General features: G+C 40.1%; 5 protein-coding genes across 6 annotated transcripts; 3 read left to right on the top strand and 2 right to left on the bottom strand.

The window, feature by feature from the left end:
- Positions 1-5239: 5239 nt before the first annotated feature.
- cga (glycoprotein hormones, alpha polypeptide) lies at positions 5240-7420 on the top strand. Its single transcript, XM_069661417.1, has 4 exons — positions 5240-5266; positions 5359-5470; positions 5680-5864; positions 7346-7420. Exons 1-4 carry the CDS (start codon positions 5240-5242, stop codon positions 7418-7420), a joined length of 399 nt encoding a protein of 132 aa, XP_069517518.1.
- A 1383-nt stretch (positions 7421-8803) lies between these two features.
- Positions 8804-21171, top strand: znf292a (zinc finger protein 292a). Its single transcript, XM_069662010.1, has 8 exons — positions 8804-8953; positions 11172-11326; positions 12539-12617; positions 12893-13028; positions 13180-13382; positions 13587-13723; positions 14371-14512; positions 14638-21171. Exons 1-8 carry the CDS (start codon positions 8804-8806, stop codon positions 20746-20748), a joined length of 7113 nt encoding a protein of 2370 aa, XP_069518111.1. The 3' UTR covers positions 20749-21171.
- A 919-nt stretch (positions 21172-22090) lies between these two features.
- orc3 (origin recognition complex, subunit 3) lies at positions 22091-28001 on the top strand. 2 transcript variants are annotated; one of them, XM_069661652.1, is made up of 20 exons: positions 22091-22119; positions 22238-22289; positions 22398-22495; positions 22952-23090; positions 23221-23325; positions 23433-23596; positions 23692-23831; positions 23958-24117; positions 24336-24449; positions 24568-24701; positions 24871-24934; positions 25024-25140; positions 25223-25302; positions 25618-25751; positions 25900-25991; positions 26107-26204; positions 26295-26436; positions 26598-26714; positions 26920-26999; positions 27187-28001. In XM_069661652.1, the coding sequence occupies exons 1-20, from the start codon at positions 22096-22098 to the stop codon at positions 27290-27292; spliced, it is 2160 nt and encodes a 719-aa protein (XP_069517753.1). In that variant the 5' UTR covers positions 22091-22095; the 3' UTR covers positions 27293-28001. The 2 variants fall into 2 exon arrangements, with proteins under 2 accessions (XP_069517753.1, XP_069517752.1); XM_069661651.1 differs by having other exon boundaries at positions 25897-25991.
- On the bottom strand, positions 27713-30182 carry LOC138591133 (akirin-2-like). The gene is made up of 6 exons (XM_069661653.1): positions 30041-30182; positions 29512-29691; positions 29198-29341; positions 28925-29074; positions 28522-28593; positions 27713-28374 (listed from the first exon to the last, which is right to left on the bottom strand). The coding sequence occupies exons 2-6, from the start codon at positions 29687-29689 to the stop codon at positions 28364-28366; spliced, it is 555 nt and encodes a 184-aa protein (XP_069517754.1). The 5' UTR covers positions 29690-29691; positions 30041-30182; the 3' UTR covers positions 27713-28363.
- Positions 30183-30923: 741 nt separating this feature from the next.
- LOC138591382 (cannabinoid receptor type 1B-like) lies at positions 30924-33350 on the bottom strand. Its single transcript, XM_069661966.1, has one exon. It carries the CDS (start codon positions 33291-33293, stop codon positions 31869-31871), a length of 1425 nt encoding a protein of 474 aa, XP_069518067.1. The 5' UTR covers positions 33294-33350; the 3' UTR covers positions 30924-31868.
- Between the last annotated feature and the right edge of the window lie 17239 nt (positions 33351-50589).

Below are 50589 nucleotides of genomic sequence, written 5' to 3'. Positions count from 1 at the left end.
TGTGCAGTGTGTGTGTGTAAAGAAAACACAAAGATTACTTGTTTGGTGGCCAACAACAGTCAGCTGCGAGATGATGGGGAATAAGGGCAAAGAGTTCTTTACTTATGTTGTGCAAAAGTATTTAATATTTTTTAACAGTTTTTGTTTTTAAGATTTATTATAACAATTATAGGAAATTGCCTTTGTCATCATGGCTGCATTGCAAACTTGATCAGACTAGCAGCAGTAGGCCTACTTTTTTGCTATGTGATTTGCAGAGCTATATTTGTTTGCCATACTTGTTCTTAAAATTGTGATATATTTAACAGTTAATGGCAAACAAAACTGATCAAATCCAACTTTGTGGTATCTTTTAAAAATACAGTTTCACATATTTTAACAGCCCAAGGTTAATAAAAGACTTATTATCTGTAATAAAAATTTGAAAAGACATTTTTCTTGCGAAACAAATATGACAATACAACGCAGGACATGAATATGGTATTGGGTAATCTGCTATCTTCATCACAGCGAGGGTGAATGATGGGTTTAAAGTTTGGCTCATGGCTGAAAACATAAAACTTAAGCTGCTTAACAACTCCCACAGGTACTGAGCATTAGCAGCTGGAAGATTTTTCAGAAGAACTTTAACATCTGTTTAGGAATACAGAATGACTTCCTGGCAAATTTTCTCAATCAGTGATAATATTTTGACAGAATCCAAGATGAGTTACAAAGAAGTGTTTCACCAACGTGCAAAACATTGAACAAAACCTTTGTCAAAATACATGTCAAAAAAGAATAATGGAAAAGCATAAGAAAATGATTTGTTCAGAATAAATGGCTGTAAAATACTTTGAAATTAATCCAGAGATCTGTCTTCAGATTGGCAAACAATGAGTTCACAAACTTTTGCATTCAGTTTTTAAATGTAATTTGCAGCAGGTGCCAGTTTTTAAGTATTAACCAAAACTCTGTAGAATGTGTGCTCATCAGCTGCAGGAACAAAAAGAAAAAATATTTTGCCATAAAAGTTAAAGCAATGGATCCAGAGGTCAAAGGTCAGCATGTTTGGGTGAAGCTCCTTTGCTAGAAAAGAGAGAGGAAAGAGTTCATACGAATGGTATAACTATTCATAGTTCAAGGAGATAATTATTACAAAGATTCCCATGTAAAAGGGCTATAAATAATCTTTATTGATATCAAATAGCCTCTTTCATTTATACTACATTTAATATTCCAACCATGAGTGTACTCTGTTTGATTTATTTGATTAATATGACCATCTGTCTGCTTCTACTCATTTGCACTACTGATGACCAGCAGAGACACTATTTTGTGCCGCATAATATTCCTGAATGAGATAATTGTTCGTGTATTACAGATCTCTCATGCCACCGTGTGGAGAGAGAGGGCCTCTGTGTACCCATCAACAAGAGCCGAATGATTTGGCACCTGAACAACTTATGGCAAAACTTCTGTTCGCTGCATTCAGGGTTTTGTGTCTCTTTTTGTAACACCTCACTTTGTTCTGATGTCTCAGATACAATAGGATAGGTGTGTATACCTGCATGCACGATGTAATATGTTATTATAATATCCCTTCAAGATGGTTTGCTTTGCTTTTTAAGGCTTTTTTATGTTTGATTTTTGAATCATGTCTTTTAATGTAAGACGGCACGACTGTGGCTCAGAGGTAGAATGAGTCGGCCTCCAATCAGAAGGTTTGCGGTTCGATTCCCAAGTCCTCCAATCAGTGTTAAAGATACTTAACCCCAAATTGCTTAGCTGGTTGGTGGCCTTTCATGGCACTATGTTAGTGTGTGTGAAAGGTTGAATGTAACTTGTAGTGTAGAAGTGCCTTGAGTTGTCTGAAGACTTGAAAAGGCGGTATATGAGTGCAGTTCAGTTACCATATTTGGATTTTGAACTGGTAAACTACTGAGTTGTTTTACTGATATAAAAATGACTTAAACAATCATGTTGTGAATCTTGATTGTTAAAACTCCTCAGTGATTAACCAAAAGTTTAAAATGTCTCAATTTTAAGCTGGGATCAATAATATGTTTGGACTGGGTGGGTATAAAGCTCATTTATAATCATCATTCTCTTCACTACTTAATATTAGCTTCATGAACATACAGATCTCAGCTTGTTTCCTCATTCGTTGCTTGGTGTCACAGATGTGTTTGTGATTACTTTAATGATGCAATCCACAACATTTTAACTTTAAGAATAGTCATGACCTTCTGACCTCACCGTGTCTCCTCTGCTCTGCTCCTCTGCAGCGACGATGTGACACACCCGAGCCCCCTGAGAATAACAAGCACGACCTTGTAAGCTCAACAGCTACTCCAGACCAGGTGCTTTCCTCATCTCTGTGGGTCTCATCCTCATCAGACAGTTTAATGTACAGGAGTAAGTCTGAGCATCTCCACCTTTCTACCTTCAGAACATTTATTTTGGACACTGATTCAAATATCCAACGCTAATCTCATTTAAAAATCACAACCAAATAAGCATGATATTATTTAAAATCTCTTAGATGAGAGACGTAATGATGTGCTAATATATGATAACGTACCAGAGCTAGACCATACTAAACATGCAAAACATGGTGTTGGAGGACGAGAAAGAGAGTTACAAGTTAATTCTGGGTAATTAAAGAAAAAATAAGGAGAAAAAAACATTTAAAAAGCTAATTAATTTTGAACAGTTGATGTGTTGATACTTTAAATGTAGTTTTCAATAAGCATGAATTGGCCTGTGTACATTCTGGGGACATTTTGTATAACGTCAACTTACAAATGACATTGAGCCTCACAGTGCAGCAGCCATTAATCTCAGTATTATCAGCAGGAAAGATAATACCACTTATAACAGATTTTACAATACAATGCCTCAGAGTAAATAAGAGTATAAATGATAGAATATAACAAACATCTCTGTGATTTAACGTCTTGTCCTCCTCAGTGTTGAGTTACAAGACTTAGGCCAAGGATTTATCACCAGCACGACCAAGGACACAGGACGTGGGTACTTCAGTAAACACACAGATTAAATAGAAAATACATTCATATTCATCCTTGACATTTGGGATGTTGGGGGCGAACAGATGGATACTCAACTAATTAACAACAATCAAACATGCCTCCAATTATCCATAGCATCTTCCATCAATTAATTACATTTAGCCTCAAAATACAGAAGGCTACAGTGTGAAAAGACTACATCCAGAATACAACATTATTCTGTTGTTTAACAATGTATACTAAGGTTTATTATAATTGAAACTTGTTTTATTTTTAAAGCTAGCATGACACATCGCAGCATTCCAGTATAGAGGTAGACAAAAAAGTTGATGCTGCACTTTTATTTTGAAGAATATAGGTTTCCTTTAATGTGCATGCAGTAGTAGTGTAGTTAAGTCACACTCCATGTATGCCTATTCACTGATTGGGTCATCCCAGCTACAGCTACATTCTTGAAACTTGAGCCCTACAGTAGTTGCATTTATGTTGCAGTTTTTAGCAAATTTCTGTTGAGGGAATATTTTCTTCTTATGCACTGCCACCATTATACTGTTGTGTTTTGTGAAGTTGACATACTGTGGTGTTACGTTTGGACTCAGGTCCAAACTGCAACATCTTTCTTTAAATAAATTTAAGGGGTTGAAAAAATCCGAAAATTGGGTCGCTATTTGTCACTAAGGAGGTGGTGGTTCCTGAGGCGAGACCAGTTGAGAAACAATGGTCTAAATTCAGGTCTAATTCAGGTTATCAATATTTATTTACCAGCTGTGTTAAATACTTGATTCTGCATTCAGAGGTCTGCTATTTCTCGATAACAGACCGTTGCTATAAAGAACACACTGTCGCTAGGGATTCGGCTCTAATCACACAATCTGGAGGACAAACTGGAATCATATCAATCCGCCGAAAGAAGTCCGGTAAATTTGATGTTGGTCTGTTTACAGAGAGAAAAAAAGATAAGAGATGGAAAAAACGGAGAGAAAGCAATAAAGTCAAAAGACACGTCAGACGGCACATGAAGTAAACATTAAACAGAACACAGTACGGGATACTGCGGTGTTTAGAGACGGTGAATGGAAAAGAAAATGTCAACAGACAGTGACGAGACAGAAGACCTCAATCAGGAAATGTTTCCATTTGATGTGAGTAGTAACAGCTAGCTTAGCTCATATTAACAAGGCTACAGAGTTAACCTTTGCTATGGATGCAGCTCTAACTGTGAGTGTAACAGACTTTTTTTAAACAGAAATATAATCCTTTCAAAATTAATAAAATCATTTCCAAATCAATATTTCGAGTATAATAATAAGCGGGATAATGTATAGTGAGACAATACCCACTTTGATAACAACCTGCTCAGATTATCCCTATTGATTGACTGTAATTGTATGTATTAACTGACTGCAAATGATGATTAACTTCAATTTGATTAGAATTCAGTTCTTTTTGATCAACTGATGATGTTTTATTTGATATGAAATATCGGAGAACGTGACAAAAAATCCACAGAACCACAGAATGTTTGTTTTTGTTTCTCCTATGTGAACTGCTGTCAAAACACAAACTAATAAAACTAATCAGATAATTGTTTTAGCTCAAAACTGATGTCAGATTTATTTTTCTTTCAGGAAAGTTAAAATAATTTATTTCCCTAATTTGCCCAAGAAGCATCCACTGAGTGCACTGGAAGATCAAGCCTTAGAGATCAAGTAATTTGATTATTTTGGTTGTCCTAGTTGTTTTAAAATATTCTCAAGGGAAAATGTCTAAATTCTACTCATGTAAGTGTTGATGAAAATTACAAAAATAGAAACTTTGTGAGGCTAATATTTAGGAAACTAAAAGAACTGTTTCAAAAGTTCATCCCTTTTCATAATTCAGAAACACCTTTGGGCCACTCACCGCCTACAAACAGTCTGTCTCTGTCCCATGACAAAATGACCCCCCTTTGCTGTGACATGACCAATAATAACAACCTCCAGTTACCAGGTAACAGAAATCCAGGGATTACAGCAGCATCCATAGTCAGGATGGAAGGCTGATGGAAGTATGTTTCCACTGATTGTTCTTATCATTGTGCTTTAAAGGGATTAAGAGAAAGGTTGCAAGGTTGGTAGGTTTCACTTAATCCAGGAAGTGGTCACAGTCCGCCGGCAGGACACGAGCTATAAATCCACCTGGAGGGAAACAGAAGTCCTCAATAAAAAAGTATCCTGCACCGAGGCACAATGAGAGGGGCATATTCTCTGAACATGGTGATACTCTGTCTCTGTCTGTCTCTTACTGCATGCTTTGATTCGACACATTTTTGATTGACTGTTCTTTCCTTGTCCCTTTGTTTTATCAGGTTACTGCTGCAACCACAATGGGGTCAGTGAGATCAGCCGGAGTCTCTCTTCTTCTGATGTCTTTCCTTCTTTACGTAGCTGATTCTTACCCCAACATTGACCTATCAAACAGTAAGATTTCTTCTAATACAAGTATTTTCCAACTAACTAGAAAGGCAGGATTTTAAATACGATCTTCAGTAAATTAGCATCATCTGCCTCTTTTGATCAAAAACATAGTACACTTTTCGTTTAATCTCATATCTCAAATGTTACCTCCAATGTATTGAAAGCTGTGCATGATCGATTTCTCTTTTGTAACTTGTAACATCACTCCGCAGTGGGCTGTGAGGAGTGCACGCTGAGGAAGAACAGCGTTTTCTCTAGGGATCGTCCCGTCTATCAGTGCATGGGCTGCTGCTTCTCCAGAGCATACCCGACACCTCTCAAGGCCATGAAGACGATGACCATCCCCAAGAACATCACCTCAGAGGCAACGTGCTGCGTGGCAAAGCACAGCTATGAGGTACAGATTAAAGACTGGCAAACGTGTCTTAAATACTGTGCCTATTTACAGAAACTGTGGAGGTTAGAGTAAGATTGAAGTGGGTCTTGGAGGGGGTGTCCTTACAACCAGGTTTAAATTTGGCTTTGCATCCTGTATGCATGTCACCCCCTCTCTTTTACAGTGTTTACTGTCTGTTAGTATAATTTAAAGGATAAAATAGCACAAAAAAAGCTTTGCATAATAAATAGATGAAAGATAAAAAAAAGAGTCTGGAAGGAATTAGTTGGTTTGATAGGGAACATATGGCTTTATGATGACCAAATATTTCCCAATATTCCAGTCGCAAATAGTCAACATTAAAGATGTTACAGTGTAAGTTTAAATTCTATTTCATTGTTCTATATTTTTTGGTGTTACTTTATGTTTCGATTAGTTGATTTAGAAATGTTAGACAAGCAGTTGTAGAACCAAACCTAGGTCTAACTTTGAGGCAGTTTACTGAAATAACTCAATTTTAAGCTACTTTACTTCTACTCTACCGCGATAAAATTATAATATATTCTCCACCCCATTAATCCAACAGCTTTGGTTACTTTGAATACTGTGATTTTATGTATTAAAAAAACAATAATACTGTACGATTTATTTCTAGTAATGCAGTGGTTTCTCCACTTTTTTGCCTTGTAATCCCTTAATAAGAACTGTTTCCACTTGGATAGCGATGAGTTAAGTAGAATTTCTGCTCAAACATGCTTTGCAATTTAGGTAATGATTTGGGGTCCACTATTTTGGTGCAAAATGTGCTCAAAATATGGGATTAATATGGATACATTAATATAAGAAGTGAAACGTAGAAAGGTATAGTTGGTACCTTTTTGTACAAAATATCTTCTTCTTGTTACAATTCCTTTTCTTCCAGCTTAGATGTGAAACTCTGGGGAACCATAAAGAAGGTTTAAAGTACCAAAAAAGACTTTGGAAGATTTGCTTTCGATTTGGTTAAATCAGCTTTCTGAAACCTCAAATAGCAGCTGAACTTTTCAATACATTCTCTTCAAAACTAGGACAGTGGCTTTTGTCCCCATTTTGTTGCATTGTAATAGCATTAGGCAGAGAGCTTTGAATGTCCACAATGATCAGAAGAAATTATTATTACAACAAGCAAACTATTGCTACTCTTCAACTATTGTTATAAGACAGACTTGGAAACCTGTGATCCTATCCTTGCATACGTTATGAGTTGATAATACTTATGTGCTTTTAATTTGTTAGACCTTTAAATGCAGTAATTTTACTAACAGAGTATTATTACATTGTGGTGCTGGGGCAAGTATCTTACTGTTATGTATTACCCATGTTTGGTTTAAATTCAGTTCCCAGTTTCTTTTAATGCGTCATTTCACTGTTCAAATGGACCTTTTATTCACATAATGTGAAGACTGATGTGACTTTGTTAACATCCACTGTGGTTTCTCCTTCCTCCTCTGTTCCTCTTTCAGACCGAGGTGGCCGGAATAAGGGTGAGAAACCACACGGAGTGCCACTGCAGCACCTGCTATTTTCATAAGATATGACAGATGGGGACTGGAGTTCACGCTGCAGCGCTCAGCTTGGCAACAAATGATGCTTCTTTTAATAATATGCACAAGCTCTCTTCTCTTTTAAAATGTGTGCTCTTGTGTTGGCAGATAATATATTTGTAGCAATCCTGTGTCTGTGGTGTGTAATTATTAGCTTACTTTGTTTGCATTGTTACATGTATGATGAAATGTAGATTGAACGCAATTAAAATGTGCACCCAGATGTTGCATTTTCATGAATGCGTCTTGCACTCAAATGCAGGGGAAGGTTACAAATTGAAGATTCACTTTGAGGTTTATTACAGGCCCGTGACAATTTCAAACGTATCTCTCTTATCTAAATAAATATAAAAAAATACCAAACATAATTGAAACTGTCATTAAGAAGGAGTTGCAAAAGTACTGGGGGGAAAGGAACAATTCTGGTCATGTGAACCTCACAACTCCAACTTAGCAAACTCCATCTGAAACTTGTTCTGATGAAGATTGAGTGATTTAAAATCCCAGAAAAGCTGAAGAATTTCAATTATTTTTAAATTAAATTCTTACTAAATTCTAGTTTGTGTATCTCTTAATGTCAATAAATGTGAAGAAACCCCATGTGTTTAGTTGTGAATATGGATTTAGACACATTTTGAGGGTAATATAAAAGTTTTGCAAAAAATAATGGTATCTTGTAAGCCTGTTTTGCGCTGGACTGATTATTAATTCACAATACGATAATCCTACTAGAATTAAATCATCAATCATCATTATAAAAGTTCAACAATTCAACATATAGGCAATGAAGTGTATACACCATAGTAATGACCACACTATAACATTATTCTTATTTACAAACATAATCATCACACTTTTATGTCACATATAGATCAACATGCTAAGTTACATATTAATCAGACCTAAGAGTCTTTCAGTTTAGTGACCCCTGTAGAAGTCCCTTTTTATCAGGGATGTTGTTGGAGCTGACCCTGGTGTGCTCTGATCCCTCTGGAAGAACAAGAAAGACCAGAATATCTTGCCTTGTTTGTACTAGAGGTTCATTACAACTTGTTACATTACAACCGCCTGTTTATTCTACTGGCGCTCACAGCCAGGAGGTCGTAGCGGGCCTGCAGTGGGCTCGGTTTGCATGGATGGTATAACCTACAGCATGGTGTGTTCAGGGAAATCCAGGACTCCAATCCTCACATCCATTTGCGTGTCGAGTGCGATTTTATGTCACTGTAGGGTCATGGATGCTTTGTTGACATCAGGGGTGTGTGTCTGTGTGTATTGGGGGCCACTTTGTGCTCTCCCTTCCCCCTCTGCGTGCGCGTGCGTGTGCGAGTCTGGCAGCGTAACATCTGTGCGTACGCGGTCGTGATTGTTGTGAAGATGGCGGAGGGGGAGACAGAGAAGGAATATGACACACGGAAAGCTATCGAGGAGCTCCGCGAGCGCTTCCAGGGTCTGACCACAGCTTTGAAAGAGAGTTCGCAGTCTCCGCTGGAAGCCTCCCTGCATTTCTGCCAGGAGTTTTGCCAGGTTAGCCCGCTCTCCTGCTGCTCATCCCGGGCAGCAGCCTGCAGCCCCTCTGGCTTCCTGGCCGAGGATGCGCGTCTACGTTTGCTACAACAATGTAGCTAGGGAGCTAGCTGCCCAGCTAGCAGCCTGGCATTTCAAGATGGGGAAAAAAACTCTAGTGTTGTTTTTAGCTATTCTCTTTGTGATGTTTGATTGTGGTGTGAACTTATTTGCAAAGTCTGACTATCCATGCGGCGAGAAGTCACAGCAGTGTGCGCGCGCTGTGCACGTATTACTCGTATTTTCCAGGCCAGAGAGCTAATAGCAGATGAATGCTGCTAGCTGGTATGCAGGGTCCCCCTGTCCTGTGCAGTGGTCATGCTGTGCAAAAAATGGATAGCTAGGTTAGCGAGGTTTTACAGGGCGATTGCATTGATATGCACTTAATTAGATGATTATATTCCACGTGGAAAATGTAATTACACGGTTATAACGCCGCATCTTCGTGAGTGTGTAGGTTTCAGCCCTGTGCAAAAAGGGGGTTACTTTTGTGGAGCTCTTTTATCGCACGGAAAGATCAATGATTTTTCCAAGGTGCTAGCCCAGGCCTTGTGCACTAATTAATCCAGCTAAATACACCAGCGGATATGCTCATTGTAGTCTGAAAGTCGGCATGAGCAAAAGATGTGAAACTGATGTCAGTGTTTCAGCAGCCGATTTGCAGCTGTGATTTAAAAAGGGAAAGTGTGGCAGTGGTCACTGACTCCATTACAGATCCTGCTCATTAATCTGCCCTGACCACGTAAATATCAAGCGAGGTCTTTCTTTAACGAATATCGCACGGAAAATACAAGGGAAACTGTCATCGCGCCAAATTAAAGAGAGATTATTAGTTTGATTTTGTCCCGGATGTGAGAAATTCTTTCAAGTTAAAAGTTATTTTTCGACAAAAAGGGGGCGAGCCTCGGATTGTGTGCTTTTTAGTCTGGATGGGGATTTGTCTAACAGGAGAACATCTGAAGGATAAAATGGATCTGCATGAGTATTGTGTGGAAGAAATGGATGGACTTTTCAGAGTTGAAGGTTAGGCGTTACTTGAGCTGAGTGAGCTTTTTTTTTTTTTCTTTTTTTTTTTGCAGAGCCACACATTGGTGCTTTGTTGTCTTGGGTCTTTTCATCTCGATTGAATTATGCAACTAGTAATAACATGAAAACTATTGATCTAATATTTTTCCATCCTCTGTAGTTTGTATGAGTGATTTAGAGATGTTTTTTTCATATAAAAGTTAAACGTGGCCTTTTCAATCTGCTAAAATATTCGCTATTTTCATCCTGAATTGCTCTCACATCTTTGTTTTCAGTCCTAGTGCAGAAGAAGGAAATATTCTTTTCTCATTAAACATTTTTCTTTTTAATGCCACCAGCTACCATGATTTTAAAGCCTACATTTTGTCTTTAATCACCATTTCTTTTATTAGTAAAGGGGGCTGCAGTAAGCACCATTTACCTTACATGTAACTATACATCCGCTTTGGTACACTGAGCTTATGTATGAGTTATCTTAAACAAGACAAAATTTGATTTTTTTGAAGAATTACTCTTAATCTGTCTTTGGGGGCATTTTTGCTAATGTTTTAATATTTTACACATACGCCTGAAACACACACACACACACACGCCTGCAATACACAGGAACTACAGAGTCTCACAGTCAGAGCTCCAGTTAGTGGTTCAATGCCTCGCTAAAAGGGCACCTTGGCAGTGCCCAGGAGGTGAGGTGAGGAGTTACTAAAGCCAAGTCAGGACGTACTAAGCTAATGCTGCCCCAAAATAATTACCAAATAACTAAAATAGGGCTGAAACCAACTTTTTTAGTTTTATTACATGTTAATCTTATTACATATTTTGAGTCTATAAATTTCAGAAAATAGTGAGTAATGTCTACCACAGTTTCTTATTCTTCCAACTGTTAACATTATACAGGGAGTTTTTCTAAAACACAAAGGAATTAAATAAAAAATGAAATAAAGAAAAACAGAAAATCATCCCATTAGAGAAAGAAAGAAATGTTCTGTACTTTTGCTTTAAATTCATTGACTACTTGTTTCAACTCTAAAGAAAGAAAGTAGTGCTTTATGAACGTTGTGTTTGCTCTAACAAGTTTTACTGTAACATTTAACCTTTATGAATTTTAAAGAAACATGTTTTTTTCTAATTGTAGTATTTCTCTGATTTGCAGGTCCTTGTTGAACATGCTGGCCGTTGGAAAACTGATGAGGATCCACTGCCTTTGCTGGAGGTCTACACCGTGGCCATCCTCAGCTTTGCTAAGGCAGCTTCCTGTCTCTCCTCCGAATGTGAAAACGTGCCACTCCTACTTGAAAAGTTAGCACTGTAAGTAGACACTCTGCACTCTTTCCCACACACAGACATTTCTTGGCAGACTGCCAAGGTTTAATAAGGGCCGCCAAAGTATATTTGGTGACCCATTTTACCTCTTTTTCTCCTTCTGAGAGCACCAATGCGTCTGCAATTGATTCAGTAGTGGTGAACCTCCCCTCGCTCTACCCCTAACTTACCTGTTTATTCTGCTTTAGAAAGAAGGGTCTCAATTGCATGTTTTGTAGAGAAACAGATATACAGAGAGAGACCTGACTGTGGGGCGACCTCTCCTACTTATATTGTTTCTAAAAGTTTGTTAGTGCACCTGGTAGGCCTCATCGTTGGAACCACCGCTCACCTGCTGTTGTGGAAAAGGAGTTCTAGGTCAAAGAAATCTAAAAGCGAGTTGTGTTTTTGGGCGACATTATAAAACAAATGGAGTAAAGAAAGTTAACGTAGTAGAGACATACCAGGAGAAAAACAACAGAAAGAGGCGGGGCAAGCCTGTGTTTGCAGTTAGAGTGCAGTAAAGATAAGGTGGGGAGAGAAGTAGAATTCAAAAGGTGAATTGTAATGACTTATTACATATAGGGAAACAATTGCTTTCAACTATTTTTTATTAGACCTTCAAAATGTTTTACGCGTGATGCTGGAGGGAATCATCTGGATGTCCAGATAACATCATAAATTTACTCTGTTGGTTTGAGTGTAGTTTTGCTTTAAGCCGACAGTGATATCTTTAAATAGCATTCCACCAAAGATTCACAATATTTGACAATAAACACAACCCAGACCCAAAGGAATTTTAGATATGAAAACCTTTAAAATAGTCCTGCAAACAGTGAAGAGAAAATACTCAGCAAGTCCCACAATGTGCTCTTGAAGTAGTTATGGAGGCAGAGTCCTTGAGGCTGAAGTGCAGAATAGAAATGTAGGCTACCTCTTGGGGAGCTTTGACATATTTGGGATGAGCCACAGAGTATACTTTGCACACAGACGTGCAGTGCATACACAAAATGAAGAGAAACAGAGGCAAATATTAAAGTTAATTATTGATCACAATTACTGATCTGGCTGTTTTTATTCGCTAACATCTGAAAAACATCCATGTTTCTGAAGTGTGAACCGTTATATTAATATGGTTACCCTTAATTCCTGAAGTATTTATGCATCCTTGACCTAAATGTGGCTTTAACAAATGACCGACCGTGTCCTTATCCACAGGAGCTGTGCGGAGCTGCTGCTCTTACTGCCCCAGCATGTCCCTGGTGCCTTATGGGAGGAGTTTCAGTCCTCCATGAAGGTCAGTATCCCCAGGGCTGTTAGGACAGGCTTATCTTTGCAGGGATAAGCAATAAAAAGTTGTATAGTAATTATACTGTGTTTAGCTCATCAGTAAAAAGTTATAAAAACAAATGCGCTCACTTTTGAAGAAATGTTAACTGTTGAATGGTGAAACAAAGTCACTACAGTAACACTGTTATAACAATTATTTTAGATTCTCTGTGTAAGCCATGAGTCTAACTCCCTTTAGTTTCAGTTATTTAGTTACTACATGTTTATTTATCTCTGTTGCAGTTGGCACACAGCCTTTTGCAAGAAAGCGGGAGCACCCAGCTTTGCCAGCTCTCAGTTCTGGCGCAGCAGGACGGTGTCTGGTCCAACGCGACACTAAGCAGCATCCTCTCCAATCAGACCCCTGAAACTGAGCAAGGTGAGTTCTCACTTGGTTTGCGCCCTGCTAACCTCTACAGTTGTAATTACATTAAATTATAATTATTCAGTGTCTAATATGATGGTATCAATTCCCATTTTTCTCTGCCGTTTTTTACATTTGTCTCTCCTCTTTTTCTATTCGTTCTTAGTTCACGAGTATTTGGAGTTTGAAGGCCCCACACTCCTGAACATGAGAATAAAGCACCTCATCAAAGTGGACAGAGTTGATAAAGCTGCTGTCCTTGCAAAGATGTGCTCCGAGTATCCGGGTTATGAAGGAAAAGGAAACTTTAAACAAACTTACTTGCTTTGCATCTGCATGACAAAAAGTCAGGAGCAGCTAATGGAAGAGGTAAGAAATGACACACAGCAATACAGTTTCTTGCACACACAAAATCAATTACATTTTGCATTTGAGCAAGTATTCTGCTGATTTTTAAAAGAAGAAATTAATTTTAGAGTTTACAAATGTCTTTTAAGTGTACCAAAACCCAGCAATGTCTCCAGACTTGAATCTGATGTAAACTGACCTGTTACCTGTCTCTCTGCCTGATAGATTGCGTCAATAGACTGTAAAGATGCCCTTGAAATGATCTGCAACTTGGAGTCAGAGGGAGATGAGAAAGGAGCACTCTGTTTATGTTCCGCCTTTCTCAAGCGACAGCTTCTACAAGGAGATGTTTATTGTGCCTGGTAAGTGTAACAGTTTGTTTCAGACAAATACTTTAAGACCACTTTCCAAATTACCCCCAGGAATACTGTAGGCCATGAATAAATGCATTATGCAACCTGAAGCAATCTCTGTACACGCACAAAGGTACCCTCACTGTTGAGCTTTACTGAAGGTGCTGTGTGTGGTTTTTTTAAGGTCCTTGTTTCTTATTAGCTCAGTACATCAGGGACGATAAATCAGCTATAAAAGAGTATAAATTATTAGTATATAAATGAACCATGACAGCCCTGTAATAGCAGCAGTCTAGTTTAAACTTTTAAGATTTGCTATCTGTCATCTACTTTTTCATTTTAAATAGAGCTGCAACAATTACAGTTATAGTTCATCAATTAGTCTATCAACAGAACTTTAAACAACAACTGTTGGATTATTTATCAGTGATTTATAAAGTTTTTCAAGCAAAATGACCAAACATTTGATGTTTCCAACTTCTTAGGTGCGAAAATGAGATGCTTTTCCTCGTTTTTTATCATAGTAAATTGAACAGTTGTTTGGACAAAACAAGAGATAGAACGACATTTGCATTGTTTTTTCTTTTTTTTTAACAAAAACTAATGGAAAAAATAATCGTACATTGTTTTTGACAGTTGTTTTCTATGTTTTCCAGGGAACTCACACTGTTTTGGAGTAAGCTACTAATGCGTTTAGAGTCCTCAGCTGATGCATTTCTTGGACACAGCAAAGAGATGGCTCTTCTCTGTAGAAGCGTCTGTCATATTCTGTTTCTAATCAAAGTAATCCAAAATGAGGTAAGAAAAAAAGTCTACTGCTTTGTGGCTTATAGCAAAACCATTACCATTCACACTGACTTATTGGATACTGCTTTAAAGTCAAATCCTCGGCATGTATCTTACTTTTTTTTTTATTTCTGTAGGTTGGAGAGGTGGGGCTTCCAGTGTGTGTGGAAATGTGCATTCAGGCTCTGAAAATGACCACCAGTGACCATAAGGATAGCAAGTCTACTATCTGCAAGACTATTTCCTGCCTCTTGCCAACAGATCTCGAGGTGAAGCGTGCATGCCAGCTGACAGAGTTCCTCCTCCAGCCTACCATTGACTCATATTATGCTGTAGAGTCACTGTACAACGAACCCGACCAAAAGCCAGAGGAGGACGGGAGTCTACCAGTGCCCAATTCTTTACGCTGCGAGTTACTGCTGGCCTTGAAGACACAGTGGCCTTTTGATCCAGAGTTCTGGGACTGGAAAACACTGAAACGCAACTGCTTGGCACTAATGGGTGAGGAGGCAGCTATTGTGTCATCTATTGACACACTCAACGACACGGATGAACAGGAGGTGGAAAGTGCGCTTGGCAAACTCCCTGAATACAGAGACTTGGAGGATTTTCTGTTAACCACTACAAATGAACTCAACGAAATCACAGATGAAAGAGAAAAAAACAGAGAGGCTAAAAAACTTCGGGAGCAGGGTTTTGTGTCTGCTCGGTTCAGAAATTGGCGAGCTTACATGCAGTATTGTGTTTTGTGTGACAAGGAATTTTTGGGTCACAGAATTGTTCGCCACGCACAGAAGCATTTCAAGGATGGAGTGTATCTTTGTCCAATTTGTGCTGACAGTTTTGAAAGTAGGGAGGTTTTAGAGCCACATGTAGCATCACATGTAAAGCAATCTTGCAAAGAGAGACTAGCTGCAATGAAAGCTGCTAGGAAGGTAACCAAACCACCTCAGTCCCCTAAAAGTCCAACAAAGAATTTCAAAGTTGCCGCCAAAATGAGTATGAGTCCAGTCAAAGTTGAATCTCAAATTGGTGAACAATTGGCATCTCCTGTTAAGATAGAACAAAGTACATCTGACACAAACATTAGTCAAGACTGTTTCTGTCCTGTCAAAAATTGTTCCAAGGCTTTCAAGTTTTTCCGTAACCTCATGGCTCACGTCAGATCTCACAAGGATGATGATGAAGCCATGAGGTTTTTAGAGATACAAAAACAGAAAGTGGTTTGCCAGTATTGCAGACGGCAGTTTGTCAATGTCAGACATCTTAATGATCATTTGCAGATGCACTGTGGTAGCAAACCTTACATCTGCATACAGTTGGATTGCAAGGCCAACTTTAACTCCAACTCTGAGCTTCTCATGCATAGAAAAACACATCCTGAATTTAAGGCCCAGTGCATGTTCCCCAACTGTGGCCAAGTTTTCAGCGAGGCCTACCTTTTGTACGATCACGAGGCACAGCATTACCTTACATACACCTGCCAAACAGATAACTGTGGTAAAATATTCTACTCACAGTCTCAATTTTTGTCGCACCAACAGAGCCATAATACAAATGGTTCCGTAAACAGTTTGCCCATCACAAATCAAAACCCTCCTGTCACTCCAAAAGTAGATCCACCACTCCAGAGTATCCCGAGTGAAGAAAACACAAGCTCTGCAGCTGTCAGCCTTGAAATTATAAACATAGACGCAAATATGGAGGAAGCATCAAACCCGTCACCATGCACATCACCAGAGGTTGCTAAGGAAGCAGCTACTGTTAGAGTGAAACACTCGATAGAAAGCATGCTTAATTCTGCGGGAGATCCTGAAATCCAAGAACCAGAGAAATGCTACACTCCTTTAACAAACCCTACACCAGCACCAGCTGATGTGGAACCAACACCAGAGCCTCCCCATGTGCCACACAGTGTGGCAGGACAAAGTCAGGTCCCTACAGTATATCCTGTACCCATTGCAACAGATCCTGTGGCAAGTCAACAGGGAGAGGAGCTTAATAATATTCAAGGCAATGAATTTCCAAAGGCAGTTTCACAAATAATTTCCCCAAGTCAAATAAAGACAGAAATTCCTTCCTCGCTGCAAGGATATCCTTCAAGCACACCTGCTGCAACTGCTGGCAATGAGGAGAACCTGCATTGCTGCCCATATAGTGACTGTACAAGGGCATACAGTACAAACAAAAGTCTCTCCAGGCATGTCAAAAAGCAACACCCTGAAATATTTGAGGACTGGAAATTGGCAAAGAAATACAACAAAGTGGCCAGGATTACAGCAAAAAAGGCACCAAGTGGGCCAGCTTCACCTAATCAGTGTCCGAACTTGGGGAACAGGCCGCCAAATCAGCCAGGAATACTATGCAACAAACCTGGGATGCAGCAAATGGATTACCCAACAGGATGTTCAGCCTCACCTGCCCAGTGTTATCCTGGATCAATGGAGCCTGTGCCCATCACTCCAATGGTGAACCCCACACTGTACCCGTCATGGGGAAACCAAAATAATCCCAGCGGAATGATGCAGTCTGACATGTCCCAGACTTGGTCTTCACCTCCCATGAATAATTGCTATCCCGAGTCCTTTAACATGAATGAGTACCCCTCTCGGAGCTACCCTCATTGGCAGACAGACCCTTATCAAACCACAGCGGCTCTCCCACCTGATAGAGATCATTCAATGGCAGCTATGCCTGGTCTTGCCATGTCACATACTCCTTCAGACTCAAGTTTGATGTCCCAGTATGTGTCTAGTTCTCTGATGCTCGACAATGGAGGGCAGATGCATAACGGAGGGCATCAGTATGGAATAATGCATCCAGAGGGCAGTGGAGACAGAAAAAACAGTACAAATTTGACAAACCAGTTGGATAATGGAAACAGTATCTCAACAATTGATAGCCTCCCTGAAGGAAGTTACCACACTCCATATGCTCCAAGTGAAAACTCTTGTCCTACCCAAGGCTCTTCAGTTGATATTCCCATGAAATGTCTCAGCCCGGAGCCCCAATTAGCATTTAAAGCTACAAATGAAATCATTAAAACAGAGAATATGTCCACGCCTGGTTATGAACAAATGGACAACTCTGTGGATGGCATGCTCAGCCCACAAAGTGTGTGTCACACAGATCTCTCTTTTGATGAGGAATGTCCTAATGCCGACTGTGAGGCCAACACCTCAGAGGAAAAGGCATGTGACCCTGATGTGCAGAAGGGAAAACGCAGCAGGTTGAGCAAGCGAACCAAATGGCCAGCCATCATTAAGGATGGCAAAGTCATCTGCAGGAGATGCTTCAGAGAGTTCACTAGCACCAAGTCTCTCGGAGGTCACTTATCTAAACGCTCACAGTGCCGGCCTGTAGATGAAATCGACTTAACAGCTGATCTGCCAACATCTTTCCTTGATTTTCTCAATGACCCCCACGTCCCTGACACTAACGGAGCAATATTCAACATGCCAAACGGGGATTTCTCACAGGAATCTTGTAGCTTGACCACTTTGTCTTCACCCATGGCATTGAAACAGGAGCCCCAATACACAAATATAATGGATTATTCAAACACATTATCAGGTTCCCCTCAAAACCAGCAAGAGAAGAGAGTTGAGTTGGCTAATCCAGCTCTCACTGTACCTCATCAAGAGGATCACTTGATGGAAATGTCACATGCCTTTCAAAGGCTGGACTTGATTGAGGCTGCACAAGAGAAGATGAGGAACGCTATGTCATTAGAGCAAAATGTCAGTCATTGTGATACAGCCCGTAACAATGAAAAAAGTAAAATACTGAGTAAAAGTGATGACAAGCCCTCTGAAAAGGTGCCCAAGCCTTTTAAATGTGACCAGGATGAGTGTGAGTACTCATTCATGACAAAGGAGGCGTTATTCAAACACCTGTGTAGAATGCACGATTACACCAATGAGATGATAGAAGAACTTAAAAGAACCCCATCCAAACTGTCTCCTTATCCATGTCAGATTTGCCCCAAAACATTCACGAGAACGACAGGTTTGAGAATTCACTATGAAAAAGTCCATCGATTGTCAAAGGCAGAAATGCAAAAGCTAAAGATCAGTGCTCGAAACAGGCGTGCTTTTAGACTTAACAAGGATAACGTGCAAACTAGCCGTCCAGCCAGTGATGCAAACACCAGTCACACAGCACAATCTGCAGTACCAGTATTAACCGCTATAAAACAAGAACCACTTGACATTGCAATTGCACCTCAAACAGATAATGAGAACAATCTAGAAGTTACTCAAATAACTTCACCAGGAGGTACAGTTAAACAGGGCTTCACACCGGACGTATCGACTGTTACAAGACTACCTTCACCTCAAAGCTTTCTGACAGATAGGTTGCCTACTGAGGTGGCACTGTTGGTTCCCGAAAAATCCCCTGAAAGACCCAGAGGTACTGTTGTAAACAAGAGTCCAAACGGAAAAAAGAAATGTGGTTCACAAGAGAAACTCAGCCCGGTTAGCAAAGCAAAGGACCAGCAAGGGCAATCTGAAGCAAAAGAGCCAAAGTCCAGCCCTGCCTCTGCATCTGCTTCATCTTCCCCAGAGAAACCCAGCAGCTCTAAAAACACACCAACCAAGGATGAATCCAGGAGGAAAGAGAAACATCAGAAGAGGCTGAGCCTCAAAATGTGCGACACTGACGCCTTCAGTCCATATAGACCATATCGCTGTGTACACGAAGGATGCACTGCCGCATTCACCATCCAGCAGAATTTGATTCTCCATTACAGGGCCATGCATCAGGCATCTCTTCCTGCCAGCAAACCCGAAGCAGAAACTGAAAAGACAAGTGTTGAAAATGGACAGGAGAGCCATCAGAGCATAAGCAAAGATGATGAAGTCAGGTGTCAGGTAAAAGACTGTTCGAGGGTGTTCATGGGAATCACAAGGTTAGTTCAGCATTACCTCTTACTTCACAAGTTCAGCCGTGACAAAGCCACCTCCATGATGGCCAGCATGACCATAGGGACTTTCAACTGTGACCGACCGGAGTGTGCGCTCCCCTTCGACTCTGTGGAAAAGTACATCGAGCACATAAAGAATTTCCACAAGGAGATCGCTATCTCTGAGAGCGGCTCAGTTGATCCAACTTTCAGGTGCGAGTATAATGGATGTGACCGTGTCTACACTACCAAATCCAACCTCCTTCGGCACCTGATAAAAAAACACGAATACGTCTATGATCCTAAAGCAAGTGACGGAAGAAGGACTAAATCAGCAGGACTCTTCCCAGGAGTTAACAACGGGAAAGAGAATATGGAAAACAAATTCAAAGTGAAGAAGAAAAACACTAAAAAGAAAGATGGGAAGTCCATTGAACACTGGACCAGTTTTGGAAAGCCTACGCTAAAATCCCACGAGGAGGCATCAGCCATGTGCATCAAGAAATCTGCCCTGCAGTACCCATGCATGATAATAGGCTGTGATGCAGTGGAGCGGGCTGAAAGAAGTATATTCAAGCATTACACCACACATGGCCTCACAGAAAGATACATTGAAGACCAGAGGAGCCAGTTCATTTTCTGCAAAAAATACTCGCGTGCCAGATTCAAAGAAACAAGCAAATCAGAGGGTGCGTCAAGCTCATCTTCTGAGGAGACGGAAGCAGACGAGACAGAAAAATCCAGTGACCAGAAATCAGATGAGCTGGTGGAAAGAGTAGGCCAAGAAGATGATAGTGCAGAATCTCAAGCTTCCACCGGGACAGAAGGAGGAACTAAAAGAGGCCGTCCCAGGAAACCGGCACGTCCTACACCAGCTTGTCCGGAGAGGATCCAGACTCTTAGGAATCGTACGACTGTTAACAGTTCAAGAGAGAACTCAAATCCTGGTACTCCTACAGCCCAAGAACAACGTGACGACAGGGTTATTCAAGGGGCTTTCAAGCCTTTAGGACTTGAGGACTCTTTCCTTAAGTTCTTGGAAACCTCAGAGTCAACCCACTCTTCCAAACGCAAATTAAATGACAAATCTAGTGCTGAACTGCCGTCCAAAAGACAACAGACTCACAAACAGAGATCTGCAATGAAAAGTAAAATAGCTCATGAATTTAGAGGCTATGAAAATCTTGTAGACTTCAGAAACCCCCTTAATCTTAAATCAGTGAGCAATGTCAAGATTGTCATGGATAAAACATTATCAGACGGTGCTGATCTGTTGCTAAAGCAGCTACAATACATGAGGCCCATAGTCATAATAAAAAAGTGGCTTTATAGCGGATCATAGCCCGATATTTTGTTTTCAACTCAATCTCACTCAGGATTTGAGAAGTTATGCTGCAGAATGGTTTCTTAATGCATCAGATTTCCAACTGATAACAGCAACGGTCACAGTTAACAATGAAAAGGCCTATTTTGTACTTTATGAAAAAATGTCTTGGATGATTTTAAGTATGTATGTTAGTTATAATAACCAGGTAACCTATAGGGCATAGATTTTAGAAACATGTTTGTATTTATGCTTAGTACTGAAGATGTTTTTTTTTTCTTTTGCTAAATGGAGACTTTTAAAGAAAAACAATGTTTTTATATATCCCTATGGGATTTCAAGTTCTGTTTGTATTTATTTTATCCTTTTTCAACACTAGTAGACCTATCTGTAATATTTACATGTCTTCCACAAAGTGTTCAATAAACTGTTACTGGTTCTTTTTGTAAAGAATTGACTTCAGATTGTTTTTGTGGCTTATCTCTCTTGTTTACAAGTTTTAGGGTTCAGAGTAGAGTTTATGCACTTTCCTCTTAACATGATACAGTCACAGCTAAACGGCAACAGATTACGTTTTTTTAGGGAAAATATACATTAACTGGTCAATTAGTCATTATTACATTGCTTAATTACTTACAAAACATCAGAGCACTTAAATTGACGTCCTTATCTATGTTATGAATTTATTTTTTGACTGTAAATACTCTAAATAAAGCTATTGTCAGGTCCATGTTTGTATGAGATTTATAGAATAATGAATAACAAAGTGTTTACATAGTGGTTAAAAGCTCAAACTTTAATTCACTTCTAAACCTCCTTATAATTCTAATATTCAATATTTTTTTTATAAAAATCTGTATTACTAATATTAGTGAGGGACATAGTACAAATCTTTTATCTGTCTATGAATGTTGAGCAGTGCAAAGAGAAACATTCTTGAAGCCGCAAGGAGGCCACAACAGGGAAACCGGGGATGCTTTAAACGGGTCGGGGATGTTCAAGATCAGCAATGTTTAAAAATCCACTGTAAACTAGAGGAAGAAATTGTTGAATTAATTGAAAGTGATTTAAAAGAAAAACAATCCTATTGCATTTGGCATTTTTCATGTGGTCATGAACTTCAATTAGTTTTATCTTGGAAGTTAACTTAAAACTTGAACAAGCTATGAACAACAAACCCCCCGTTGCTGTAAGCTGAACACAACCTCTTCCGTAAACGTCACTATGGCGGGAAGTAGCAGCCACTTCGTAAGGAATAGCACCAGCAACATTTCAAACAAATATTTTGCCTTTTAATAGACGGCAGCGCAGTCCACCAACTAAATTATCAAATAATATCTGCCTTTACGTGTATCTAATACAGAGATGTCTACTTCATCTGTGTCTAAGGTAATATAACAAACGTTATATTGCACATTTTACTTCATAAACCTACACAACATGGACCCATCAAGGTGCTGTTTCTTTGTTTATGTTTATAGATAACTGTTGGCCGTTGTTATTACAGGGCTGCTTTGTATTCAAGCCAAGCGCTAAGAAGAAAAAGACTCTAGGTTTGGGTGAGTTATGTTAATATTTACAGGAGACTGTCTTCACTGAGCGAAGCTAAGCTGTCAAATAACTATTGTGTCCTAACTTACTCATGTCTTGATGCCATTGCGCCACAGAGGATTATTTCATTGAAGGCTGTGACGGTGCTGAAAACAGTGAAACAAGATACAAACTCTGTCAAGATTTATGGGACAAAATTAAAGCCGATACAGAGGTAAGAACAAATACATGTTGACCGTCCAACAGAACCTAAAAAGTTTGTCAAAGAGTTTAAATCTGTTCAGTAAATATCTTTGTTTGACGCTGAAGTCTCTTGATCTGGTATAGTTGTTATTTAGTAAATTATATGTATTTAACTGGACATATATGACGTTCTTTTAAGGTCTGTCAGGGGTGTTTTAACAGTACTGTATATTACAAAACCAAAGCAGTGTGTTGCAATGTCACAAATAAACACATGTGGGGACAAAAACAAAAGATAACAACCCAACACTTCAACAGTGCATTTTTAACCAAACCCTCACATGCAAGGAGGAAATTATCACTTTTTTACATACTTACGCAGGAGACTGTTGTAGCCTTAAAATGCTAGCTCCAAACCCAGTGTGAAAAACAATTCATGGATTTGGATGAAAATCAAGTTTAACACATATGTTTTGCCCGTTCTTAGCTCTTACAGGATGAACTCAATAGAAAGATATTGGACAGCTTGCTGGACTTCACGAGGAAGAGCTCTTCCACTCGCCAACACGGTGACTGGGCGGCTCAGATGAGGGCCAGCGAGATTCCCACAGCGGCCCTTGTGCTTGGTATGTTCAGCCAAAATAGAGTATCATCGAAACATATCATCTCCAATCTCTTTATTTTCTTCAGTCTTGTGATGTGCCTTTGAGGGTTCCTTGCAGCCTAATTTAACATAGTTTTAAACTTCCTCCATAGGTGTCAATGTCCCTGACCACGATATGACCTTCCAGAGTCTGTCTGACCTGCTCCAGCAGTCTGTCAGCCCCCATGTGGCCTCTGTGCAGGCCAAAGATTGTGGAGGTAAGAGACTCTTTTATTATGAAGACATGGAAATTTGTATATTAGAGTTATAATGGTGGTGGCACTTATTACAGTCTGTCTTTATGTGATCTACTTTATAATTTCAGCTTTGAAGCATTTGATGAAGAGGGTCCTGGAGAGGTTGATGGATACTGTAGTGTCTGTGGATGATGAGGAAGAGGACGAGGCAGAGCAGACCGGTACCCAGCTTCACAAGAGTGTGCACTGCTCGCTGGGTACGCTCTGCGACTGGTACAATGCAAAAAGAAAGGTGGGATCCTAATGCATAGCGAGTGTTTAAAATTAGGTGCATACAAAGGGTCATTTCACCTTTTTAAAGCAACTATTTGTCCCCCTGAATATCAGACCTCCAGCTCTGGCACTCCTGGAAAGAAGCGTAGTTCCCCTGCTAAAGATGAACCACATCAGCCTCCAGTTGTTATTATTTTTAAAGATTTGGAGGCTTTTAACCCAAGAGTTCTTCAGGACTTCATACTTATCTGCAGGTAACTGGAAACTCTCTGCATCCTCCTGTTTACAAATAATGTTCTAATGGTATTGATTCAGTTTTTTAACTCAAATGTAAAAAAAAAAAAAAATGTATCTCTATGAACTTGTCTTCTGTTCCACAGCCGCTACATTCAACGTCTTCCGCTGATGTTCATCTTTGGTATCGCCACATCGCCCAGCACCATCCAACACATGCTGCCTCACTCTGTGTCCTCCCTGCTGTGTATAGAACTCTTCCAGTCCCTGTCCTGTACGCAACACCTGGCCACAGTCATAGATAAGGTAGTTCCACTCTCACAAACTGCAGAAGTTAACCTGAAGTTCAGGAAAGATAACAGATAGTTGTGCATCAGCTTCCAGAGTTTGAAGCCTTTCTGTTATTATCTTCTGTTATCACATTTGTCTTGAAGTATAAAATGTTGTCTTTACTCTGCTATTGTGTTGGCTTTAAATGAAATCCCAGGAAGTCAATGGAAATTGTCTCTTGTCTTTGTTTCCAGTTGATCCTGACTCCTCACTTCCCCTTCAAGCTCAACGGTAAAGTGATGCAGGTGCTGATCAGCATCTTCCTCTACCACGACTTCTCAGTGAGGAACTTCATCAAGGGCGTCCAGGTACAGAGTAGCTTCCAACTGCTTTATCCATTATGTGTCGGTCGGGTTATCTCTTTGTCTGTAGATCTAATTCAGATATGGTGGTAAACACACACTTCCTGCCTTTGTCTGGGTGCAGCTGGCACTGCTGGAGCACTTTCACTCTCAGCCTCTCAGTGTGCTGTGCTGTAAGAAGAAGGAGGCTGTGCTTAATGTGATGCAGCTCGGCCACAGCGACGTGGAGAGGATCAGACAGCTGCCGTCCTTCAAGAGGTACAAACAGAATCTGGTTTGCATGACTTACTCTCCAATTATTATCATGTTATTTTTCCAAATTGGCAAAACACAGCATACAAAACATACAACTATAAAGATACCATTCAATTTGGCAGCAGCTGTAAAACTAAGCCTTTAAATCAGGTCTAATCTGCGTGTTTCTCAGGTATGTAGAGAAGCAGGAACCTCAGGAACAGGTGAATCTGTCAACAGATGACTCTCATTTAAAGGTACGACTTTTGTTTTCCTTTATACACCTGAGGTAAAAAATGAGTGCACAAACCTGGACAGAATCTAATGCTTTAGTTTCTGTTTGAAGGAGGTGTGTAGGAAGCTGATAAAGGACCTTCGCAAATACCACAAGAACTATTACCCCGTCCTGAGGTGTCTCCACACTCTGACCACATGTTTACCTCGATACCCCCTTGGAAAACAGGCAAGAAGTCACTTTAAAACCACCTATTTTTGTGCTGAAGTAACTTGATGCTTGACGTGACTAAAGAATCTGTGTGCTACAGCTCAGAGAGCTCCACTTAATATGTCTGGAGAAGAATGTTTGGGAGAACGAGGATTACCAGTCTGCCATGAAGCTTCTGAAGTAAGTCTGGATAATTAACCTGAATACCAACAAACCGGTGACCTAATCAGTCAAATGTACTGTATAAGTGAAATAAGTGTCATTTATAGTAATGTAGTAACAAATCTTACCACTAGATGGCAACAGCTTCAGGGATATTTGGAAGAAAACTGCTCCTCCTGGTGGCAAAAATATCTATTACTACACCGTAAAATATTGTTGTGCCTTATTTTCAAACTGGGTTTTAATAATAAACAAACCAGGCTTAACAGACCAGTTTTTCACTCGGGTGATGCTGCACCGTTCAAACGTATAACTCCTGTGGTTTTCCTCCAGGATGCTGGCGAAAGATGAGCTGATCACTTTGCTGCAGAAGTGTGCAGAAATTCTGCAGCCTGTCAAGTCAAAAAAGATGAAGAACGCTCGTGTGCACCTGGAAGACCTGCTCGCCAAATTCAAACAGCCGGATGGTGAGTAGTAAATATGAGGTGACATTCTCTGCTTATAGATTCATGGCATAGTCTCAAGTAATTATTACCACAGGTGGAAGAGGCAGTGAAAATGTGATGCATATGCAACACTCTGATCATCTTTTTTTTGTCTTGATGTTCACAGCAGTAGCTGCTGAAGCTCCTCCCTGCGTGGAGGAAAGCATCACCTCTCCAGTGAAGAATCTTGGAAAGAAAACAGATCTGTTCCAGCTGCAGAAGGTTTTTATTAAACGCTTTATCTTCACAGTGTCTCTGTGAGTCTCTCCACTGATCGCTGATGTGTTGTAATTCTATGATTCATAAACTGTTTGGCTTTTATTCTAATGCGTTCTAGACGCTGCTGGAGATGAACGAGACTCGGAGATCCAAGAAACTGAGTCCGTTTGAGCTTCTGCGAAATGAGGCTCTGGAGTTCATCGACAGCTTAGTGAAGTAAGACACGTTACCTAAGTGCTCTACTGAAAGTGTGCTGCAACACTTTGAAACAGTTAAATTACATATATACTGTTTATCTCCCCTCAGGAGTCACCTGTCCCCCCCAGAGTCGCAGACACTGAATGAAGTTTGCTACTACAGTTCTTCTGCCACTGTGAGACGCCACCTCAACGCGACACCTCGCACCTCCATTCAGGCCGCTCTCAACAGTCCCTACTATTATCTCCAGGTACTTCTCCCTAATAGAAATATTCTCATGCAAGTAACTGAAAGCAAAGAAAAATATTTATGTACAGCGATGTTAAAGCAATGCAATCAGCTCTAATCTTTGGAAAGTTGTGTTAGAAATGCACATTGAAAAATCTAAAGACATCGTCCCTCTATCTTTAGAACAACAGCCTAAAGACTGAAGACGGATCCGTCTCTAATGCGGCTCCTGATATCTGCATTGCATACAAACTCCACCTGGAGTGTGGCAGGCTGATTAACCTCTACGACTGGCTGGAAGTGAGTTTATAAACTAAACAGTTTGATAGTTTGTTTATGATGAAGCACCTTTAAACTTTGCCCGACAAACTTTGATAGTTAGAAGTTTGTTTATCTTTCTTTAGAGGAGGTTTTATTGATCCCAAAGATCGATGTGTCACGTTATTGATCTGAAAATCAAATATTGGCCTTGATGCTGACGTGAAGGAAAACATGTTTGTTTCAGGCCTATGCTACTGTGGTGTCTGCTGCCGAGGGCAACAATCCAGACTCTGACAATTTTGGGAAAGTGGACGAAGTCAAACAGTATCCTTTTTTAACTTCAATTTATTAACATGTTTCTTCCCCATCATGCTCCTCCACTACTTTATACATAAGGTTGTGATGAAGTTTGTTCTTAGAATAATCAAACTTTAATGAAAATTTTATATAAATGATTACTCCCAGAGTGGGAACGATATTTGTACATATTGTTCCTTAGCTTCTTCTCTAGCGCTCGTTTCATCCGAGCCGTGTCCGAGCTCGAGTTTCTGGGCTTCATCAAGTCAACCAAGCAGAAAACCGACCACGTGGCTCGACTCACCTGGGGAGGCTGCTGACCGGACAGAGAGAAACCAAACACACTATCTGTTGCTGCTTTCTCCCTTTCATTTAAGCTCTTATCAAATTTGACTTGGACTTATATTTTGCAATGTATTATTCTCTCTAATAAAATGAGTAGTGTCTAATTATAGCTTGAAACAGAGTACACATATTTGACCTATATCACGAGGTAGAGGTTGACATTTGAACAAGCATATGCAGTTTAAAGTATTTGCAGTTACATGAATCTGTTTAAACTGCTACTTTGCTATACTTAAGGCATGGACAGTTTTTGGCAATCATTGACCAAGTCGTATCTTAAAGGGAATAACCTGTGTTTTCAACGGCTCAGGAACTGGATGTGTTTGTGTAACTGACTTAATTTGAGGCATTTAAAAAAAAAACATCAGTCCACAAAACATACGAGGACTATCAAAACAGGTCAACTCTTAAAAGATTTTTTATTGTTTTGTCCAATAAGTACATTGGTTTCAAAGTGATACCAGCAAAACAAAAGTCAAAATAAATAAAACACTGGTAGGGAGAACAAAAAAAAAAATTCCAATTAGCCCACTATATGCTGAATTTAAGTTTATTAAGTTAATTTATGTTGAAAAAGCAATGAACAGAGAACAAACTGCAAACATTTTCCCTCTGTTCATCTGTGTTTCTTCCACCTCCTCTCAGATTGACCAGCAAACCTCATGTAAAACTCTGTTGCTTTATCGTATTTACATGTAACAAACAGAAAACAAGTGACAAAGCCTGGAATGCTGGGAACCATTACAAAAGTGAGATAACTGTAGATACACATACAGCAGGAGGAACATAGGCCACTGGTAGAGATAGGGTCCATTCATTTACATTAGGAAGCACCTAGTTGCTTACAACAGAGTGGTAACAACTGACGACAGCTTCATATAAACCTTTGCCCAAAGACAGAAATATGGCACAGTAAGAAAAGTTTCATTTAAACTGGCTAAACTGAATCTCTTGCGATGATGAGCTTTTTATTTTTCCTTTCTTGAGATATCGCATGATAGCTTGCAGCGAGGGAAGGCCAGCTTGCAAAGATTTCTGTGCCACACTCAGGAAACATCTGGAGGAGAGGGAGATGAAATAAAACACAGACTTGTTAGTTTAAACTTCAAAGGCGGAGCTCAAAAAGAGATCCAAGCCTCTCGCATTCAGCGCTCCAGAGAAACAGGAATGTGGAAATGATTTAAGGTGTAATAAAATAACTTACAGCTTGCAGGTTGCTCCCCAAATCGTCGCATTAACTGATCATGTGTGAACTTCACAAAGGTGTCGTATTGCTCTGAAAATGACAGGACAGGGAATTACAATAACTTCAAAAAATACTTAGCTTTGGGAAAGATCAGACACTTGTAACAAACATTATTGAAGTCAGGAATAAATCTTTTCCTATGTTGAAATCAGGCTTTGTGAAGAGACAAAAAAACCCTGTGCTGCACAGCGCAAAAACTTCCATAACCACACACAACACAGTCATGTTTGAGTATATTAGTGCTGAAAGAAACTCAATTTAATTGATTAACTGATTATTCTAGTCTCTTCTGACTCCTGACTGTGAGTTCATTTGTGTTGTTCTAAGTTGCAGTCAAATAAAAGTGCTCTGTTGTACCAACCTGCCAGTTTTGAAGTCATGGTCTCCTCATACTCCTCCCGCACCTTCTCTTCCCTTTCTTTCAGCAGGCGTTCACAGATCATTCCAACTTGTCTGAGGGTGAATAATGGCTGTTCTTTTCTAGAAGGAGAAACGCCTCCAGAGGACGTTCCTGAATAATTTAAACAAAAAAATTAAGAACCATGGTGTACGTGAGATTTCAGGTTTCCCCTGCTTACATATCACAATGATTCTGGAGTTGTCTCTCCCATAGTTAGTGTGTTACTCTACCAACCTGGCATGCTGGAAACATTCATAGTAGACGACTGGGATGGGGACTCTGGAGAATAGCAGCACTCTGACTGTTGGTAGGCTCCATCTAGATGCTTCCTCTTTTGAATGCGTTTGTACTCCTGCTTGATGCTGTTGAGGATTTGTTCTAGTGGGACAAAAGAAAGACAAAAAGAAGTCAATAAGTGAAGACATAACAGCTCACGTTACTTAGACAGGCACATTTGTGTCCTAGTTCGTTAAATAGTAGCTCAACATGTTGCTAATGCCTCTCAAGCCCCTGGCTGATCACCAAGCAGGCCAAATAAGTATCATTACCTGCACTAAGTGTTGAAGATGACTCCCCAAATGGCGAGGGCTCCATGCTAAGATACTTCCTAGGGGATGAGGATGAGGACGAGGGGGACACGGGGATACATCTTCGTCTTTTAGGGGACGTAGGACTCATCAGTGGATCGAAATCCATGGTCCTCTTTAGGGTGGCTCCACACGCCATGACTTCAGTTTGTTAAGGGGAGAAGGGGAGGAGGGGGTGCAAAATACCGAAACAAGACAATAATGAAGCGATAACATCAGTTATTTGAGACAGCTGCTGACCACGGCTATTCTTTAACACAACTTACTAATTACAGTGTGAATTTTTCTGCTAATTACAGTTTACTTCGCTGAGACATACATGCTAAGCATACTGCGCAGCTGAGGCTTTAAATATTTGCTAGCGGGCTAACGTTAGCGGTGCTTGCTAGCCAATAATCAAAAAGAAAACAAAGCTAACGTTAGCTTTGGCTGCCGTTGGTAGAACCGTTGGTTCAGGTGAAGCGCACATTTAAATAAAGCTGTTCATTACCTTGAGAAGAGGGAAAGTTGTTCCGCCCAACTGCGATCAACAACTCGTGTTGTTCCAAAAGTTGCTTCCCAAAAGTTGAAGTGACGATCAGCCGGCTGCGGGCCAACCGTCTGCTGTTAGACAGGGGAGCTAGCTAACGCAACTTAGCTGCTTGTTTTTGATATGAGGCTATCGGCTTCTCAGGCTCCTGACGTCACATGTGAAATGCGCTGCAATGCATTCTGGGTTACGTAGTGAAACACCAAAAGATGAGAAATGATGGCTGGTGCCGTCCTAATTTTCGCATGCATCATCCGAAAATATCGTTTTGAATTCAATTTGGTTACATTAAAGCCTAACTATACGGTTCGACGAACTACAAATCCCTCCATCGGTATGGTGAAAAATAAGACAATGGATGGAGTTTCCTTTATAGCCACAAGAGGGCAGTGTCAGACAAGAAGACCCCACAGACCCTAACAGTTGACTTCACGTTACGAAGCAGTAGATCTCTAAAAGGCAAAAAGTCACATGATCATTAAAGCAGTAAAGAGTAGGAATTCATATTTCTATTGGACACAGTATCTTTTTTTTTTTCATAAAAGCTTTTATCAGATTAGTGCTTTTCTGTTGCGATTTTTCCCCTTAAGGCCTCGTGCTTGTAGTGCTCCAGTAAAACAATTTGATAATTCCTCTCTTAGGTGCTGCTGCTCACACTGACATTAAGACCATATTGTTGAGCAGCCATAATTAGACATTGCTTAGGGGCTAATAAGCAAAACAAGGGTAGGCCGAGGGCTCTTAACACTTACAGTCACACATTAAGACACAATTTTTAGCTTTAAAAAGGAAAAAAAACACACCTCATGTTGAAATAAGCAGATGAGGCTAGTGTAATGTTTTGCTTAGGTTTTATTGAAAAAAAAAGACACCAGGTATGCAGACAAAATGATGGTAAAAATAGACAATTTTCATATATTTATTGAACTCATGTCCTTGCTTGTACACAGTCATGAGAAACACCGGCACAATGGATGCTTCACAGAAATACAGAAGCGTGGCTCCTCACAAAACGCTGCAACTGTTTCATAAGCACATGTGTAATAAGCAGCTATGTGACATTCCCAAACTACGACAGGATACAGTTTTGATTTAATCAAAACATCATTCATTTTTCAAAGTACAACTCACCATTTTGATCTGCAAAGTGTTGAATAAATTATGCAATAAATTAAGTAAGATAACTTTAAATGCCAAATTTCATAATATCATGGTCTTAGAAAATGTACATGGTGTGCAAATTTTACTTACAAGCATTGTGCTTTTATTCAACTGACATTTTGCATGATGGTGGACACAGTTTCACCTTGCATTTCAACCACAATATTGCTATGATATAATGTCAGAAACAAAAACAAAAGAAAACACCATATTTTTGTAACATCACACTGAAATCTGTACCTTTATATCACAGCAAAGATGGAACAGCATAGTGTCGTGTTTTTAAAGGGTTTGCAGACAAATATGCTCTTTAGCCAGCTGGTTCTTTTGAACGTAACTTTGTTTCTGACTGGATAATTGACAACCTTTTTTAACCTTAAGAATTCTCAATAACAGTAAGGGTGTCATGTTCTTCCAAAAAGATGCAAAGCTTTCAGAGTCTGCTCACACTCCACCTTACAGTTGGGTACAAGATGTATTACAGAATTCAGCTTTGAGCAACAAAAACACGTGTTTTTTATTCTGTATCTAAGTCATTATTTGGCACATTTCACAGTAACAGAGCAGAGGACAAGGAGGGTCAGGGCTATTCTACAATATCTTCTTTTCACAGTAGGGCGGCTCGTCTTTAGACCGGCTCTGCAGTCGAAGTCTCAGTTACTCCAGAAACCGTAACCTGGGCAACTTTTACCCGAGCCTTTCCAGATCCGACTCCATCCTTCCCCGCCCCGCCTGCTGTGCTCCTCACACTCCTGCTGTTCCAGTCGCTCTCAGCGCTGTTGTCCAGAGTCTGCGACGCTCCCCGGCACACGTGGCAGATGTTGAGGAAGGCCCTGCGCAGGTCCTTGCTCCTCATGGCGTAGATCACAGGGTTCACGGTGGAGTTGAGCAAGCACAGCATGCTGCAGAAGGCAAACACGGTCTTGATGAAGTCGTTCACCTTCCCAAAGATGTCGTAGAACATGATGGTGAGAAGCGGGCCCCAGCAGATGATGAGGGCCACCAGGATCAGGACCAGGGTTTTAGCCAGACGGAGGTCCATACGGGCCTGCTCGGGCCTCACCGTCTGCACTTTGGTCCCCTCTGCGGTGTAGACGATGACACTCCTTTGGGAGGTGCGGCTCAGCATGCGGACTGCGTGGTTATGGGACTTCCAGAGAATAAATATGTAGGCGTAGATGATGAAGAGCACCAGGATGCTGGTCATACCGATCCAGAACATGAGGTACTTCTGGTCGATCAGAGGGAAAATGTCAGAGCAGACGGAGTTGAGACGCTTGCAGTTCCACCCGAGCAGCGGCAGCAGTGAGATGACGATAGAGATGGTCCACATCAGACTGAAGGCGATGACTGCTTTCGTCTTTGTAACGATGCGTTTGTACGCCATTGGCCTGTGGATGGAGATGTAGCGGTCAATGGCGGTGAGAAACAGGCTGCCGACAGAGGCAGTGAAGGAGGCGATGACCCCGGCCAGCTTGAAGAGGAAGATATTTGGGCTGTCTTTCCTGTGGAGGACGTGAAAGTCCAGAAAGCTGTAGACGAAAATGATGCTGCCTATCAGGTCAGCCACCGCCAGGCTGCCTATGAAGTGATAGGAAGGCCTAGAACGAAGCGTCCGCGAGTGGAGGATCACACACAGCACCATGAGGTTCTCCAAAACTGTAAATGTACCCAGGGTGAGCGCCAAGATGGCGACTGCGAGCTGCTGACCGGGAGTCAGAATCATAAAACACTCCATGTTGTCCACCATGTCCTCCCCGCACTGAGCTGCCCCTCCGCTCTCCACAGAGCTGCCATTACTCAGCAGGAAGTCTGACCCGTTGGTGGGGAAAACAGTCGAGAGGCCGTTGATGATGACCTCCTTACTTCCGGGGACGAACCCGGCGAAGGAGTTGCTGACGGAGGGAGGTTTTACAAAGTGGATTCTGTTCTTGATTAGACTCGAGTCAATGGACGGGTCGTCGTAGCTGGCGTCGTTGGAGCCGAGATACTGGACACCTGTTGTTAGCGTGCTCATTGTGGTGCCGGCTATCCTGTGCAAAGCAGACTTCATGGCTGGTTTGGCTCTTTAAAGAAGCTCAGTGTAGAGGTGTGCAGTGTAACAGCATTAGACCCGTGCAAAGGGACATCTATGAAGAGATAAAAGATTTTTTTTCTTTTCATAAAAAATGCAAAAAAATATGTCCAAAAAAAATTCATTAAAAAACACATCTTCTTACATTTCGCCTTTAAAAATCAGAATACAATGAAACAACATCCATGTTTATTTATGATTAATAAGGTGGAATATGAATTTGTTGCCGGGAGATATTGGGGGAATCTGTGCATCAGCCAGCTGACTCCCGAGCAGATGCATCCCAGACAATAGTGGGAAACTGAACAGTTGATGACAAACCTTTGCAGCCTCGGGGGAAATCATTGCATTAAGTATGTGGGACAGCCCGGCTTTCTTATTAATTAAAGAGGTCATTAAGCATTAAGCTGTTTTTTTTCTCCTAATAATCGCTGGATTAATTAGGCATCAAGGGAGAAACAAAAGAAAGAGTGCACGTACTTATCAATGGATGAATTTACATTTTAATGCCAGTAATGAAGATATTAATTATTAACAGTTAAGTTTACATGAAGGGTTTCGAGTGAGACGTGTTTGAAGAGGGGGAACATCGTTAGCAAACAATTAAATATGACATAACTCGTTACGAATTAAACATTTTAATGTCGTGCCTAAACTAGTTTGGATCAAAACGATGCTTATTAACTGACCAGTATTCCGAAGAATTAATTAAGCACGATTTTAGAAACTAAAATGACAAAGAAATCACTATTGAAAAGTGATTGAAGAAAACTATTGAAGAAAAAATGCAAATAAATCGTAGAAAAATATGTTATATAAAAGAACGTACCTCGATTTTCTTTGCAAGAGTTTGCCTCGATCCATGGAGCAAAAAAAAAAAAAAAATCATGTAAACTGTGAGTAAAGCAGTCTGTTGTTGTCTTCTCTCCACTAACAGTTAGTTCTCCAATAAAGCCACCGTTGAGTTACTACTGTTGTTGTTGTTGTGATGACAAATAACCGGGGGAATTCTCCTGTGTTGACTCCACAGATGTTGTCAATGTCAAATACAGTAAAGACAGGCAGTCAGCCGGTGGGGAGTGGACTGTTTGTGCGAGCGCGCGGCTTCAAGGCTCCTTTTTGTGCGCCGGCTGGTCACGTGGTCTGAGGTGTTCGAGGCGCGCAGGAGGAAGTGCATCTCCGAGCATCACCCACACCTTTTTTTTGTTACAGCTGCTGCAAGCAAGACATGAAAACCAGCTGAAGCACGTGAGGTTTGTTGAGACTGGCTTTACTTCCTCTTTATTTAGCATCAAAATATCAATATTATTAACAGCTATTTAAACCTTTGTTTTCTGTTTTAGTGCATTTTTAAGCTAGTTCTCTAAACCCATTTGCCCCCTTTGCGGATAATGTATGTATTTTCAAAATAAAGGTGTCAAAAAACATAAATGATCATAAATCATTGCTGATACACTAAATAATGACAGACTACACAAAGTTAATGTATCAACAGATATTCAAATCAGAATCTGATACAAACTAAAAAAGGCAAAAAAAATTGCATAAAAAGTGAAACTACAATTATCTTTGAACTAAATATATACAGTTGCCTATATCCCTACAGTATATGTATACACAAACTAATATGAACTATATTCACACACACACTATAGTTTTGGTCCATAAAACATCAAATAAGTGTCTTTCTTTCTACATAAATCACTATTTATTTAAATGCTTTAGCCAACAACTCAACTACAATCAGCTGCAGTCCTGTGCTGAGATGTTGTGACAGATACGAAACACATGTTAACTTCCTGTCAGACCTCATATGAACAAACTATTTAGGGAGGTCAAGGTCCGCAAACAAACAACTGTCAACACCAATCACAGAGATGGAGTCATTTTACAGCTGGGGTTCATGACACCCCAAACAGGATCACTGTGTGATTTTTAGGTAGCGGTTCAAATAAAGCACATAAAACAAAGAGATCAAAAAACAGACTATTCTACTTATGAAACAAAACAATACTTTGATAATCTTATTATCTTATATAATAAATGAAGATTATTTATATTATTATGCAAATATCACAGAAAAACAACAACAATGCCAACTGTTGGAAAACCAAGAACATTTGCTCATGTACTTTAGTTAAAGCTCCTGTGAGGAGTTTTTCACTGGTTATAAAACAGACTGAAATGAACTCTGATTACTCTATAGCTGTGTCCCAATCCAGGGGCTGCAGCCTTCGAAGGCCGTATTTAAAGGCCGATTGCATCACAAAAGCACGTCGAAGGCTGTCCCAATTCGAAGGCTCCTTCAGATGCGGCAAACAAATGTGTCCTCCGTTTCCCAGGCCACAGAGGATCCATCTGGTGCGTCCTTCGTGGCCCAACATATCCCGAGTTGCATTGCGCGCCAATTGAAACGATATGATGGACTTTTAAACGGTCGAGGAATACACTTTAAAATGTTAATGTTTTTGATTTCAACTCAATCGAATAGCAAGTGTTACACATGTTTAAGAAAACCAAAGGTCCCTTGAAACAAATTATCTTTAAAATAATAGGTTAGCTTACTCAACGTTAGTTATGCCAGATAGTTAGCCCGCTAGCTACCTGTTGCTAGGCGACAGGAGCAGCATTTGGTGACACAAGGGTTGACCAGACCGTCTCATTTCAGTTCGGCTTTAACGGTCTACGCAGGCTGCGAATGGAGCATCCTCCATGGCCCGCCTCCTTCGAAGGCTGCGGCCCGTGGATTGGGACACAGCTTACATGACCTACAAAAGCAAACCAGACCATCAGATAAGATTGATTATTTCTACAGAGTTATTTTTAAGGCCTGAAACTGCTGGCAGGGGGGTTGGATTCAGACGGCACGCTGCCTTTGTTTACATTTTCCAGGGTAAAAATTTAAAGTGACTGATACATATGACTGAAAACCACCACTTACACATGTACAGGACAAAATCAGCAAAGAGATAAGAGGCGCAGTTCCTCACAGGAGCTTTTAGTATTCCATTTTCTGCTACATTATACTTTCAAAGAAGTAATATTTAACTTATTTAAATCCACTACATCTACAGGAACATGACACATTAAGAATTTACATATAAACCATGTGATGAGTTTATAATGATCATGCACTGTTATACATAACTAACCATATAACACTTACATGCGCGTTACCTGCTGATGCATACTTCACGAATATTAATACAATACAATTGTACAATACAAGGGCCATTCTGCACGATCTGATACTGAAGGTACATCATGTTTCTGATACTTCAATATGTTGACTTTAAATGTAAGCCTTCTTCTTGTACATTTTTTACATCTACAGTATTTCTTCATTGTCGTCTTGCTTCCTCAGCCACTGCTTTTGAAATATGAGCTAATTCTGATAAAATTATAATAACAGACACCATTCAGTGTAATTTTAGCGCCATTTAAAGCCACAGTGCTCCTGAAAGTCCGTTCTGAATATCCTCCACTATTTATCTATTTATTTGCTGCATTTGGGGGTCACATGCTCGCACTATTTAGAGTCCTTTTCCTGTCCTGCGCAGCTGCGCAATTATTTCCACTATGCACTCCCAGCAGAGCTTTCTCCCAAATTACATGCATCTTGTTGTGGAAAATACATGACATTTGGCGGTGCAACATCATGGGAAAACAATGAAAGGCACGCACGTGATGCCAGAGCCTCCAGATTTGGCAGAACAGAAGAGGCTGAGGAGTCATCCAAGTAATTACTCAACACTTGTTATGATGCGCTTAATGCAGATTCAAGCAGCCCTTAATCACTTGTGGTGGAATATTATGTCCAATATGTACTTTTTTATGAAGATAGCTTACACAAACAGCCAGTGTGTGTGAAACATCAGTAATGGCTGTTGATATTAGACTTAATCTATAATTAAGTCAGATGTATGTATCATATCTTGCCTGCTGTTTTCCTTCTGATCGGGATAAAGTTGTTCTGTGATTTCGGCTTGAAAGCAGCATCCATCATCTCTCACAGCACTGAGCTGAGCATTGAAATCCACATCCTTCATAATAATTATCATCAATATTTCAGTGTCATTCTCACTAAAGCATCAGCGAGAGATGGAGGGATTTCCGAGACAAAGCCGTCTGCGTTGACAAAAGGCCTCTGTGCGATTGTAACGGCGACTTGTAAACGTTCAATTTTCTCTGAATCCTCTTCCACCGCGCCGGCCGTGCTGTTAGGGGAGGCTGCAGCTTTTGTTTCACGCCCATCTGTCTTTGGTGGTGAATATTGCAATTTGCAGTGATTGATTTCAGCAGGATTCCTCGTGAAAGCAACATAATGCATCTCATTTAATATTGATCCTTCTCTATTTACAGTCGGTGTGTTCTGTGAGTGGCTGCCTACAATATGAAATCATCGCTCTCTGTCCACACAGGCTTCAAATCCTGCAAGACAGATGAAACGCATCCAAAAACACGTGTATTACGGTACAGTTTTATTAGATTTCTTTAAAGTGCACACACACAGGAGCAAACTGAGCACTTATTTTGTAGTAAGGAGGATTCTGGGGCTGGAAATATAGTTGTTACACACACACAGCATGCTGCAAGACGAGACTTTAAAGCAGCCCGTCTGTCTCTGATGTGTTTGTGGCGAGAGGTTGGAGGAAGGGAGAGTGGGAAGGAAGGGAGGGAGGGCGAGGAGGAAAAGATGCACAAATAGAGAAATGGGAGGAGGTTGTGGCTGAACACTGACAGCTCTTAACCGTTTCCTAATCTGCCACTTCGATATTCTGCTCGTCCCCAGCTGGAGACACTTCATGTTGCAGCCAAGGTGGCACGGCGAAATGAAACGGAGCTCGATTCAGAAAAGAGAAAAAGGCCAAATATAATGTTTAATACATTTATTCATTTCCCTTTTACACTCAGAAGAGTCATGTCATCAGCTGTCAATACATTAAGCAAATCAAAGGTGCACGTTGAGGCGTTTCCGTTCTTTTAACCGAACAAAACAAGTCCAGACTCAGGAAAGTAATTTAGGGAGCGATGAAAGAAACAAGGAGTAATAGTGCGGACGGTCCTCGTCATTTTTCTCTCCTTCCATCCGTCTTTCTCGCACAGCAGAAAGGATGAAAAAAGTTGTGACTTGATGCCTTCTGTGACTCAATTTCTTTCCGCATACAAAAAGAAATCAACAACCTCGATCAAAACACGTAAAAGAAGCATAAAAAGACAGACAATTCCTTTTTATGCAACAAACAGATTGATGTCAGTTTAAGCAACTTTTAATGCAAACAATTTCTCTTGCAGAATTGTTGTTTTTTTCTTGCTGCAGAATAAACAGCATACCAACAGCGTGATGGTCAGTGGGTAGAATCCCCTTCATGCACCATTTAGTCGTATAAAGACCTTTTTTATCTCGGCAGAACACAGTGGTAATCACAAAGACTTAGCAGGTGGTTCAGTGAATGCTCACTTGTGCAAACACTATGCAAATGAACACTCCAGGCACAGAAGAATTACTCAGGCAGCATCGCAGAGCTTCAGATCACAGCTCAGTTCAACTGTTCCTCTCGGTGTTAACCGCGGTCAGGTGATACAGTGCATACAGTGGAGGCCTGATGATCTGGAATCGCCCCGAAGTGCCTCTGGCCGAATCGGAGCCAGAGATTAATTTGTTTGCCCTCGGTCCAGCTGGAGAGCTGCGGAGACTGACGAGAACCCCGAACGGACCTGACTGCCATGAGAGCGACGTCACCTGCAATCACATGGCCTCAACTGTCCGAGAGAAAAGGATCTGTGAAACTGTGTTTATTTTTAGCTATGCACCTACTTCTTTTTTTATCCATGTCTGACTTTGTGATGAACCTGAAATATCTGATCTTTATGCAGCTGCCGAAACAAGCTGAAAACACGACATTTTAATCTTAATTTGAGATGATTTTAAAGCTGGTTAGCAAACAACTGACTATTCTCCCATTTAGCAGATAAGTAGCAACATTAGCAGAGTCATTTTTCTGGCCACTCGATGAATGTTAGAGCTGAAAGAACATTCAGTATTTGTTTCCGTCACTAACATATACAGAATTATATACAGGAAGCTAAATACAGAAGCCTCATGTTTGGCAATTTGGCCGCCATCATCTTATTTTTATAGAATCAGAAGTGACCAGAGGAGCTGGAGAGGAGCAAGGGGTGGCCCAAGACTAACTCATTAGCTGGCTAATTAGTTAGTTATCGACAGTGTTGAGAATGAGATTCTATGTGTGTTGGTAGCTAACGTCTAAAACTTTCCACTCGCTCACACAGCGTGAGCGCAGCGTCCTCGTGCTCCTACCTCTGATATTTCCAGAGGCAAGACTTCCCCTTGAGCGGGAGCTTATTTTCTGCTTTAATACCGTAGGGATGCTTTCTGTGACGTTGTCAGACAATACGAGCCGGTCTGTGGCAAAAACAAGCACTTTAGGGACCTTTCTCAAACCAGCGAGTCTGCTCTGATGCTGACTTACTGACCAGGTACACTGTGTTAGGTTTGCCATGAGATGAGAGACATAAATATTCAGGATCTAATAAACCGTTTTTTTTGTCTAGACTCGATACAAGTAAAAGGTTAAAGTATTTATATTTACATTGACAGGATATTAACATCAGATTAAAAAATATATTTATTTACATATAAGAAATATCACCAAGGAAACTCGGGATGAAGTTCATCTTCCTCATAATGTGGAATGATTTTAATGACTCTGCCTCACTGGTAGGCCTATTTAAGTAGCTTTTATTAGTATTTGTTTGACATAAACCGTGGTTACACAAATAACCTGTCTCCGTCGGTGTGAGGGGAGTTTGTCTCAAAGCTCAGCGCTGTATTTAATCCCTTCTCCTTAATGAAGGGAGTTCACTCCGTGACGGTGTGTTAGTGGGGAGGGTTCGGTTTAAGAAAGGCCCTAAGTGGACTTGACTCTCTTGCCTGCGATTGCCCCAGAGGATTATATTGTAGCTGTCGCAGTCATGTCGTGGTTGCTGGCCGAAGCAATCGACTGGAGTAATTCCAAAACTTTTCACACGTTGTCATTTGCACACTTGAACAAATAAAAACTGGACCCAGCTTGGAAAATACAGGAATTCCCCTTTAAAACTAGCATTGTATTATTATTATTATTATATTATTGTATTAGGGTAATTTCAAGCTTCATATTCCACTCTGTGATACCTGTGGAGTAGCTTAGCATAACTTACAGTTATAAAAAACTCTGTGCAGGCCCTCGTACAGCCTCTGCCTGAAACGACTCAGTCAGCATTGTCCATTTAAGAAACCCCGCCCCTACAAGCCCGCTTTCTTTTGACTGGGCAGCCCTCAGAAGCTTGCTGAGGCTGCACTCTGTGACGTCACAAAGTGCAGCATGTAGAAAAACCTGTGTGAAACCTGGCTTTCACAGCAGCCTGCAGACTTTTTTTTAGCATGGGATTACTCCAATGTACTTTTACCTAGATTTAAAACTTCCCCCACATTTAGTCTGGACATCCAACATTGTAACATTATATATCTGTCTTAAAATGTGAAAACTACTTTATATTCTTACTTAATTATGTATTTGCATACTGTTCAGCTGGCCAGTGTTGCACCTGTTAATAATAAGAAAATAAGAATTGCATTATGCTGTTGTTAAATATTTAGAAACGCTGAATGTTCCTTTGAAAGTGAGACAAGCAGCAGTGCATTGTACACTACACTGAGATGAGTGTTTTTGTGTTTCTTGGTGCAGTAAGAGGAATGTAAATGTAACATAAAGGTTTGTTACACTGAAAACAAAGTGTGCAAATGCATATAACTCTGCACTGGTGCCACAATTCATTTACTTGTGTAAAAACGAATTCAAGTAAAGTACACTTTGTCTAAGTGCGATTGTGGTGAGGAGCAAAGAGTTTGACGCAGCTCCGACTTATGTGTCTGAGATTTCTTGCAGGATGTTGTTCGTCATTTAGCATGGACTGTTGTTGTGGGTTGCGTGTGAACTCATCACCATTAAGAAAACAAAACCAAAATGACTAATGGAAGGAATAAAATCTCCATGTGATATTTCCTATTTTAATACTCATGCTATTTATTATTATTATTATTAATCTGTCCCCACTTTCACACACAAAAATGTGCCCTACAGATATATTTTTGTGCACGTTGCTAGTTGACTGATTTTTTTATTGGGTCAATTTTTCATTTTCAGAAATCTTGATGTTTTTCAGGGTCAAATCTTGAAGTGGAGCTGATATTGACCGAAGAATACTATCAGCGTACACCAGTGAAGAGGACGATCCTGAGAAGTAAAAGCTCATGCAGGCAGATTTGATTCTAATCCTCGTCAGGTAGAGCTCATGTCTCCCTCCTACAGCTATCACAGCCATCTGGGCTGGAAAATAGATTGATGGCTGCGGAGCACAAACAGCCCTGCTGGCAGACAGCCATCAGCCATCACGCTGAACTTGGCGAGCGGAGATGATTCCTACACTTTATACCTATAACTTCTCATCACTTCACAGCTTGTGGCCTAATTGACTTCAGACTTATGTGGGCTTAACTTTGAATCATCCGCGGGTATTACTCACTGAGGCAGCAGTATTCCAGCACTGGTGTCTGCATGTCTGTGATACAAAGTTAAAAAGTTGTGATGAGGAAGTTTTAGAAATCTTTACCTCTGCGCTCCTCTTGTACGAAGATGATGTAACCGCTCTGTGGTGACCTTTGTCAAACACTTGTATCTTATTCAGAAGGAATGAATATTTTCAGGCTGCTTTAAGATCTCAATCTTCTTTCCTTGTGTTTGTTTTCTCCATTTCTCTGCACGCATTATGATTTTTATTTATTTTTCTCCCCAGTAATAACAGTGACGCCCCGGAGAAAACTATTCTTTTGACAAGAAAAATGTTCAATCTCATTTCTAACTTCAAAGCTGAGAGGACTGTAAAAGCTTCTCAGTGTCTTTGTTGGCTTTTCAGGTGCATCACCATAGAGACTGCTGCACCACGAATGCACAAGGTCGTACGTAAGGTGCGTTTGTGTGTGTGTGTTTAACCCTGCAGAGACTCTGAGGCGGCACAAAAGAAATAATCCAGCATTGCTCTGATGATGTTGTATTTGAAAAGCAATGAGTGGATGAACGTGTTCAAGCTCTGTGATTATTTGGACGTATCACCGTGTCAGGATTGTCGTCATCCTTCAGGCTTGATCGCTTTTTTACTCTGTGTGCCAGTTTGTCTGTCGTCCATATGCCCTCTCCTACCTTCTCTTCACACTGTGCACAGACTGAGATGTACAGCATTAATGATCGAGTCATTTCTCATCTCTATGCCACCATTGGAACCATCAATTAGGGTTTTCTAGGTTTGCGAGGTCCAAATCTATATAACTTGAATTATTTCTTAAATACTTCTTTGTATTTCTGCAAGTGGCTCCTTTTTTTTTTTTTAGTACTCCTGAGCTTTAATCAGATTATTAAGCTTTCCATTGTATCACACTGTGTGGTTTTATTAAAGGGTCGCTCGGCACGGTCATGGTGACTCACTGCTTTAAAAACCTGCTCACACAGAAAATTAGCCCAATATCAGTGTGGACATCTGTGAAAAAATCATTATACATCTACAGCAGTGGTCAGCATTTCAGATGATATTTAGACTCATGAAAAATAATGATGTATTCGTACTTGACAGTGCCTCATCTGTCAGCCATCTGGACCTACCTAAAATGTATATCTCTATAAACAGGTCATTAAAATAGTGTGTACTAATTTTTAAAGTTGCTTTCCTCTATATTTTGGATACATTTGCTAAGTTATATGAATAGGGTTCCTCAGTTATAACTCAGTTGATCTTGAGCTGTATTTTCTCAGCGTTTTAGCATCTTTAAGCTAATTGCTAAGCTGCTTTTCATGTTTGGGTTTTAAACACAAAGAAAAAGGACCCAGTGGCAATCTTTAAGATTTTTTAAATAAAGAAATAAGGCCAAACAAAAGGCTTACTGTAACAGATTCCTTGGGTAACAGGTGAGAAATCCAAAAAACAAGGTTACATGGTCCAGAAAATATGGGGAAAACACTGTTAGAGCCATGAAGAACACTTCCGTACAAGAAGAAGAGGGTTGAAGTTTCACAAATGAACTGGCAAAGAGACAGGGGAAGGTAAAGCCGAAATACAGGTCAGGGTAATTAGACACAGGTGAGACTAATTAAGGCACAGGTGAAAACAATGAGGGCGCAGCACACTGTAGATGTGTCCCAATTCAGGGGCTGCATCCTTCGAAGGACGATTGCATCACAGCAGCGCATTTGAGGCCGTCCCATTTCAGTGGCTCCTTCAGATGCGGCCGACAAATGCTTCCTCCTTTTCCCAGGCCTTGAAGGATCCATCGCGCGTATCCTTATTCGCTCCACATATACCAAGATTCATTGCGCACCAATTCAAATGAGATAGCAGACTCTTAAGCGTCTGAGGAATACACTTTTAAATGTAAAAGTTTTAGCTAGCGATACAAATGTAAAAAAAGAAAAAGGGGCCTTGAAACAAATGATGTCTAAAATAAGTTACGTGCATTGGTTATGTTAGCTAATTAGCCAGCTGAGTACCTGTTGCTAAGCGACAGGAGCGGCGCTTTGTGACTCAAGGTTAAGGGCGGACCAGTCCGTCTCATTTCAATTCGGTGTTAACTGTCTACTCAGACTACGGATGACTCATCACTTGTAGCCTGCGTCCTTCAAAGGATGCAGCCCCTGAATTGAGACACATAGCTAATTACACTGGCGGGAAAAGACTAACAAGGAAGTAAAGCAACTAATGAGGGAAAGGAAAGTTACAAAGTAAAACAGGATATTATAACTTAACATATATAACTAAAAAGGAACAATACTCTAACCTTAACCCTAATACACTAAAAACCTACTTGTCACTGGCTGCATAGCAACAACCAGAACACAGACAAAGTTAGCCACTAGCTAGTGCACATAGCAGCGCATTTAGCGGCTAAACAACCAGATATTTTTCTCATGAGGACAAAGACAGAGCTAAATCTTGGGTGAGTATTGGATGTATATTCAACATGTGGACAAAAATGAGGCTTCAAGTGAATCAGAATATTGCTCTATTGTCTCATTATTGACATACATTTCCCCAAAAATGTTTTAAAGAAACATTAAAGCATTATCCAAACAGGACTATCTGACTATTTATTGAGCTCTAATTGGTACAATTGTGATTATTTATGGCATCATCAGGGAATGATGCCATAAATTAGGAATGAAGTTAAAATAGCAGCACCCATGTTTACTGAAATACGCACACACACGTCACCCAGCGCAACAGTGTGGCTCATTTTTGTAAACTTATTGGTTTTTGGATGATGAAGTCCTTTGGCCCAGATAAGCTAAATCAGGAATTAGCTACACAAACAATACTTGTGAGAACAATCAATCCCCTGTTGGCTTGGTGAGTCTTTTCATGCTATTTCTGCCTGTAATCCCTTTTCAGAATATGAGTAATGTTGTAAGACATAGTGTGTCAGTTTTGGCTCAGCGGTTTAATCCAGTTTCGGGTTCACGCAGGTCCAACCCCCATCGGTCTCTCTCAGATACATGTTCAGGGACGAGATCAAAGGTCATGACCACAGGAGTCAGGAGTTCATTGTTGGGTTTTGATTGATTAATGACGTGTCACGCGACAACACCTGTTCCTAGAATCAAATGAGCATTTTATCTGTTTCATTTTCTGATGATCCTCAAATTAAGATTCACTCTCTCTCTGTGTGTTTCTGTGTTTGCTTTGCCACGTGTGCATGTGTGGCTGTGTATGTGTGACAGAGTTAGTGTTATGAGGTCTGTAGCGTTTCGGAAGGTGTCTGAATGTTTTCTTTGATATATGAGCTCTGGGAGCTTGGGACAGATAGCCCATAATATTATTAAAGTCGGCAGGTTTTGGCTGTATGATCATTAGATATGGGAATTCATGCGTGCTATATGTGTGCTATAAACCAATTAGAAAGGATTTTTTACGTGTCATTTTTGAGGTGTCACTTCTGTCCGAGCTGCCAGCTGGTTCAGAGTTAGGAAGCTACATTAACGACAAAATAAAAGCTCAAACGTGTTTGAATTTCATACACTATTCAAGGTTTAATCTCTTTTTCTGGCTTCAAAAGTTTCCTGTCCTTGTCATGTTTTTATTCCTTTTATTTGAGTCTCTGTGTGTCTTTGCATGCTCGTATTTGTATCACATTTTATTCATTCCCAGCGAATTTTTATGTTAGAAAATACAAAGCTACAGGCATGCCAACAGCATGACCTCCAAAAGGACGACACCTGTCTTTCATACCTGAACAATGCTCATAGTGCTGTTGAAAGGAGATAAATACAGCCGAGTTGGGAACAGAGTGGCAGGAGGTTGGAAGTAATCGCATTTGAAAGCATCACAGTTTCATTCTGTGTCTCTCCTTTGTTTTGTAAGCTGTTTTACCTTGAAGATAAAAGCAAACAAGAAAAGCCAGATAGCCTCCTTAAAATGCAAAAATGCGACAATGTCAGAAAAGCAGAAGCAGAAAAAAACAAGCAACACAAGGATGTTGTTATTCCACTTTCTTTTTTTTTTTACACAGAAGATGATTTAGTTTTTTCTACAATCTGTGACAGAAGTGAGGATAAGAATGAGGGAACTTTCTTACCAGCAGTCATTTATGTGAGATGCACCAAGGTTGGCATTTGAGAAAAGGTAACACAGTAATGTAAATGGTTCATCCCCTGGGGACCATGAAGTTCCTCAGTAGATTTAAAGGTTTCTGGCCTCTACATGTTGATAGGAAAAAGGAAACTTTACCTATTGTTGGTGGTATAGAGGAAAAGTGAGAAGGTCATAAATACATAAACCTCTATGACTAACAAACAGATTTCTAGGATACTCTGGCCTGATATGGAGGGGGATACTGGGTAGTCAACCAAAATGTTGACCCCATCGATGAACTGAAATCATGATCTTTAGGCCTTCAAGAATAACATTTCATTTTTAAAAATCGGAATCGTTTGGATCAAAAACCTTCACATAAACATGCGTTAGGATTCACCTTCTGAGGACCATGAATATCCACACAAATGGAGCCTGCGAGCTAGTTCAGGCAGGCAACTCGAGCTGCACTGATTTCACACTGGTCCACCGTCATCTAACAAACACTTCCTCCCAATTTGGTGGTCTATTTAGTGGTCTCTCCCACTGCTCTGTCATTGCCATCACTGCCCTACACCAGTATTGCGCTCAGCCCCACCACCACCCCAGCTTCCACCTGCAGGCTCCGGCTGGGGGGAGTTTAAGATATTATTTTATCACTCCTCAAGTTTGTGAATGTAAAATACATTTGTGAGGAGTGACGAGGTCGGAGCTTAAACGCCAAACACAAGCTATGTTCAGAGTTGTCTGACTGAAATCTAATGGAGATCTTGTATTTCTAATCATTGCCTTAAACTGAAATACAACATCACATTGGAGCTAGTCAAAAAGATTAAAGGATTATAAGAAAAAATACAAATAATTTGCAGATTTTTATGAATATCCATACCAGGTGTCATGTTAATCCATAGCTTTTGAGATATTTTGCTGTCAACAAAGATGGACATATGTGCCAATAGATACAGTCGGCTTCATCTCCATCAACAGATTTTCAGTAATGCAGGCCTGCATTTAACGAATAACACAAATAGTTTTGGTTTCATTTCTTACTGTTTATATGCATCGCAAATGAAAAGATAATTAGGGATCACATTATTCTTCTCTTTCAAATTAATTCCTGACTTTTCTTCACACTTGCATATTTAAAAAGGGAAATGTACCCAACAAATTCTGCAAAATACTATTAGAACAAAGCAGATAATAATAATTACAAAAAAAACACTAGAAAGGCCCAGCATCATCGCCACACATCTGTTGATTTAAACTTTAATTTCGTTTGCTGTTATACTTTGTTCCGTTCTTTTTTTCCGCGTAGGGATGGTTAGTGATTACCCAAAAGCAGGACACATTTTTCACTCCATATCTGACACTGCTGCTTCCCATTTTAATCAGACTGTGAGCGGCGTCCTGTGGTGAGTAACCCTGTCTTCACATCCTGTATGATGACTGTCTGATTATTCAAGTCTGAGTCTATGATAGTAATCAAATGGCTGTTAAGGGAGTCTCTGTGTAAATTACAGCTACAGTAAGTCATATTTAAATAATTATTGCAATTAAAACTTCATTATTAACCATTTAATCCATTTTAATACTGAAAAAGAATCTAACCTTCAATTACATACAGTAGTTGTGTTGTCAAAATCTTTATATTCAGTTTATCAGTACTTTTATATAGTTGTAGCCTTTGTATGAACATCAGTACAAGTCAAAATCAATGGCAGCACTGTGAGTGCATGCTAACATTTGTCCATCTGATTTATGTTATTGATTCAGGTGTGATTAAACAACAGGATGTGGAATAATAATTAGATTAATTTCCAAGTTGAAACACCATTTCCCATATAAGACGGTCCAGGGTGTTTAAATCTCCATCCAACATAACATCAAACCTAATGGAAAATTAATATTAGAAGTAATCTTGACAGTATCTTTTACAAAATCTTATTGGAAAAAAGCAATTTCATTAGCATACACTATGTCACTTCTATTATTTCGTATAATTCATGCATGCAAAGATTTCACATCTAAGCTTCAGTAATAAGACCTCTGGGCTTATAGTCAGGATGATAGAAGCTGTTTATCTTCTTAAATGATCTAAATCAAATCTGTAGTGTGTAATTCATCTGTGTGTTAAATGTTGCACCGACAAAAACACGTGACGAGAGGGAAGGCCCTTTTCTTCCTGTAATATCGGTCTAAAATATTAAATCCAGTGCCAGGGATATAATTAATAGGATCAGCCATTTAATAATTGGGCTCATTTAAAGGAATACAACAGCATTTTGGAAAATGTTTGCTATCTAGGATTAGAGTTACGATGAGAAAATTGATCCTACACTCAAATCTTTTTGGTTGAAAAACAAGAGCCAGTTAGCCTACAGCTGAGCACAAAGCATAAACAGCTAACCTGGCTAAAAACAGTCGCAACATCAGTCTACCTGATCCTATAAAGATTACAAACACACATATCTTGTTTTACAGTGGGTTCTGTGTCTAACTCTGTCTTGACCATGTTAGGTTTTATAGCATTTGGTTGTCTTCAAACTTCTAAGAGCCCTTTAAAACAGCAAAATATAAAGTTGACGTTCATGTCATACCCAGGAGACACAAGATATAACATGTTACTCTCGGGCTTCATAATATGTTTTGTAAAAGATTTTGAACAGAGCCAGGCTTCTTACCAATTTCAAGTCATGGTGTCAATCTAAGCTAACCAGTAGCTTGCTGTAGCCTTAACATACAGACAAAGCGGTGTAGATATTGTCATGTAAGTAGCTAATGTAAAGACTAACTAGCTACTTCCCCTGTTTCTAGTCTTTCTGTATATTCCCCCCTTTTCTAGTCTGTCTGTCAGGCTATGCTAACCAGTACCTTGCTGTAGCCTAAACCTACAGAAAAAGCTGTGAAGATATTCTGATAGCTCATTTAACAACTAGCTAGCTACTTTACCTTGTTTGTAGTCTTCGTGTTAAGCTAAGCTAACTAGTAACCTGCTGTAGCCTCAACATACCAGAGTGGTTTAGACATTCTCATGTATTAGCTCATGTAAAAACCAGCTAGTTACTCCTTTTTCTAGTCTTTGTGTCAAGCTAAGCTAACCAGTAGCTTGATGTAGCCTAAAGAAACAGAAAAAAGTGTTATATATGTTCTCATTTATGTAGCTAATGTAGCTAGCAACTTAACCCTTTTTCTAGTCTTTGTGCTGAGCCAACTAGCTGCTGGTGGCACAGAGCAGATATGACGGTTGTATCAGTATTTCTTCTTACTTGGACAGAAAGAAAACGTGTCAAATGTTAAATTATTAATAAGCTTGATACTGGTTAAACAGGTTAAAATTGCTAGCTAAGAGCCATCTATCGTCTCACATCACTGCAATCAAGAAAGCAAATAGAGCAAAGAAGTGTCGGCTATGAAATTTAAAACATTAGTGCGATATTCAATATAAAGGCTATCATGTTTTTAAAAAATATATAAATTAATGGGCTAGACTACAAGTCTCAGAGCAGGTTTCATTTAAGCCGGCAACAGAGCAACGTTCACAAAAACAATGTATCACTATGTCTGTTGAAGTTAAAGCTTCCACCACAAGCACAACAAATCCAGTTGTGTCAGCTGGGGTTTAATTTTTTTTTATACTTAAGTATTATTCGTGCACAACAGGTCAAAAGAGTCTGAAAGGAATATTAAGTACGATCATTATGCAGGAGGAGCCATGAATCCGTGAGAGCCGTGGCAATCACATTAGCTGATAAACACAGAGGACAAGGAAGACGCCTACGAGTTCCCGTGGGAGAGCTTCCAATTAACACTCAAGCTTTCTCCCTGACAAGTTGGCTGGATGGAGAATGTGAAGTGATGGAAAGACAGGCAGTCAGAGAGAGCTCAGACAAACACATAAAGAGGAGATGCATTATTTGTCAGGGTGAAATATTTGTACTCTTAGAATTATGGTAATTAGGTAGCTATACAATAAATGCACTTAAGACATTGCGTTTTCTTTTCAGTCTTTAGCCTTGCTAGTGCTGTAATATCTCAACAAATAGATTCCCATGAAATTAAGTGCAGATTTTCATGGTGCTTAGAAGATAAATTTTTCTTTTATAGCTATGAGGTTGTTATTTATTATTCTATTGGGAGGATCGCTAACAAGTCATTAAGTTTCACATATTTATGTCACCCTCTGGATGATTTTTTATAAAGTTTGTAATTGCTTACATTTTTTTCTAGCGCCACCATCAGGTCATAACTATTTCTTATTTGGAATGGAACATATGCTGTGTCTCAACCCAGAGGCTGCAGCCTTTGAAGGGCCTATTTGAAGGCAGATTGCGTCACAGAAGCGCATCGAAGGCTGTCCCATTTCGAAGGCTCCTTCAGATGCGGTCGACAAATGTGTCCTCCTTTTCCAGGGCAACGAAGCATCCATCGGGTGCATCCTTCGCGTCCCAACATAGCCCGAGATTTATTGCGCACCAATTCAACAGGATTGGGGGACTCCTGCGCGGCCGAGGAATACACTTTTAAATGTAAAAGTTTTTGGTTTCAACTCAATAAAATAAAAGGGCCCTTAACACAAATGACCTTTTGTCATGGTCTG

The sequence above is a fragment of the Semicossyphus pulcher genome, unplaced genomic scaffold (assembly GCF_022749685.1).
Source record: "Semicossyphus pulcher isolate SPU_LCO1_2020_fin unplaced genomic scaffold, fSemPul1.0.p SCAF_14, whole genome shotgun sequence".
Lineage (NCBI taxonomy): Eukaryota > Metazoa > Chordata > Actinopteri > Labriformes > Labridae > Semicossyphus > Semicossyphus pulcher.
The sequence above is the reverse complement of the archived record's forward strand: the minus strand, read 5'-3'. Positions and strand labels throughout refer to the sequence as shown.

Bases quoted from the DNA above. Each gene is read 5' to 3' on its own strand.
- LOC138591133 (XM_069661653.1), bottom strand. From the start codon at position 29,689: ATGGCGTGTGGAGCCACCCTAAAGAGGACCATGGATTTCGATCCACTG. The intron at 29,342-29,511 runs GTAATGATACTT...TTGTCCCACTAG, and splicing joins ATCTTCAACACTTAGTGCAG to AACAAATCCTCAACAGCATC. The intron at 28,594-28,924 runs GTTGGTACAACA...TGTCATTTTCAG, and splicing joins CATGACTTCAAAACTGGCAG to AGCAATACGACACCTTTGTG.
- LOC138591382 (XM_069661966.1), bottom strand. From the start codon at position 33,293: ATGAAGTCTGCTTTGCACAGGATAGCCGGCACCACAATGAGCACGCTA.
- cga (XM_069661417.1), top strand. From the start codon at position 5,240: ATGAGAGGGGCATATTCTCTGAACATG. The intron at 5,267-5,358 runs GTGATACTCTGT...TTGTTTTATCAG, and splicing joins GGGCATATTCTCTGAACATG to GTTACTGCTGCAACCACAAT. The intron at 5,471-5,679 runs GTAAGATTTCTT...ATCACTCCGCAG, and splicing joins CAACATTGACCTATCAAACA to TGGGCTGTGAGGAGTGCACG.
- orc3 (XM_069661651.1), top strand. From the start codon at position 22,096: ATGTCTACTTCATCTGTGTCTAAG. The intron at 23,326-23,432 runs GTAAGAGACTCT...TTATAATTTCAG, and splicing joins GCAGGCCAAAGATTGTGGAG to CTTTGAAGCATTTGATGAAG. The intron at 24,935-25,023 runs GTACGACTTTTG...TTCTGTTTGAAG, and splicing joins CAGATGACTCTCATTTAAAG to GAGGTGTGTAGGAAGCTGAT.
- znf292a (XM_069662010.1), top strand. From the start codon at position 8,804: ATGGCGGAGGGGGAGACAGAGAAGGAATATGACACACGGAAAGCTATC. The intron at 12,618-12,892 runs GTCAGTATCCCC...TCTCTGTTGCAG, and splicing joins AGTTTCAGTCCTCCATGAAG to TTGGCACACAGCCTTTTGCA. The intron at 13,029-13,179 runs GTGAGTTCTCAC...ATTCGTTCTTAG, and splicing joins GACCCCTGAAACTGAGCAAG to TTCACGAGTATTTGGAGTTT.